The sequence below is a fragment of the Micromesistius poutassou genome, assembly GCF_964030765.1.
Source record: "Micromesistius poutassou genome assembly, chromosome: 7".
Lineage (NCBI taxonomy): Eukaryota > Metazoa > Chordata > Actinopteri > Gadiformes > Gadidae > Micromesistius > Micromesistius poutassou.
In genome coordinates this window covers 17755159-17827247 of record NC_140277.1, presented here as the reverse complement: position 1 = coordinate 17827247, position 72089 = coordinate 17755159, and the positions used below count along the sequence as shown (strand labels likewise).

Sequence of the window (72089 nt, the reverse complement as noted above, 5' to 3'; positions counted from 1 at the left end):
GTGTGTGTGGGGGGGGGGGGGGTGGTGGGAGGGTAGAGGGTAGATTGTTTTATATTCTTTTTACAACTTTTTTTTTTATAATGCACCAAGTTGTCGGACCCCGAGGGGGACTTCTCGGACCCCTGCTCCTGCGGGGGCGGGGGCGGGGGCGGGGCCCGGCGGGGGCGGGGCCCGGCGGGGGCCGCGCTGGCTGGCCCTGGGGGCCCTGGGGGCCCTGTCCCTGGTGGCGCCCTGCCTGTGTCTCTACCCCCCCCCTCCATGCCTGCCACCGCGCCGCCCTGGCGTGGGGCTGCTGTGGGGGGCGCCACAAGGCGGCCAGCTGACCCCCCCCCCCCCCCCCCCCCCTGGTTTACAGTCTGGCCTCCAGCGGGGAAGCGGACGGACACGCGGACGCCACAACAAGACAAAAGGAAAAGCTGTTTCTGTTGTCGTTGTGTTTTACAGATAAGCTAGCGCCGGGTCAGACATCAGAACGCTGACTCCTCCCCCCCGTCCAACCAGAGGACGGTGTGTGTGTGTGTGTGTGTGTGTGTGTGTGTGTGTGTGCGTGTGTGTGTGTGTGTGTGTGTGTGTGTGTGTGTGTGTGTGTGTGTGTGTGTGTGTGTGGACAGTTATATAATTAAATCAAATGAAACAAATGTTTTACATCAGAATGGAACTGAGAAATATACAGAAGATACAAATATGAGTAGAGTGAGAGGGAGTGAGCTTGGGTAAAGGCTCTCTCTCTCTCTCTCTCTCTCTCTCTCTCTCTCTCTCTCTCTCTCTCTCTCTCTCTCTCTCTCTCTCTCTCTCTCTCTCTCTCTCTCTCTCTCTCAGTGTGTGGTGGTGGACGAGGGCGCCCTCCAGAGGAGCCGGTGGGAACTGGCGTCTCGCGACACCATCAGAGAGACCACCCGACCCTGTCCTCGGTGCAGGGTCCCGGTGGAGAAGAACGGTAACGCACGCAACGCAACGCAACGCAACGCAACGCAACGCAACGCGACTCGACGCAACGCGACGCGACGCAACTCAACGCGACGCAACACAACGCAACGCAACGCAACTCATAAAGTGTGTGTGTGTGTTCAAGGAGGTTGTGTGCACATGGTGTGTCCCAGGGCGCAGTGTTCCAGTGAGTGGTGCTGGGTCTGCTCGGTGCCCTGGAACAGAGACTGCATGGCCAACCATTGGTTTGGGTGAAACATTAGGACACGCCCACAAGTCAGCCACCTCTCAGAAGAGAAGACACGCCCCCCCAACGACGATCAGACACGCCTCCGGCTGTGATAAGACACGTCTTCAACTGTGACAGGACACGCCTCCGATTGTGATAAGACACGCCTCCGACACTGACAGGACACGCCTCCAACACTGACAGGACACGCCTCCGACACTGACAGGACACGCCTCCGACACTGACAGGACACGCCTCCAACACTGACAGGACACGCCTCTAACACTGACAGGACACGCCTCCAACACTGACAGGACACGCCTCTAACACTGACAGGACACGCCTCCAACACTGACAGGACACGCCTCCAACACTGACAGGACACGCCTCCAACACTGACAGGACACGCCTCCAACACTGACAGGACACGCCCCCTACAGACCCATCCGGGTCCTGTTCCAGGCTGTGTCCAGGCTGTGTTCCAGGTCCTGTTCCAGGCTGTGTTCCAGGTCCTGTTCCAGGCTGTGTTCCAGGTCCTGTTCCAGGCTGTGTCCAGGCTGTGTTCCAGGTCCTGTTCCAGGTCCTGTTCCAGGTCCTGTTCCAGGCTGTGTTCCAGGTCCTGTTCCAGGTCCTGTTCCAGGTCCTGTTCCAGGTCCTGTTCCAGGCCCTGTTCCAGGTCCTGTTCCAGGCTGTGTTCAGGGTCCTGTTCCAGGCTGTGTTCCAGGCTGTGTTCAGGGTCTAACCGGGGTTTTAAAACTAGCTTCAGAGCAGTGAATAAGATAATCGTTTCTCTTCAATGTGACTCTTTTTGGTGTTCAAACACATATAGAAACATACAATCTTACGACATGTGGGGATCATTAAGTTAAGGAGTTAATTCCCGTGACATGAGTGTGTGTACAACCTATAGTACCTAGTGGTCTACCTAGGGACTCAACTCGGACTCAACTTGATCAACAGGGACTCAACTCGGACTCAACTTGATCAACAGGGACTCAACTCAACACTGATATGCGTTGATGAATAAAAGTTGAGATTGTTACTATAAACATCCTTACTGTACCATATATTGTTGTTTCTCTTTCTTCTCACAAATAAAACTTAATCACTGGCTGAGAGGTTCAGCCTCTTTTCTCCACAACTTAACTTTTTTTTTTTGGTATTGTTGAGATATTCGATTGATTGCAGATTGTAGCTCATAAATAGTATATATATAGTATATATATATATATAGTATATAACTATATATATATATATATATATATATATATATATATATATATATATATATAGTTATAGTATTGATATTTTATAATTCCAGTACATAACCCATAACATATTAAAACATTTTTCATATTAAAACAAAAGAGTCCATGACAGCAAATTACGAAATCAGAGATGATTTGATTCTGAAATTCTTGAAGAGCTACAGGGCTCACCGACGAGACAAAGCCAGAACAATTCAATTGTATCTGTAGCCCTGAATCACCATTACAGCCTCAAAGGGCTCAACAGGCCAAGTATTAATGACCTGACCCAAGCCCCCACACGGCCAACAAGAAACTCCCTTAATGAGCACCGAGGAAATCTAGGGAAGAAACGCCGAGTGGGGGATCCCTCCTTCCAAGGATGGTCAGCAGTGCAGTGGGAGCCATAATTGACATACAGGCCAAACATTAAACCGATGATGGGGTGCTGGCCGGTTAACGCTGACCCTGACCCTAACCAAGGTCATTCAGACTTGCGGACAACGTCCAAGGGGCCGGGGTCCCGAGAGGCCTCCCTTAGTGGGGCAGCAGCCAGCACAGCAACCGGGATCGATTAAAAACACATCTATTAAAAAGAGCAGGTAAAATGAATAAAAAGAATGGGGAGAGATCCACACACACACACACACACACACACACACACACACACACACACACACACACACACACACACACACACACACACACACACACACCCTCTCATAAATAATAAATCATCAAAAATAATAATTAAAACGCATGCATATGAATAAATAAAGAATATAGGATAAAAAGTTTTGGATAAAAAAGGAAGCACATTGCAATCTAAAATTCATGTTAAGATATGCAGGAAGTCCTTTTAATTAAAACCATGCACACACACACACACACACACACACATATATATATATATATATATATATATATGTAAAAAGAATAATATATAAATAGATATAAAATGCAGAAACACTAAAAACATGTGGATAAAAGATAAAAAGTGCTAAAATAAGTGCCAAGGTAAGAAAATAAATAAATAAATACATAAATAAATAAATAAATAAATAAATAGGTAAGTAAAATGGAAGGAATAAAAATAGGGTCGAGAGGCCTCCAACAGAATTTGGAACTTGTAAAACTGGAGGCCTAAATAAAATCATGGTAAAAAAGAACACACAGTAATAAAAACATGCAACATTTTAAAACGCACACTGTGGACCCGGTGCCATGCAGGGAGCCCCAAGGAGGAGTCCCGGGTTCTCCCAGCGCCCCCAGCAGCGGCCCGGCGCGGTCCCTACTCCCTGACGTTCAGGCCCAAGGGGGTAAGTGTTTTTAGTTTGGCTATCCATCTACGCTCCGCCGCCTTCCTCTGTCTGTCCGACCAGCACGCCTTCATCTCCAGCCCAGTGATGAATGATGAGGTAATGGGGTGTGTTTGGAAATGTTCCACCAGTCTAGTGTTGGATGTACCTCTGTGTATGTTATATAAATGTTGTTTGAGTCGAGTCGAGTATTGTGTGCTTTGTTTCGCCGACATATGTGATGTGGCATTCGGAGCATGTAATGGCGTATGTGATGTTTTTGTCGTGGATTGTGATTTTTTTTATTTATAAGATTATTATATTATAAGATTATTTATAAGGAGACAGGCGGTGGTAAATGTTGGTAAATGTCTCCATGTTGGATTCATACTCACACAGCGCTGTGTTCAGTCACAGAGACACCTGTAAAGTGACCCTCCATGCAGAGGATTTATAAACTGACCACTAAAGAAGGACCAGGAGACGACAGAATACACATCTCTTATTTCTGTATTTATGCATTATTTATTTTTGACATTATTAATGTTATAGATTTGATTAATTTAATTGTTTCATTTATTTTCTTCCGGTCTTGATCAATACCTAATAGGTTAACAATCGTTAGTTTCCATTTCAAAAGTGTTCACAATTCAGAATTCATAAAATTAGAAGTAGAAACACTACCATCTAGTGGCCATACTCGGTTATAGCAGCAACTTTATTTTATTTGTTTAAACAACTACATACAAACATCATTCATTTAAACATGATTATTTGTTTTTGTAGGTTGAAGAATAAATTACTCAAATTACTTAAAAAACACATTTAATACACTATCTATCCCGATTCATAACCTCAGTACATTTAATACACTATCTATCCCGATTCATAACCCCAGTACATTTAATACACTATCTATCCCGATCCATGACCCTGCTTGTTTCAGTAAAGTTAAGGACTGTTTAAATCATCATCATGAATCAAATCAACATCAACATAATATAAAGCAAACAACAACAAATATACTACAGAATTTACCAATAGAGCGATCACTAAAGATAGAAATGTAATAATTACTGATAACTGAGCGATTTATTGAGCATCACTGAAAACACACCTTTTTAAAATAGCTTTCATCATCAAACTCTCCTCATCTGAACAATTAATCTTTCTAACTGTAGAGGAAGCCAAAGATATGATATTGAGGATAATGAACTCCCTATTGCATGAAAAAAAGTTTTGGAGTTAAAAAAACAACAGAATGTGTGTGTGTGTGTGTGTGTGTGTGTGTGTGTGTGTGTGTGTGTGTGTCAATACAACTGACTCAGAGAGACTGAGATACTAGAAGCCGTTAACCCAAACCCAGGGAGGAGGTCCTCCTGGGTGAAGGAGGTCCTGAAGGTGTGGATGTGTGTCAGTGTGTCTGAGGACCCTCCTCCACCTGGGGACACTCTGTAGAAGGACAGAGTGCCAGCAGGCCGGTCCAGATACACTCCTACTCTGGTAGAGCCAGCGGGGGGGAGACAGATGGATGTTCTTATATTGTTGTACTTGGCAGAGTAACGGTCATCATAACAAAGAAGACTCCAGGACTTGTTGTTCCCTCCAAACATGCTGTCATCACCATCTCCTCTCCTTGTGATTCCTCTGTATGTCACTCCCACTTTAACACCTCCTTCCCTCTCTACCTCCCAGTAACAGCGACCAGTCAGAGCCTCTCTTCCCAACACCTGGTGCCAGTAGTCAAATCTCTCTGGGTGATCAGGATACGGCTGCTGCTCTTTAGCCCGCGTCACCTTTCTGTTGTCCTCAGACAGAGAGAGTCGTGGGTGGGCTGTGTTTGGGTCCAGTGTGAGTTCACAGGCATCTGAGGGGAGAACAAGACACCGTTACCAGGGCCGGTTCTACACTGAATTGTGCCCTAGGAGAGACTCCGCCCCCCGCGCGCGCGATCGGGATGGGGGGGGACGGTGAGGGGGTGGTCACAGGGTTGTTGACGACGGGGGGGGGGGGGGGGGGGCGATTGGGATTGTTGACGGGGGGGGGGGGGGGGGGCGATCAGGGTTGTTGACAGGAGGGTTGTTGATTTTCTCTCCATATGAGAGAAAATAATAACCGATGACCACAAAGCACTGCACACACATACACACACACACGCACACAGACACACACACACACACACACACACACACACACACAGTCCCGCGGTCGCACATCCAAGCAACTCATAGGAACGAGGTCTTATAGAGGACATATTATGGTGTTTTCTCAACAAGTAAACATAGCATATGAGTTCAGGAAAACATGTTTTTGAAGCTGTTTGCTGGAAATAGCTTCTGGGAAACAAAATCTCTCCTAGCGCTATTCCCCTCTGTTTCAGTCCCTTCACAATGTGCTGTTTCTGGTGTCTGTAGCCTTCATGCAAATGAGCTGCTGCCCATTGACCAATGAGCTGTCAGAGTGAACCACAGCATGGAGGAGAAGTGATTGTTGCCGTTTGCGGACTCCCTGAGCTCTATATCTATATAATAATAATAATAATACATTATATAATATATAGGTATCTATATAATATATCTAATATAAGGGCCAAAAGCTATGTGCGCCTCTGATGATATTATGAATCATTAAGACTGCGTCTGACGTCTCTGGTACTTCCACAACAAGTAAAGACTCGTAGTGGGGGTTATCTCGGCCATGGTTCAGAAGAATTGGGGGAAAGGGACTTTGGCTTTGACTCTCTGAAGTCCGGATTGAACCGCGACATGGAGGAGAAAGGGATTGTTCTCCCGGAGCTGAGCTGCCGGACTGCCGCCGAAGCTCCCCCGCCGTACTCCCGGAGCGGGGCTGCCGGACTGCCGCCGGAGTTCTGGCGGCAGTCCGGGAGCTCCGGCGGGGGAGCTTCTCCCTGCCAGGCGGTCACATCTATTTCTGTATGGAATCTCCCTGCTTCTGAAATGCGCGAACATCTCCGCCCAGCGCTCGTCCGCTGGTCCAGGTTCACAAAATCGTATCTATACTCTGATTGGTGGGGAAGGGGGTGGTAATATGCAAATGTACCCCCCCCCCCCCCTCCTCCCGCGTAGGAGGGGGCGCCGAAACTGACTCGCTCGTTTGGTAACTGTAGGCGGGGTACTTTCAGAAATGCATATGTGCAGGGCGCATGCGCACGCTGCGACCGGCAGAGGGTCTCTCGGCGTCCTATGTTCTGTGTTATGAATGATTTTATGAATGGTTCTCATGTTTTTATGTTGCTGATCGCCATGGACTAGTGCTTTTATACGTTTTTCCATTGATTTGCCGTGATGGAGCTGCTTATCCTCGTTGTATTATGGACTTTGTGGACCTTCAGCAACCTGCCGGTGGGGTTCGGCGAGGGTGCACTTCCTGGTCCGAGGATACAATATGCTCGGGATTTCTTGCTGCAGTGGAATACACAGAGCCGAATCGCTGAGTTAACAGCAGACTTTCATCTGACAGGGTTACCAGATGAGATCCGACGGGATGTCGGTGTTAACTTCGGCAGCGATTACGCGAGGGGAATTAAAAGAAGGAAGAGGGGTAAAAGGGGAGGGGTCAGGCTGCGCCTGAAGAAGCAGCAGCTGACGCGCCTCCCACTGCCCTCCCTGATCCTGGGGAACGCACAGTCGCTGCGGAATAAATTGGACGAGCTCCAAGGAAATGTTCGTTTCCTCCGCGACTACAAGGACTGTTGCGTCATGGCCTTCACGGAGTCCTGGCTTACAGAGCAGGACTCGGATACCGATCTCTCCATTGATGGATTTGGAGTCCCTTTCCGCCAGGACCGGGATGCAGAGGTGACGGGGAAATCTCGGGGAGGGGGCGTGTGCATATACGTCAACAAGCGCTACTGCAGCTCAGTGACAGTGAGAGAAAGCCTCTGTTCCTCTGATGTGGAACTCCTGTCAGTGTCGCTCCGCCCATTTTACCTGCCCCGTGAATTCCCCCAGATATTCATCACAACGGTGTATATCCCCCCCAAAGCAAACCCATCTACTGCAACAAGCACTATTTTTGATGTTGTGCAGAAACTGCAGTCCATGTCACCTGAAGCACCACATTTCATACTGGGAGATTTTAACCACGTATCTCTGAAAAAATCCTTAAAGAACTTTTATCAGTATGTTACGTGCACAACCAGGAAGGACAAGACATTAGACCTCTGTTATGGTACAGTTAAGGGAGCCTATAAATCACTTCGGCTGCCTCCACTAGGCTCTGCTGACCACAACTGTGTGCTTCTTCTCCCGGCATATAAAACTGTACTAAAAAGTGAAAAAATTCAGACTAAAGAGGTCAGAATTTGGTCGGAGGAATCAACTTCTTGTCTCCAAGGGTGCTTTGATTGCACTGATTGGGATATGTTTAAAGACTCTTGTACAGACATTGATGAACTCACTGATGTGGTTTGTTCTTATGTGACTTTCTGTGAGAATATGATCATTCCCACAAAAACTATCAAGGTGTACCCTAATAACAAGCCATGGATGTCCAAGGAAGTCAGGGCTCACCTACAGCAGAAGAAGTTCTCCTTCAACTCCGGGGGACCTGCTGAACAACAAGTAGCTAAAAGAGAGCTGAGAACTGAAATCCTACGGGCTAAACAGAGATACAAAGCCAAAGTAGAGAGCAAACTAGCAGAGAATAACCTTTCTGCGGCCTGGTCTGGTATTAAGACAATGGCAGGCATAAAACAAACAAAGAGCACTCACATTACTATTGATGGTTTTGGGTCAAACTGTGACTTGGCCAGTGCTCTGAATAAAGTGTTCTATCTAAGATTTGACCAGTTCGACTTCAGTGAGGAAGGGAGGAGTCTGAGAGATAGTCTTAAAAATGACCAACACTTTGCACTAGAACAGCGAGAAGTGGAAAAGTGTCTCCTCTCTCTAAAAACCAATAAAAGCCCTGGACCCGATAAAATCAGTGGTATTTTACTGAAGTCATGTGCAAAACAATTGAGTCCTATTGTTCATCACATTTTCAATGTGTCATTGAGTCAGCAAAAGGTGCCCAGGTTATGGAAACAAGCAGAGATTATCCCTGTCCCTAAAGTCAGCAGACCTAAAAATCTGAATGATTTTAGACCGATCGCCCTCACCTCTCTTTTAATGAAAGTATTCGAAAAACTTGTCAAATCAGAAATGCTAGGGAGAACAGCACATGCACTTGACCCTATGCAGTTTGCTTACAGGGCCCATAGAGGTGTTGATGACGCCATACTTACCCTGCTGAATCTTTTATTTAAACATCTGGAGGGAAACAAAACCCATGTTAAACTGACTTTTATTGATTTTTCGTCAGCTTTTAACACCATCCAACCTCACATTTTAGCCACAAGGCTTATCGAGCACTTTCAGCTGAGCCAGAATTTGGTGGGTTGGATTTTAGATTTCTTAACAGATAGAACACAAAGAGTCAAAGTGAATGGTATCTTATCTGAGTCACTATGTTCCTCTACTGGCTCACCTCAGGGATGTGTTCTCTCCCCTTTACTTTTTATTCTCTACACAAACATGTGCAGGAGTGTCTATGAAAACAGGCACATTTTAAAATTTGCAGACGACACAGTCATTGTGAGTTTGTTGCATAACAATGAATCCAGCCATGGCCCAGTCTTGCAGGATTTTATTAGTTGGTGTGATCTCTCTTTTTTGGTGCTCAACACATCCAAGACAAAGGACATGACTATTGATTTTAGGGCACAGACTCCAAATTGTGATCCCACAGTCATTAAGGGCCAATCTGTGGAATGTGTGGAAAGCTATAAATATCTGGGGACTGTAATCGATTCTAAACTGTCTTTCAACAAGAATTGTGAAGCAGTGTGTAAGAGGGGACACCAGCGTCTGTTTTATCTTCGGAAATTGTCCAGTTTTTACATTGACAAAACTTTGCTCAGGCTATTTTATCGAGCTTTTATCGAGTCAGTGTTATCTTTTGCCCTGGTGTCCTGGTTTGGTAATCTGTCATTGCAGGACAAAAATTCCCTGAACCAGATTATCAAATGGGCTGGTAGGATAATTGGTGAGCCTCAACTCACCATGGCAGCCCTCTATGACACACAGCTGCAGCGTAAAGCCAGCGCTATTCGTAATGACTGCTCACATCCTTTGCATGGCGAGTTCCAGCTCCTTCGCTCTGGCTGTCGTTTTGTGGCCCCTAAGGGCAGGACAAAACGGTACAGAAGTAGCTTCATACCCACAGCAATTGTAATGCTGAATAGTAAAGCCACAAGGTGATCTTGTTCATATTGAACTTAGTTGTCTATGTAGAAGCACTTTTCTATTTCTACCCCTATGACTTTGACCATGTATTTTGATTATGTTGTCTTTTATATTTGTGATTTGTGTGTGTGCGGCTGTTTTTTGTACTGGGACTGCTGAGTGCCTGTCTGCACAACAAATTTACCAGCTGGTATTAATAAAGAAACCTTGACCTTGACCTTGATATCTCACTCAAAAAAGCATGTACAGACTTTTTTTTAAAGTTTGTATGCGTGTAGCAGCACCAGAGACCCAAAACAACAGCCCAAATCCCAGGAAAAGTGTTGTTTTCATAATATGTCCCCTTTAACATACACACTGTTAGAGTAGCACTACTAATAACATGCGGTCTGGTAGCGTTTAAATGGCGGCTATTGTGACACGGTTTCAGTATCGGTATACCGTACTGCGACACTATGAGGGGCTGTTCCGTTATTATAGGGCAGACTAAAGGGCTCTTTATGGTTCCACGTCGACGCAACGACCCCGCAGACGCTTCCACGCAGTCCTGAACCTTTCTGGTCCTGCGTCGGGTTTTAGTGAGCGGACCAATCACAGCCCTTGCGGCTGCGTCGCCTCGACGGAAGGTTACAATTTTTGGGAGGCGCACGTCAGGCCCTTGCGGTGGACGCAAGGAGGGTCCACAAGGACGTGAGGGGTCCGTCACCCCCTTGCGTTGCGTGAACGTGGGACCATAACCAGCCCTTAACAGTCCTCCGCTCTCTGTTCCCTACAGGCTGCTTGTTCCCGCCGCCGTCCTGATTGTGGGCGGGGCATCGGATATTGTCGTTATTATTATATCCTACCTTATCTCCCAAACAATGTAAGACCTTCCTTGTGTTTCCCTGAATGAAAAGCACTCGGGGCGTCCTGTCTGGGCCTTAGATCTACTAAAGCACTGGTCCTGTCTGGGCCTTAGATCTACTAAAGCACTGGTCCTGTCTGGGCCTTAGATCTACTAAAGCACTGGTCCTGTCTGGGCCTTAGATCTACTAAAGCACTGGTCCTGTCTGGGCCTTAGATCTACTAAATGGGATGGGGGAGGGGGGGGGGGGGAGGGGGGGGGGGGGGTCCTCGCTGGGCGGCCCTCACAAGTAGCATCGGAGCTACAAATCATATCGGGTTAAAAATCATTTTGGCGGGTGTTCATAAAAACTTACTTTACGCCAGTTTGGCCGGTGATGCATGAGGCAATCTCAGAGCCACTCTACACGGCATTTCAGAATGTTAGTAAACAATAGCCGTAAGGACACTTCAGAATGTTTGTAAACAATAGCCGTAAGGACACTTCAGAATGTTAGTAAACAATAGCCGTAAGGACACTTCAGAATGTTAGTAAACAATAGCCGTAAGGACACTTCAGAATGTTAGTAAACAATAGCCGTAAGGACACTGCAGAATGTTAGTAAACAATAGCCGTAAGGACACTTCAGAATGTTAGTAAACAATAGCCGTAAGGACACTTCAGAATGTTAGTAAACAATAGCCGTAAGGACACTTCAGAATGTTTGTAAACAATAGCCGTAAGGACACTTCAGAATGTTAGTAAACAATAGCCGTAAGGACACTTCAGAATGTTAGTAAACAATAGCCGTAAGGACACTTCAGAATGTTAGTAAACAATAGCCGTAAGGACACTTCAGAATGTTAGTAAACAATAGCCGTAAGGACACTTCAGAATGTTAGTAAACAATAGCCGTAAGGACACTTCAGAATGTTAGTAAACAATAGCCGTAAGGACACTTCAGAATGTTAGTAAACAATAGCCGTAAGGACACTTCCGGGTGGCAGAACGCGAGCGGCTGCCACTGACCTGAAGCCATCCAGCCGGCTACTGTGAACATAGTTACATAGATAAAACCATTGTTGATCTGAAGTTGAAACGATGACGTAAACAATATTAATATAATATAATATAAGTTATATTTATATATATTAATGAGACGTCCTGTAGCACCCCGCAAGAAGAAAACCATTCATTCAAGCCATTGACTCTGTTTTCTGGATCGCTCTGCCCTGGTCAAATGACATGGAAGGGTTTGTTTACTAGTGGTGCCATCGGAGAACGCTTCGGCTTTTGCCACCCGGAAGAACGAATTGTGACGTCATGGTGAATTGTCGTACTGTTCTCGCTCCCTGGGCAGTACTGACTACATTTCCCATGAGCACTGTCGTGATGCTACGTGATGTTGTGTGGGGCGCGCCCCACTGGTGGGGAATAGAGACGTGCAGGTGGGGCGCGACAAACGGGAGGAAGTGTCACTGAAAACTCCATGTTTCTTATGGTAGGAGCGAAAGCTTGACAGTAGGGCTGGGCGATATGGGCCAAAAGTCATATCTCCTATTTTCAAGCAGAATGTCGATATAAGATATATATCAATATTTGTTCATGCAATAAAATAGGTGCCGTCGCCGCGCTCCAACTGGTCGTTCTATATCGGGGGCGCCGCGTCGCTGTGCTCGTTAACCTGCCTTGCCGATTGCAACTCAATCCTAAATTTGGGTGTAGGCCAGGGTAGCTAAACATTTTAAAATGAGTCAGTCAAAAACAGTCGGAGCAAGATGTTGCAAATGCATGTTTCGCGCTGAAGGGGATTTAAAAAAGTGAGGCGAGTGGTGGAAGAGCGGGGCCGGGGCAGAGTGTGTGTGAGCCAGAGGCAGAGCGGAGTGGAGAGAGATGAGCAGAGCAGAGTCCTGCACACCTCTTATTTGCAAACCCGCACCCGTCCTTACCCGCAAAACTTAAAACCACATCCGACCCGTGTTCCGACAGTAGCGCAAATTACATTCCGCACCCGACCGGACCCGCTATAAATTGATACCAACGCCCGACCCGCACTAAAAGGAAAATCAGACATAAGATGGAACGCCGGGGAATTACACTAGTGGTGTTTGGCGTGGTGCTTTAGATTGCCGTGCAAAAAAGCACATCATCCACTGTGGACGGTTTTAGTTGACTCCTCCGCTCCTGAATAGGCATCAGATCCAGCACCGGAGAAGTCTCGCTCTTTTTTCTTTCAGCTGCACTTTTATTTTCTCTATTGTTGAACTTGCTGTTATTTGATGTTATTTAGTTAGAATTTAGATACAACATGATGTAACTTGATGTTACTTCAATAAATTTGGAAATGTTAAGCTTGGCGTATTTCATTAGCATTGTGTTGGGGCGATGGGGGCAGGTGGGGCTTGAAAATCCCCCCTTGTCCAAAGTGGGGGGTGACCGAAAAAGTTTGAGAACCACCGCGTTAAACTAAACGCGGCGGTGGTTGGTTGGACAGACGTCTGGGGGCGAGAAGGGGAAGGACGCAGGGGATGAGATTGAGAATATCAACAACAAATATCAACAAAAAATTTGGCTAGTGGAAATTCTGATTGGCTGGTAACTTTAGAAAGTTACCAGCCCAATTGGCTGGTAATCAAAAAAGTTAATTTAGAACCCTGCACACGGGGGTCAAACTCGCACACGTTTCAGCCCTCGTACGGCTGGCCGCTCACGGTTAATATTTCTTAATGCTGCGTAACATTCACTAGGAAGCAAATATCAAACGAGAACGAAATATAGATTATTGTAGAATATAATTATTATACATCAACAGTTTGATGTCATTCCCAGGATGATTTGACTGAACCGACGTCACCTCCTGCTGTGTGGATGGACTTTCCATCTCTATAGTTAGTGTGTGTTGAGATGAATCAAACTAAACAGACACTTACATCTCTGTGGAGCTGGTTTCATCCTCCGCTCTCCACCGTGCTCCACACTGGGGAGACAAAGAGAGAGCAGCATGTTGTCTTTAGACAGGGAAACATTATTCACATGTTAACAAAGAGAGAGCAGCATGTTGTCTTTAGACAGGGAAACATTATTCACATGTTAACAAAGAGAGAGCAGCATGTTGTCTTTAGACAGGGAAACATTATTCACATGTTAACAAAGAGAGAGCAGCATGTTGTCTTTAGACAGGGAAACATTATTCACATGTTAACAAAGAGAGAGAGCAGCATGTTGCCTTTAGACAGGGAAACATTATTCACATGTTAACAAAGAGAGAGCAGCATGCCGTCTTCAAAAACTGAAATATTAACATAACTGTTGTTTCTAAATGAGAGGACATTATCTAGTTATATAACAGTAACAAGTTCCACTGATCCTTGTAGGAGACATTGTCCCTGAGTGGTGAGCTGTCCTCTCCATACCTGAGAGTGTCCAGTCTCCAGCTTCGATTCTCCAGCAGAGCAGAGAGCAGCGCAGCTCCTGAGTCTCCTGGGTGATTGTAGCTCAGGTCCAGCTCTCTCAGATGGGAGGAGTTGGAGCTCAAGGCTAAGGCCAGAGAAGCACAGCCTTCCTGTGTGACCATGCAGTCAGACAACCTACACACACAACAGGGGACAACTGAAATGAGTCAACCGTTACACACAGGCATGCAAACTGGTTTGGGGTGAAAAAGGTGAGAATGATGCGTGAGCCAAGGAAAACACAGACCCACTGGGGGTTCCAGGGTTATACTCCGGGGAGTTAAAAAAAAAAAAAAAATTCTTAAAAAAAATATATATATAAAAAAAACGGTGGTTTCTTTCAGCTTGTATTGTATTCCAATTTTAGCGAAAACACACATAACATTAGCTTGAAAGAAAAAAACTGTTTAAGGATGCTTTTCTTTGCGTGAATTTTGGGATGACTCGTCTGCCAATGACTTCAAGTTGGTTGTGTTTTAACCGGTGATTGTTGCGCCAAACTGTTTACAAAGGGACACTTGCTTGCGACGCAGCAGGCGCCTGCTAGTTGACCTGCCGGGCGGGATGATCATTTTCTCAATGGATCTCCACGAATCACACAAGTGGCCAATTTTGTTAAAGAAACGGCGAATTTCGCCGAAAGGTGACTAGTTTGCATGCCTGTACACAGTCTATGCTCAGCAACTGTCCCAAACAATTGATAAATAACAATAATAAAAACGATAATAAAAAGGTAAATTTTCATTTTAATGAATGCATTTCATAACACAATTAACACTTCTGATATCAAGTAGTCTTCTGATATCAAAAATTATAGTGTCATTGTTTGCACATTGAGTAAAACTGACCTGAGAGTTTCCAGTGTACAGTGTGGACTCCCCAGTCCAGCAGAGAGCAGCTTCACTCCTGAATCCTGCAGATCATTGGTACTCAGGTCCAGCTCTCTCAGACTAGAGGACTTGGAGCTGAGAACTGAGGCCAGATCTTCACAGCATCTCTCTGACAGATTACAGCCATTCAGCCTTCACACAATTAAACAGACAGTAACATATTACTCTTCAGAACCAATGTCACTTTTTACATGAAGTTTGTTGAAAGATGTCAGTTCACCTGTCATAATTTTTTTAATATATATATATATATTTGCAGCATATAACTATGTCTCTGTATACTTATATATGTTTCAAGTGAGTATATTTGTTAAGTGTGCACCTACAGACATATATTTTTTGTTATTATTAGTTTATATTTTAGTATTATTGTGTTGCATGGATCGTAATATAAGTTCTTAGAGCACATACAGAGATGTTTTGTACATTATTATAACTTTAATATTTTATTATTCCATTTTTATTAGTGAACTTACAGGGACGTTTTGGAGGCTTTGACCACTGGCAGCAGCCTCAGAAGACCCTCCTCTGAAGCAGAGTATTTCTTCAGGTCAAACACCTCCAGCTCCTCTTCTGATGTCAGTAAGATGAAGACCAGAGCTGACCACTGAGCAGGAGAGAGAGATTCTCTGGTGAGACTTCCTGATGTCAGGTACTGTTGGATCTCCTCCACTAGAGAACGGTCGTTCAGCTCATTCAGACAGTAGAACAGATTGATGCTTTTCTCTGGAGAGAGATCTCCACTTATCCTCTTCTTTATGTAAGACACTGTACTCTGATTGGTCTGTGAGCTACTTCCTGTCTCTCTCAGCAGACCTCGTAGGAGACTCTGATTGGTCTTCAGAGAGAGGCCCAGGAGGAAGCGGAGGAACAAGTCCAGGTGTCCGTTCTCACTCTGTAAGGCCTTGTCCACAGCACTCTGGTAGAGGTGGAGTTCATCTTTCCCGGAGGTTGGTTGTTCTGAGAGCAGAATAACATTAGTGTCGATGAAGGTCAGGAAGACATGAAGGGCAGCCAGAAACTCCTGGATGCTCAGATGAACAAAGCAGAACACCTTGTCCTGGTACAGCCCACACTCCTCTTTAAAGATCTGGGTGAACACTCCTGAGTACTCTGAGGCTGCTGTGATATCGATGCCACACTCTGTCAGGTCTGCCTCATAGAATATCAGGTTGCCTTTCTCCAACTGGTTAAAAGCCAGTTTTCCCAGAGAAACAATGATCTCCCTGCTCTCTGAACTCCAGTGATGATCTGTTTCAGCTCTCCCATGATATTTCCTGTCCCCCTGTATGGACTGAACCCTCAGGAAGTGGCTGTACATCTGAGTCATTGTCTTGGGCATCTCTTCCTCTCCCTGGGTTGTTTTGAAAAAGTTCTCCAGAACTGTAGCAGTGATCCAACAGAAGACTGGGATGTGACACATGATGTGGAGGCTTCTTGATGTGGCGACGTGGGTGATGATTTTGCTGGCTATCTTCTCGTCTCTGAATTTCTTCCTGAAGTACTCCTCCTTCTGTCGGTCGGTGAACCCTCTCACCTCTGTCACCATGTCAACACAATCACCAGGAATCTGATTGGCTGCCGCAGGGCGTGTGGTTATCCAGATGCGAGCAGAGGGAAGCAGGTTGCCCCTGATGAGGTTTGTCAGCAGCACGTCCACCGAGGTGGACTCTGTGACATCAGTACAGATCGGGTTGTTCTGGAAGTTCAGAGGAGGTCTGCACTCATCCAGACCATCCAAGATGAAGACAACTTGGAACCGGTCGTATCTGCAGATTCCTGCTTCTTTGGTCTCAATAAAGAAATGTTGAAGAAGTTCCACAAAGCTAAAACTTTTATCTCTCAGTAAATTCAGCTCTCTGAAAGTGAAAGGAAATATGAAGTGTATGTCGTGGTTGGTTTTGCCTTCAGCCCAGTCCAGAGTGAACTTGTGTGTTAAGATGGTTTTACCAATGCCGGCCACTCCAGTTGTCATTATTGTCCTGATTTGTTTTCCAGGTAAGGGTTTAAAGATGTCTTCACATTTGGTTGCTGTTTCCTCCTTGGCTGGTTTCCTGGAAGCTGTTTCAATCAGTCTGACCTCATGTTCCTTGTTGACCTCTCCACTGCCTCCCTCTGTGATGTAGAGCTCTGTGTAGATCTCATTCAGAGGTCTTGACTCTCCTGCTTTAGCGATTCCCTCCAACACACACTGGGTCTTCTCCTTCAGATGAGACTTGACTTTACGTTGGCACTCAGCAGCAACTGTTTCTAAAAAAATTAAACATCAGAAGAATCAAAGTCTCAAAATCGTACTGCTCTTTTTTTTCTCCAAACAAGAGTATCTCGCTGCTCTTTTACAAAGTAAGAGCATTTTCCTTATCTAATTTAAAAAAAAACATTATCCTACTGCTCGGTTTCACAATAAGGGTATCCTCCTAATCTTTTTTGAAAATAAGAGTATCTTACTGCTCCACAGTGTGTCGGCCAGCTCCTCCAGCTTCAACTGCTTCATGCAGAGCAGTGTGATGTCTACCACTCCCTCTCTGGCGCGCCTCCTCTGCTCCTCTTCCTCACCATCCACCTCCTCCTCCTCCTCCCTCTGGCTCTCTGAGCATTGTGGGTAATCTGGGAAGAGAACCCTCCAGAGCTTCTCGACCTCCTTGTCTAGAAAAGTGTGTGCGTTCTCCTTGATCCGCTGGAACAGAACAAGAACAAAAATCAATGAGAACTTTACTGTGAACTAACTGAGGACATCAGAAGCGTCTGTCCTGGATTCACGTCCTGCTGGTCTGAAGAGGGAAGCCTGGAGACTGTTAGCTCCAGGAGAGATGTTGTTCACATGTCATTCATGACTGAACTCAGTGTTGTACATTTACACACCTTCAACTCTGTGTGTTGCTGCTGTACAGACAGACCACTGGGAACCTTTGACCTCCTCTGGTGTCTGTGGAGAACACACACACACACACAAACACCTGACCTTGTTCCTTTATTTATACATGAATCAATTCATCTATACCTTTTATTCTTCTTTTACATAGAACTTGGAATGCTAATTTAGAACTACCGTGTTGACCTGAATATAAGACAAGGTTTCTTTCCTGGAATTGCGTCTGACAAGTGTGGTTGTCTTGTGTTCGGGGTCTAGACTTTTAAAAGTGGATCTACATTCCGTCTTCCTGGTGATGAATGCCTTTCATTTGACCGACTCCTTGTGGTTCCATGCTGCTTCCCTTTCCCCGTAGGAGCTGGGCCCTAACAGTTACCGTACTTTGAGAGAAAGTCTTTTTGTTTGCTCTTTTCTTTGTTGTGTGCGAGCAAGGTTTGGGGAAAACAAACTGTTTTAATTATTATGATTTTCAAATAAAATGATTTTCTTTATAAAAACTGATTTCATCTTAAAAAAATATTTTTCCAGAAAAGACTCTTTAAAAGGTGGGGGTCGTATTTTGTCCTTCATCCAAAGAGACTTGTGACAGAAAGTGAGTGAGCTGGAGGTACGAGGAGCAGGGTCAACTCGGCTTGATGACAAGCCGGGGGAGAAACAGTTCTGATGAACTCAGATATGGGTCAGATATCAAGTGGTCTGTTTCATCGTCTGTTTGAAACTCCTACCTCTCCTCTCTGGAGGGGCGTCCATCTTTAAGGTTAGGAGGACGATTCATAGACCAGTCACTCTTCATGGAGACACAGCTGGGTCCAGAGGAGGCTGCTCTCTCCTGCTGCCCTGGGCTTCAACACAACACACACACACACACACACACACACACACACACACACACACACACACACACACACACACACACACACACACACACACACACACACACACACACACACACACACACACACACACACAGCTTTTACTCAGACTAATGATGGTGTCATGATGTATCACTGCTGAGCTCTGAGATGGACAACAGTCACAGACAGTGAGAGATCCTCTTCTTACCTCTTAGCTTTGCTCTGGCGGCCATGTTCCCCAGACAGAGTGGTCTTAGAGGTAGGACCCCCCTCCTCTCTCTCCTCTCTCTCCTCATCCATAGTAGACTGGAGACCTGGACACAAACACAACTACATATTATTCCTCTGGTCATTCAGTGTTTGGTTATTCTCTGCTTTTATAGAACCTGCTTATCAGTGGTGGACTCAGACAGTTTGAAGGGCAGGCGGCGAAAAAATAAAAAGGGCGCATTCTGCACAACATGAGGCCCCACCAGAGCGCAAAAAGCTATGAGGCATCATGTATGATGAAATAGTCCTCATTAAGATTAGCACTACGTTATTATGAGGAGATCCAGATCAAAGTAATTAATGACATGGTACTGACAATTAAAATGATAACCACACCTCTATGATAAAACCACACAGGGAACTATAAAACCTTTACAATGTTTATTCCACAAACACCTTCATTAAGTAAAACACAGAGGGAACTACTAACATTTGATCCACAAATACACACCCAGGCGTGACAATGTCCATGACAAAGCTATGATTTGGGAGCTTAGCAGTCGGAGCTTAGTAGTGGAAACGCGCCACTAGAGGGTGATGGGCAAAAATAACCTAACGGACACATTACATTACGAATATAGTCAACTCTGGGTCCAAACTTAACGAACACAACACACCACACATTCAAGAGGGTCAAGATGACCCTCGAGCCCCCCCCCCTATCAGTCTGCGGAGAACACTCTGCCACAGCTAGACGGCGAGGACACACATATCACACAGAAAGACAACACAACCCGGAGGCTCAGGGACAAGAGAACCCTCGATAACCCACACAAAGTCTAACACACACACCTGGCTAGGAAAGATACTATAAGTTTCACATGCACCGGATCACGGGGGCTCTTCTGAAGCAGAACTTCCACGGAGGCGAAGCTCCGGACGACCTCAGCGCTGTTAGGGGACGTAGAATATTCGATCTCTCACGCTTTATGAATCAGTATTACCTTTTCCACTTTACTCAATAAATCCGAGGCCCTCGTGCTGACAGACTTTATTACCTCTCCGTCTCATTTTATCTGGTCAAGTAACTAGTCAGACTGTTTTTCCCAACAAGGGCACTCAATATGTTTTTCCACGTGTAAAGGGCAGCCAATAAGGCCCTTCCTCTCGTTGTCACCCCTGTAGAGGGCACTTTAGCAACACTTCTTCAATCATGGAGGCACCGGACGGGCAGAAGGGCACTAGCAGGGCCCTCATTAAGGCACGTTGCTCTAGAGCAGTGGTTCCCAAACTGTGTGCCGCGGCACACTGGTGTGCCGTGAGGCAAGTCCAAGTGTGCCGTGGGATTTTGTGACAACCATAGCCTACTGCAATATAGTATACAACTAGACAAAAATAATTATTTTAATTTACTATATACTACTTTGAATGCACTCATTCCATAATACAGAGGCAAACTCTTTATCTAAAAACTATTTTAAAAATCCTCAAAGAGGATCCCACATTTCGCTGTTCGCGCAGTTGCGCAGGTGGGAATTTTAGACTGTGACACATCAAAGGAAGTAGGTCAACACAACATTAAAACATAAACAAGAGGGAAAATGGAGCGCTTTCTCGTGCGGAGCAAACCACCAACCACCAGTGCAGAGACTGCCGAGTCCGACAACCCACCGAAAGAAAAGCTTCGGGAAGAGCTTTTGGAATTTTCACGTGAACACGCTGTCCCACATAAGGACAGGCTCGCGGATGAGAGGTGGTGCGCCAGGCTGGCTTACCTTGCAGACATATTTGGGCATCTCAACGAGTTAAACGCCAAGCTTCAGGGCAGGAATGAAAACATTTTATCATCCACAGACAAGATTAGGGGGTTTATGGGCAAACTGACCCTGTGGCGCGAGGCTTTGGAACAGGGCTCCATGAACATGTTCCCGCTGGCATCAGCTGCGCCACAGGCAGCCAGTGAGCGCGCTGTATATGCCGAACACCTTCAGACCTTAAAAGAGAGGTTTGAGCGCTATTTTCCACGTGTGGCCGACATCGAGGACAATGACTGGATCCGAGACCCATTCAACCAGGAGTCCGAGTCCTCAACCGAGAAGCTCACTATGAAGGAGAGAGAGGAGAGCGCAGAGCTCCGTGCGGACCGCACGCTGAAACTGAAATTTAGTGAGCTCACACTCGATCAGTTTTGGTTGGTTTGTGCATCAGAATATCCAACCATCTCGCTATCGACCAACTTCTTCATTTCCCCACCACCTACCTGTGTGAGTTGGCGTTCTCCACTCTTGTTTACATGAAGAACAAGACCAGGTCACGGCTCTCTGTTGAGCAGGACTTGCGAGTGGCCCTCTCCTCAGTGCCACCAAGGATTAAAAAAATCTGTGCGCCCCGACAGGCACATGTGTCCCACTGATTTGTTAGTAGGCAGAATATTTACAAAAAAAGCCTGATTCTAAATGTTACAGTTATAATTTGTGGGTCAGATTCAGGGCCATGGACAGTGCAGCTTTCTCATGGACAGTTCTCTGCTGAATTTCTGTTTCCTTTGCCTCACCTGTCTGGTTGAAATGGGTGTGTTTGATGAAGCCCAATTTGATAAAGTTGAAATATTTTTGTGAAGTATTTTGTTAATAAATATTTCATGAGTAGAATAGTTGTCTTTGTCACATCTTATTTGGCATTAGTAAATAATTATAAACCTAACAGATAAACAGATGATATTAGTGATAACACGTGTTATAAGGCTATTTTGCACAATAGGTGTGCCTTGAAATTTTTATTTGTCCTTTGGTGTGCCTTGGGCACAAAAAGTTTGGGAACCACTGCTCTAGAGGGCACATCATCATCCCTTATTGTATGACGGGGTACCTAGAGGGCACCCAATCATTTTTTGCACGTGTAAAGGGCAGCCAATAAGGCACTTCCTCTCATTTTCGTCACTATTGCTAACCACTGAGGCACGAGGGGGGGTGGTCGGTCCAAATCCCTACTTTCTTGACTTTCCCAAAATATGTCTGTTGTACCACCCTGTGTTCATACATTTTCTAAATCAGACGGGGATAAGCTATTATAGAGCATTTTTGATGTATTCCTGTGTAATTGTTTTTTGTCCAAGGATGCAATTCTCTTTTTCTGTCAGCAGAGGTTGCAAGGGGACATTCTGAAGTGAATAAGATTGATATCTATAGGTAGATATAGATAGATATATAGACACACAGACAGATAGACAGCTAGACAGACACACAGACAGCTAGACAGACAGACAGACACACAGACACACAGACAGATAGATGATAGATGGCCTACACATCCATCCAAATAGTCTTTTGTCTGCATCTATACTGTAATAAACTCATTTGAAACCCAAGTCATTTGGTTGAGAAACACTGGCATGTCTTGTCTTGTCTTGTCTTGTCTGGCTTGTCCTGGAAGCACAGCCTGTCGGCCTAAATGGCAAAAACTCAGGTGTCAACTGGGAGTACAGAACTACAATGGACTACATCTCTCTCTCTCTCTCTCTCTCTCTCTCTCTCTCTCTCTCTCTCTCTCTCTCTCTCTCTCTCTCTCTCTCTCTCTCTCTCTCTCTCTCTCTCTCTCTCTCCCTGTCTCCCTCTCTCTCTCTCTCCCTCCCCCCCTGTCTCCCTCTCTCTCTCTCTCTCTCTCTCTCTGTTTTTTTTTGTTCGATTTTTTTACTGACTTACTGAATGTCAATGCACATTGTACTGTATGCTGCAGTATAACCTACAAAATAAACTTGAACTTGTGCAATTTTCAAAAGATAGATGGCCTACACATCCATCCAAATTGTCTTTTGTCTGCATCTATACTGTAATAAACTAATTTGAAACCCAAGTCATTTGGTTGAGAAACACTGGCATTTCATAAAAATAGGATACATTTCGCCTCTCATTCAAATGACTTAGGCCTCTTGTGGAGCTTGTAGGTAAAAATGGCTTTACTGACTTCCTCTTGACGTTTAGACCACACCCCCATCCCCAGATCTGGCCCTCTTCCTCACGCACAATGACAATACTGACAATGAGATTAATAATACAATTGAAATTATCATTATAATATTAAGAATAATAATATAAACATATATAATAATGACTCAATAATAATAATAATTGTAACAGATATCATAATAACAATACAATTGAAACAAAATACTTATAAATGTATTATAATAATTATTCGTAAGTCGTAATAGTATTAATGATATTAAACATAATATTCAAATCCTTATTTGATAAATAGTTAGAATAAAGTTGAATACAGTTTTCATGCAAGTAAATGTCGACATACAAACCAATTAATTAACAATGTTAGAAGTGTCAAGTAGACCAAAGTTTACAAAGCAGTAACATTACATTACATTACGTTTTCATAAATACAACCTATGAATTATGATATGACGGAGCGTGGTGACTACAGTACCTCGTCTTCTCCCTGCTGTGATGAAGAGCTCAGCACCAAACTGTCCAACACAACAACAAGGAAAGAATGATGTGAACCAACCAGTTGGACCAGTTCCCCTCCCAGTTTAAACTCCTGTCACATTAACCTCTTATTGGCTGCTGTTCGCTGACTTCACTCAGTGATGAAGAATAACCACTTTATTAAAATATGAACGATGGACAGAGCTGTGATGTCTAGAAGCTCAGAGAAATACAAAGAGACACTTGATGGTTCAAACAGCAGGTAGAGACACTCTGATGCATCGCCTCACACGTCCTCCTCAGTTACAGAAAATAAATACCAGGAATTCGTGAACACTTTACCATACATTAATGAAACATTCATTAACATTAGTGAATGCAGTAATAAACAGTATTATACACTATCAGCATGGGAAACTTAATACAGTTAACATGTGTATTTAGTTCACAGGGACACTATTAGTAAACATGAACACCATTATGAAATGATTACTATTCATTAACTGTTAATGCTTATGACTGCATTAACTAATGTAAATTCATGGTTAATGTTTTATTATTAAGGTATTTAATGTATTAATTTACCTTATTGTAAAGTGTTCCCATGATTTCCATGAAGAGAGAAATGTAGATAATGTAGAGAATAGAAACACGTGACCTAGAGAAGGCCTCTCCTGTGTTCCAGGTGATCAGTACAATCTCACAAAGATCAAATCCTCACCACACGTCTTCTTCCTCATACCAAACCTGTGGCGGCCGCGCCTCCATTCATACCATCACTCTGTTGATCTCAAACACAGCGAGACGGTGGCTGACCTTCACCTCAATGGGTTTTCATTGGAAAAGCATTTTAAACACAGAAGGTTAAAACAGTACAGGTTTATACTGGTTTAGATCTCAGCTTCTTCACTGTTTCTGCTCAATTTTAAGAGTAAGAAAGGAAAAGACTGGACATAAAAGAAGATAAATGTAATAAATAAGTGATAATGTTGAATGTTCATATCCGGTCTGCTCTGGTAGGGGTGAAGTTCCACTGATTATTAACTGAACGTATTCAATAATGTGATAAAGGGTCCATAAGGGTGGCAGGTCCATGTTGTCTGATTCCTATGTGCTGGTCTGTATCTTAAGGCTGGAGTCGGTTTCTCCCTGATGAAGATGTGTCTCATGGTGTCAGTCGGTCGTTAGGGCGGTTCCAGCAGCAGCTATTTCCTGGTGAGGCCTTCTCCTGACTGGCAGCCAAACTCATTGACATAACACATACCTCCTCTCGTTAGGAACGGTTTGGTTGGCATCAAGAGGTGCCAGTAACACGCCCTCTTGTGATGTCACAGTCTCCTCCCTCCTACTAGACGTTTTGTAGGTGTTGAGAGACGGTGACATCACCAGAGGGCGTGTCATTGGAGGATGTACATCCTCTTTTCAACGCTACCTCACTGTCACTTTAATGCACTGCAGAATGTATGCCAATGTGTGTGTGGGGGTGTGGGAGGGTAGAGGGGGTTTCTGTGTATCGCTGGACGTTGTATTGTTTTGTATTGTTTTATATTCTTACAAAACGATACTATTTTTTTTATAAAGCACCAAGAGGACTGCCATCCAATGTCATTGTATCCTGTGCAATGACAATAAAGAATTATATTATTCAATCGTTATTAGGTGGCTACATAAAAACTACAACCTAAGATGGCTGCCGCACAAGAAGGATCCAGAATGACGGCGTTGTGTTTTTAAGAGTGAAACTACAACATCCAGGATGTGTTGGTATAAAGAAGAGACACAATTCAACAAGGAACAGTGACACACAAATATATAAACATCACATTCACAGGGTTGCCAACTTTTGGTTTTTGGCCGGAGTGAGACTCTGCTACTGGTCCAACTCTTTAACCAGTAGGCCACGGACGCATTAACTGTTTTAGAGACTGTGTTTTGGGGCTTTGTTCTTGGCCCCACAATAAATTAATTTGTGAACCTGTGCGTGATGTAGTGACATCAACTGCCCCCCATTAGGATTAATATAACATGTTGATGATTTCCCAATCTAAAGAACTAGAGGTTTGATGTCTATATCTCGCATTTTATCATTCCATTATCAGGCTTTACAAGGAGAAAGGCCGTACGTTGACCGTTGTGTGTTTGTCTCCCCCTAGCGGTCACTGTTGGAACGCAGCCCCCAAAAAACACATCCGTCTCTAAAACAGTGAATGCGTGCATTTGTCTCCTGGTTTCTCCCGTTGTCCCGTGTTATCCACCCCGTTGTCTCATAGTAATATGTCATGTGTCACCGGTTGTGTTTGTCCGCAGACTTGTGTGGTTGTCTACGACGAGGGAAGGACGACCCAGAGACACAGGACCTGCTCTCACTCTGGTCCTCTTTATTCTGGTACAACATGACGACGCACACGTTGTGTCAACAGTGTGCGACTGACCCCCAGCTTAGATAAATTTATCTTCTTCTTTATTTTTGACTGATAGAAAAATACATTACTTACATTACCGGCCCTGCTCCGGCCCCCCCCGGCCCCCCCCGGCCCCGGCCCCCCACAGCCCCGGCCCCCCCCGGCCCCCTCCGCTCCGCTCCGATTAGACGTATACATTGTACATACAATTAATACATAACAATTAGAATAAAGTAGAAACACTACCATCTAGTAGCACCAACTTCATTTTATTTGTTTAAAAAATGACATATTACATCATACTGAATTTACCAATAGAGCGATCACTAAAGATAGAATGTAATAATTACTGATAACTGAGCGATTTATTGAGCATCACTGAAAACACACCTTTTTAAAATAGCTTTCATCATCAAACTCTCCTCATCTGAACCATTAATCTTTCTAACTGTGGAGGAAGCTCAATGCATAAGATTTTTAATAACTGTAGAGGAAGCCAAAGATATGATATGGAGGATAATGAATTCCCTATTGCATAAAAAAAGAACGTGTGTGTGTGTGTGTGTGTCAATACAACTGACTCAGAGAGACTGAGCTACCATTATTCGTTAACCCAAACCCAGGGAGGAGGTCCTCCTGGGTGAAGGAGGTCCTGAAGGTGTGGATGTGTGTCAGTGTGTCTGAGGACCCTCCTCCACCTGGGGACACTCTGTAGAAGGACAGAGTGCCAGCAGGCCGGTCCAGATACACTCCTACTCTGGTAGAGCCAGCGGGGGGGAGACGGATGGAGGTTCTTATTTTGTTGTGCAGGGCAATGTAACGGTCATCATAACAAAGAAGACTCCAGGACTTGTTGTTCCCTCCAAGCATGCTGTCAACACCATTTCCTCTCCTTGTGATTCCTCTGTATGTCACTCCTATCATGACACCTCCTTCCCTCTCTACCTCCCAGTAACAGCGACCAGTCAGACCCTCTCTTCCCAACACATGGAGCCAGTAGTCAAATCTCTCTGGGTGATCAGGATACGGCTGCCGCTCTTTAACCTCCGTCACCTTTCTGTTGTCCTCAGACAGATGGAGTCCTCTGCTGGCTGTGTTTGGGTCCAGTGTGAGTTCACAGGCATCTGATGGGAGAACAAGACACCGTTACCAGGGCCGGTTCTACACTGAATTGTGCCCTAGGATGGACTCCGCCCGAGCCCCCCCCCCCCCCCCCCCGCGCGATCGGGATTGTTGACGGGGGGACAGTGAGGGGGGATCACAGGGTTGTTGACGGGGGGGGGGGCGATCACAGGGTTGTTGACGGGGGGGGGGGGGGGGATCACAGGGTTGTTGACCTGGGGGGGGGGGGGGGGGGCCATCACAGGGTTGTTGATGGGGGGGGGGGGGGGCGATCACAGGGTTGTTGACGGGGGGGGGGGGGCGATCGGGATTGTTTCATTTGGGCGCCCCCAACACATTTTGCCTTTTGCTTCTCAAAGGAAAGCTAGCGTCCATATGAGAGAAAATAATAACTGATGACCACAAAGCACTGCACGCACACACACACACACACACACACACACACACACACACACACACACACACACACACACACACACACACACACACACACACACACACACAGTCCCGCGGTCGCACATCCAAGCAACTCATAGGAACGAGGTCTTAAAGAGGACATATTATGGTGTTTTCTCAACAAGTAAACATAGCATATGAGTTCAGGAAAACATGTTTTTGAAGCTGTTTGCTGGAAATAGCTTCTGGGAAACAAAATCTCTCCTAGCGCTATTCCCCTCTGTTTCAGTCCCTTCACAATGTGCTGTTTCTGGTGTCTGTAGCCTTCATGCAAATGAGCTGCTGCCCATTGACCAATCAGCTGTCAGTGAACCACAGCATGGAGGAGAAGTGATTGTTGCCGTTTGCGGACTCCCTGAGCTCTATATCTATATAATAATAATAATAATAATAATAATAATAATAATACATTATATAATATATAGGTATCTATATAATATAATATCTAATATCATGGCCAAAAGCTATGTGCGCCTCTGATGATATTATGAATCATAAAGACTGCGTCTGACGTCTCTGGTACTTCCACAACAAGTAAAGACTCGTAGTGGGGGTTATCTCGGCCATGGTTCAGAAGAATTGGGGGAAAGGGACTTTGGCTTTGACTCTCTGAAGTCCGGATTGAACCGCGACATGGAGGAGAAAGGGATTGTGCTCCCGGAGCTGAGCTGCCGGACTGCCGCCGAAGCTCCCCCGCCGTACTCCCGGAGCGGGGCTGCCGGACTGCCGCCGGAGTTCTGGCGGCAGTCCGGGAGCTCCGGCGGGGGAGCTTCTCCCTGCCAGGCGGTCACATCTATTTCTGTATGGAATCTCCCTGCTTCTGAAATGCGCGAACATCTCCGCCCAGCGCTCGTCCGCTGGTCCAGGTCCACAAAATCGTATCTATGCTCTGATTGGAGGGGGGTGGGGAAGTGGGTGGTAATATGCAAATGTACCCCCCCCTCCTGAGTAGGAGGGGGCGCCGAAACTGACTCGCTCGTTTGGTAACTGTAGGCGGGGTACTTTCAGAAATGCATATCTCACTCAAAAAAGCATGTACAGACTTATTTCAAAGTTTGTATGCGTGTGGCAGCACCAGAGACCCAAAACAACAGCCCAAATCCCAGGAAAAGTGTTGTTTTCATAATATAATAATAATAATAATACATTTTATTTATATGGCGCCTTTCAGGACACTCAAGGTCACCTAACAAGCATAGAAAGAGATCAAGACACAAATTAAAACAAATTTAAAAAGACACAGAGCTTGCAGCAGATTTCTAGTCCATGTGTGAGTATGCCTGCCTAAATAAGTGTGTTTTGAGGTGGGATTTGAAGGTGATAGGTGAGTCCATGTTTCTAATGTCCGGGGGAAGGCTGTTCCAGAGGCATGGGGCGGAGCGGCTGAAGGCTCGTGCCCCCATGGTGGACAGACGAGCTGGGGGGACGTGTAGGTTGATGGAGGAGGCGGATCTGAGTGACCGGGTGGGAGTATTGATTTGAATGAGGTCAGACAGATATGGGGGGGCAAGGTTATGAATGGCATTGAATGCATTGAGGAGGATCTTGTACTCTATGCGGTGTTTGATAGGGAGCCAGTGAAGTTGGTGTAGGACGGGGGTGATGTGACAGATGGCAGGGGTTTTGGTGATAATACGGGCAGCAGCGTTTTGGACCAGTTGGAGTTTAAGGAGGAGTTTGTGGGGGAGACCAAACAGAAGGGAGTTACAGTAATCCAGGCGTGAGGTGACTAAAGAGTGGACCAGAATAGCAGCGCTGTTGGGAGTGAGTGACAGGCGGAGGCGGTTGATATGTCCCCTTTAACACACCCACTGTTAGAGTAGCACTACTAATAACATGCGGTCTGGTAGCGTTTAAATGGCGGCTATTGTGACACGGTTTCAGTATCAATATACCGTACTGCGACACTATGAGGGGCTGTTCCGTTATTATAGGGCAGACTAAAGGGCTCTTTATGGTTCCACGTCGACGCAACGACCCCGCAGACGCTTCCACGCAGTCCTGAACCTTTCTGGTCCTGCGTCGGGTTTTAGTGAGCGGACCAATCACAGCCCTTGCGGCTGCGTCGCCTCGACGGAAGGTTACAATTTTTGGGAGGCGCACGTCAGGCCCTCGCAGTGGACGCAAGGAGGGTCCGCAAGGACGTGAGGGGTCCGTCACCCCCTTGCGTTGCGTGAACGTGGGACCATAACCAGCCCTTAACAGTCCTCCGCTCTCTGTTCCCTACAGGCTGCTTGTTCCCGCCGCCGTCCTGATTGTGGGCGGGGCATCGGATATAAAAACAGCCTATCCCGATGTCTGGCGGATTCTCCCGCTTCCGCACTGCGGTCACAAGGCGGTTTGGCGCTGTGCCACGCCGGCACCTCGCGGCCTTTGTGTTGATCCTTTGTGTTGATCCTTTGTGTTGATGGTGTGTGTTGATGGTTTGTGTTGATGGTTTGTGTTGATCCTTTGTGTTGATCCTTTGTGTTGATCCTTTGTGTTGATGGTTTGTGTTACCAGTTGCTGTTCAGCACTCATTCCCATGTGGGATCATTCTTTGTTATACTTTCATTGGGACACTTGTGTAGTGTTGATGGTTGCTGATGGGTTTACACGTTATCTAGTTAAGGTTAGTCAGAGCAGTAGTTAGAGGACCCGGAAGACTCACCTAACCTTTTATTTCTGGTCGGGAGTGAGAGAGTTGGTTGTTCCCCCAGAGTTCGGTTTAGTTCGGGTTTTCTTTCTATTTTGTTCTATTCCCTTTCGTTGATTTAATGCCATCACGTCATGTGTTAAAAAAAGCAATGATTCAATAAATTAATTTTCTTCAACAACACCCTTTGTCTACAGCCTACGTGTTATTTGGTCTCCGATCATTTGATGGGGCCGTAACAGGGGGAATAAAATATAAATGAATCTATGAATCACTGAAGAATAATGTTAAGTGTAAAAAGCAGTTCTGTTTATACTATATAGCTACAGTCTCAAACAAATATGTCTCTTGATGGGCAAAACAACCCAATGAGCACGACACATGATAGAAACACACCATACAAGGCACACACATCACACCGTTAACCCTTATCTGCACCAACACATCAGTAACCGGCCATCCTCCAGATCAAGGCCCGAAGCAGAGGCAGGAGGACACGAGTGAGCACATACAACCCGTAGAGCACGACACATGATAAGAAACACACCACCTGAAACATATACATCACACCACTAGGCCTCAACCGACCACCCTCCAGGTCGAGGCCCGAACCAGAGGCAGGAGGACACGAGTAAACACACCACATACCACATATACAACACGCCGTTAATCTTTGTCTAAACCCACACAGGAGTAACTGGCCATCCTCCAGATTCAGGCCCGAACCGAAGGCCAGTCAAAATTCAGACAATGCACCACACATTCGCGAACCCTGGTGCCAGTCTACTGATAACATAGCACCCATAACTCCCAAGATATTCCTTGGGAACCCATCGCACCTGGTCAGAAGGAACACTGAGCACTCATAAATTGTATCAGTGCCCAGAGACTCAAGGTCAAGATGTGCGCTCAGAGACACACACAAACACCTACCTTAAGCACACACACCTCGTTAGGAGGAGAAACACAGCATAAGACCATACCACACAGATCATCTCCCACTCTTCTGAAGCAGAACTTCCAAGGAGGCGAAGCTCCAGACGACCTCAGCGCTGATAGGGACTTAGAAATATTCGATCTCTCACGCTTTATGTACCTGTATCACTTTTACCATTTTACTCAATAAATCCGAGGCCCTCGTGCTGATAGCATTTATCACCTCTCCGTCTCATTTTCTCTGGTCAAGTAGCTAGACAGACTGATTTTTCCCAACAAATTGGTGACCCCCGACGTGATTTTTTCCGAATTGAACCGCAACTGGGAAAACCACAGAGGACGGAGAGAAGCACGCCCCGGGCCCCCGGAGCGCCGGACCGATTCCTGCAGTCTCATCTCGGGCGCCCAAACAAAAGGTAGGCAGAACCTGTTGATAAAATTCGAACTCTGCATAGTTATATAGGAACCACATTAGGAGATGAGACTGTAAGAACGATCTGCTACGGGCTGTCCCGCGGGGACGAATCCCACTGTAACCCACTGTTAACCCGTAAAACCCGATTGACCTTAAATGCGTGGCATATCGAATATCGGCTCGCTGTACGGTGAGACCATTAGGGCCTGTAATTAGTCGGTTCCAGGTGTTACGAAGCCACCGACGGCCAAGGTAATGAAGAGAAATGAAATGAAGTGAACTGGGCTCTGAGAGAGACCCAGAGAAACCACGGCCTGTAATTAGTCGGTTCCAGGTGTTACGAAGCCACCGACGGCCGAGGTGATGAAGTGAAATGAAGTGAACTGGGCTCTGAGGGAGACCCAGAGGAATCACGGTCTGTAATTAGTCGGTTCCGGGTGTTACGAAGCCACCGACGACCAAGTTGAATAGGGCTCGCTGCATGGTGAAAATGATACCCTCGAGAACCTTTGTGAATGGATTTGAGGTGCCCGGAAAGGCACGATAAATAATCTTTAGTTTGGCCATATATATTCATTGCATATGCGGGGACGGACAGACGAAACACATGGATTGACGTAGATTAAGGACAGATTAGGGATAGTAGAGACCTCTCAGAGACGGTGTGTGGATGTGCCTGGGAGAGACTGAGAACCGGTGGGCGAGAGAGAGAGAGAAAGGAAGAGACTGAGAGGCGGTGTGTGAGTGTGCCTGGGAGAGACTGAGAGCGAGCGGGCGCGCGAGTATGGTGCGTGTGTGTGGTGCGCGCTGCGTGTGTGCGGTGCGTACTATCCTCACCCAATTAGAGAATAAAAGATATAAACAAATGAACTGATATTAATAAATACTACCTATTTGCGATGTTGCTTTGACTCACGGCGCGTTCCGTTGAGACAAATGTATTGATGAGAATAAATGATGCCTCTTTGCTGCGTTGCTTTGACTTACGGCGCGTTCCGTTGAGATAAATGAATTGATAATAATGAATGATACCTCTTTACTGTGCTGCTCGGACCTACGGCTGGTTCTGTCGGAATGGGCAAATCGATAATTAATAATGTTGAACGACGTCCCTTGGCCGTATAGTATACATGTTATGAGTTAATCAAGAATGTTGAATCACGTCCCTTGGCCGTGTTGTATGCCTATTATGAGTTAATCGATAAAGTTGACTGACGTCCCTTGATTGTGTTGCATGCATATTATAATATAAGATCTGACTATATTGAATAACGTCTCTTGGATGTGTTGTTTCCTTTTTACCCCCCCTTTTTTCACCTCTCCCAAGAGTGACTTAAAAAAAAAAAAAAAAAAAAAAGCGACTCTTACACCTCTCCTCCGCCCTCGTATGTTAAGACAAGCCCAAAAGAGCTCATTGTTCCCCGGCCGCCGTTTTTTGAGTTCTCTCACTCCAGAGACCGAGAGACGTGAGAATGTGTGAGCGTGTATAGGAGAGACTGAGAGCGAGTGCGTGTGTGGGTGTGTGTGTGTGTGTGTGTGTGTGCGTGTGTCAAGAAAGCGCGCGTCTGAGTGTACGTGCATGACAGGGGACGACAGTGTGCATTTGGGTGAGTGTGGACGCCAGTGCGTACGCGTGTGTCAGCATGTAGGCGTTAACGGGTGTTTGAGTGTGCGTTTGCGCAAAAGACAGCTCGAGAAGGAGAAAAAGAGGCTGTGTGTGCGTCAATGAGTGTGTGTGTTCGGTGAGGAGAGAGAGAGACAGAGAGTGTGTGGGAACTGACCCTATGCCTAAAAAAGGTAGTCCCCGCCCGCCATATTTGTAGTTCTCTAATTTCATAGAGTTGTAGTCCCTGTCCGCCATATTTGAAGTTTTCCCATTTGACAAATTTGTAGTCAGCAGCAAGGACAGTAGAGATAAGAGGGGAATGCAGCCTGTGAGGGAGTCACAGGGAGACAGGCAGAGAGATTTAGAGGTTATTATCTAGACTCCATAACAGGAACAATTAGCATTTAAAGTTGTCCATAGCATGCACACCGCTCGTCCACAGAAGTCCAGGGGTCAACCAGCGCTGGGGACTCTTTTTAAGAGTTCAGGGAAAATCCTCTCTCACCAATCTGAGCAGAAGGACCCGCCCTAAAAGGACTCGGGGACTGCGGGGTTAATGCACAGTTCAACAGACCTGACAAGGTTTAAGTACCAAAAAGACAGCACAAATAATAATAATTATTATTTTTTAAATTTTAAATTCCTGAGGGATTGCGGTAATAATAGACATTATATTAAAATTGATAATATAATCTAGACAGAGAAAGGCCGGGTAGTAGGCCTCATCAGGGCCACTGAGATAAGGGAGGTTACTCCCCTGCGCAGAGTGTTGGAACACACAAGGTGGTTCTGAAAGCATATTTCAGATGAAACAATAGAGTTAATAAGGTAATGGTCTTTACTATAACTAATCACAATTACATTTGTGTCAACTAAATTGTAAAAGATGTTCTGATATTCACATTATGGCTAAAGGGGAATACATATCAGTCATACAAAATAATAATGTACAAGTAGGACAATTAGATGGATTATGGATTGGATGGCTTAATACTACATCTGCTGGGAAGGGATCTAATGTACAAGCTAGGTTCTCAATTTACATTCGGAAGTAATGGGTTTACCTTTCAGATGCCACTACTATTGCTGTTACGCTTTCATAACATGTTAACATTCAATAGTATTTTCCTCCTCACTCCAACAGAAAGTTACTTTCTGATTGGCTCCATCATCCGCCCACTTACACACACAGGGTAACCGCCCTGATGTGTCTCCATTACACACACGCTTGGCTGCATGAGTAGCTGGGGCTGAGGACTCTGTCTCCATCCCTCCACTTTGCAATCTATTCCACCTAATGGGTGGAAATTGATTGTATCCCAGGCACGGCATCCTGCAATAAGCCAGTATGGAAGGCTGGTTAGCCAACGACGGGTAAGATCCCACCTTGAAACCAGGGACAACCTAAGGCAGGCACAGTCACGATTACTTGGCAGAGTCACTGTGAGCATTGACTCACTTGATCGTGAAGTGACGAGCTGCAACCATCATAGGATGAGCCGGGTGGGGTGAAAGGTGGAGGAGGAACAGGAGTCAGATATGTTGGCTCAGGCAGTGGAAGTGGTGGACTCAGAATGAGACATGTCACGTTTTCGTTTATAAAATGGTATATACTAACTCAAGTTACGTTTTCGGTTTAGTGCATAACTTTGTTAATTTCGGGAACAGTTTGGTTTCGGGCGGCTGATGGTAAACCCCACTAATATCGACCTTTGGTTTTGGATATACTGGCTTTGATTTCCCTTCCCACCAGATTGGTTTTATTTAAAGGTTGTTAAGGTTAGGGACATCAAGGTTGGTTGCACCAATGGCGTTTATGGGTTTGCTTATCATTTAATAAGCAAAGAGGGAAGTAGTGAGAAATTAGAGCAAAGTATGGATACTGTAATCAAACTTTTGACTTAATTGACTTGTGTAGATGCACTACCACTAGCACTAATGAGTTATCACATGCATGCTAATAGAATGATGCATCTAACCCCGCATGAAATGCTTACGGGTCGACCCATGCCTTCACCTATTATTCAAGGCCCCATACGGGACCTCCATTAGAGCAATAAGAAATAGAATTAAGAAAATATGTTTGTCCACTAACTGCTGTACATAAGTTTATATTCCAACAATAGAAACACAAGTTCCAGAGCGTGAGGAGGAGCCAGATGCAGAGACGCCCGGAGCCGATCAGCCGAGCCAGGATTTGATTTTGATTTGTTGTATCGACACACACTTACACACACATGAAAAGACAAAAGAATACAATTGAGGATTGAAACACAAAAGTCCCAGTCTTATTTCCATTGTGGTCCCCAACAGGAGCAACAGCCACGGCTGAAGCTGGCGAGCCTCCTCCTGATCCTCTACGGGTTTTGGCAGATCCCACTGGCCCAAGGATGAATCCAGAGGAAGGATGAAACCAAAGTGAGAGGACAGACCTGGAACAGCCAGGAATCAGCTGGCAGTACTACAGAAAGCGTGAAAGAGTTATAGGAAAGGCCAGCCCGAGATATTTGGACTAGATAAAATATCAGAGCAATTAGATGCCACCTCCCGAATGACCTATCAGAATAGGCTAACCTTGGACATGTTATTGGCAGAGCAAGGAGGGGTGTGTGAGATGATAGGGACGACATGTTGTACTTTTATCCCCAACAACACAGCTCCAGAGGGGTCGGTGTCCAGAGCGCTGCAGGGTTACAGGCCCTCAGATTAGAATTGGCAGAGAACTCCGGCATTAATGACCCCTTCTCTGATTGGAAGCCTGGTTTAATAACATGTTTGGAAAATGGAAAGGTATTATCCTGTCCCTCTTGGTATCACTTGCAACGTTTGCAGCCATTCTGGTATGTTGCGGGTCTTGCTGTATTCCGTGCGCCCGCACGTTGTGTGACCGTTTGATCTCCACCGCCCTGACCCGAGAACAAGAGGAGGTTGTGCAAATGCCCCTATTAGCAATTGAGGACCCGTATGACGACCGGTATGAGGAGGGGGTGAAAGTGGGCCTCCCGCAATTTTAGGTCCCCAGAATGCCAGTACGAGTAGCTATCAGGTTACATCCCCATGGTAGATGGGCCATTTACGTCAATGGCTGCCCAGTATGGACCATCGACTGTTATGATAGATTTCGCCCCCCCGGCCAACGTGCCCCTTATGTATCACGAGAATTTGAGACTAGGGAAAGTTTTGAGGGAACTATAGAAGACTTCTGTGCAGACTGTTTTGGATTGGATATTTGGGGTTGGTGTGCTTTAAATTGATTTTACATGTTGAGTTTGCTTGAAAATTGCTGTATAGCCTATAATCCAGTTAAGGGAGAATGCCATTTTGTAATAATATTTCCCGCTGTATTGCTCATGCTCACCAGGATAGCGCCCTGCCAGGGCCATTGAATAAACAGGTTTTAAACTAGTATGGGGGTGTTACCGCCCATACTCCCATGTGCCTCCCTGGCAGGGGCTAATGAAGGATGTCCCCGCTTGCCTTTTTATTTTCTATACCTAAAGGTGCTGAAAGGAAAACATGTTATGACACATATATAGCCTTGCTTCATCTACACTATACCGGACCTTTAACCAAATAAAGTGACCCTGACTCTGATCCTGATTTTCCAAAGAACACGGCAAACCCCGCTGATCAGTTCCTCCCCACTTGCGGGGAACCCACTGGAATGGGAGAGCAAGGTGCGCCTGAGGACGACCGCCACATGCCCGAGCAGGACGATGATGGGATATTAACACCCTGCTGTGTTACGGGGAAGTGAGCGAGTGGACCCAAATGCTCGACACAGATTGAGGCAGAGACAGAGTGTGAATAAAAGTATCGTTACTGATAGTGACACATATGTTAAGGCGAGACAAGGGGCTTGAAGGCTGGCGGGTTGTCAGACAGGAGAGGGTTCGGCGACAGGAGGGTAGTCAGACAGGAGAGGGGTTAGTGACAGTCAGACAGGTGAGGGTTCGGTGACAGGAGGGTAGTCAGACAGGAGAGGGTTCAGTGACAGGAGGGTAGTCAGACAGGAGAGGGGTTAGTGACAGTCAGACAGGTGAGGGTTCGGTGACAGGAGGGTAGTCAGACAGGTGAGGGTTCAGTGACAGGAGGGTAGTCAGACAGGTGAGGGTTCGGTGACAGGAGGGTAGTCAGACAGGTGAGGGTTCGGTGACAGGAGGGTAGTCAGACAGGCGAGGGTTCGGCGATACCAATACAGTAGTTGCTTGAAGCTTAGCTTAGTAGCTTAGTGATTGTATCATGATATAAATCGCATTTACAAGTTCTCTTACAGTGATAAAATACCAAAACTACAAGAGATAATATATTCTTTACTTTACCAGCTGCTTGCAGCACTCTGGATTCTGGTAAATGAACCAGTTCTATTTTGTGCTTGCATTTCATTTTCAGATTATTCTACCTTTTTTGGTAAGAATGGTTTTGAAAAATATTCACACCAAAAAAAACGATTATGCTAAAATAGGGGCTTTATTTGACTCAATGATCTAAAAGCATGTATATCATTTAGTAGGAACACAAACTAGAAGTAGAACTTTTTTATTTAGGTAGAATAACACATATACACACACACACACACACACACACACACACATACATATTCATATTCACACATTCTTTTATGTACTGCACATCAAAAACGATTAAATACTGCATGTATTTAGGAGGGTGTAGGGGCATGTAGGGGTATCCTTGAGATTGTTTTCAGATTTCTTTGAATCAGTTTAAGGCCATTAAGCCACTTGAAGCTACATTAAGCCCATTTTGTTCAATTCATTATCAAAAGGGTTATCTTGTTTACCCCAAAATATGACCCCTTTAGATTTTTTTTTCAGATTTCTTTGAATCGGGACATTGCCTGATTCCTTCATCCCTTTGATGATTTTATTTTGAATTTGAATCAACATCATAACATCTCCTTATATTCCTCTAATGACTGGATAAAATGATGAGTTTTCACGTTTGAATTGTCTGTCATTAAGCTTGCGTCATTAAGCTCCTGTTTTCGTCTTAGTTTGACCCCTTTTGACTTTTTAAATATTTCTCAGTTACTTTAGAGTTCATTTAAGGTAATTTAGTCCTAGAAGTTCTGGATTTTTTTTTTTCACCAGAAGCTCCAGTGACCCCATCAATCGTCCTCCAAACAGACGCATGTTAATATAAGTTAAAGTCTATTTCATATAAAGTCAATAAAATGTGCTATTTATCAAACACATCTTATTCACGCACCTATTATTATTTGTCAATGAAAACCAGCCCATACAAAGTTTTAAGGAGAAGGAAAAGAAGAACTATAAACCTCTATCACTCCTAACAGGAGAGGCATTTAATTCAAAACCCCGCCCAAACTGCACCACCTATCCAGTTAACAGGACCCACTGCATCTCGTTTGTAACCCCTCTCTCCCCTTCTATTTATCTTCAAAAAACACACACTACACAGAATTAATGATATATTATTATAGATATTATTTTATTTGTATTTGTGAGTCAAAACATATATTTTTGTCAACAAAAACCGCCAATCCAGCCAACCCCTCCTTTCACCCACCATCACACTGGCAAATCAACCTCACAACTCACTAAATGGCCGACAGGCCTTTTACAGAGGGAAGAGCAGGAAGCCGCTGAAGGTGTTGTAGTGGCCGCCGTCGTCATATATCCGGCGGTTGGCGTAGAGCAGGGTGTAGACTCTGTCTCCGGCCTCCAGCTGCAGCACGGCGGCGTTGGTGGCACTGTCTTGGAGGTCGTCCCCGCTGGTGTCCCAGGTGTGCACCATCTTCTGGCCGTTCTTCGTCAGCGACATCCCCGAGTTTGGTTTCCCATCGTTGTACATAGTGTAGCTGAAGTAGTACACACCGGGCACCCGGGCGGTGAAGATGCCCGTGGCCGGGTTGTAGCCGTTGCCCATGTTGGAGATGATCACCGGGTACTTGACCACCGTGTTAATGGAGACGGGGCTGAGTTTATGGTCCAGCGCGACGGTGAAGGCCACCCGGGGCACCGCGGCCGATGTGCTCTCCTGCAGAGCCTTGATCTGCTGGGCCTGCTCCTGGGTCAGCCTCTGCAGCTCCAGGATCTGGACGTCCAGGCTGGCGCCGGGGTCCCTGGAGGGGTCCGTATCTAGGCACTGGCCGCTGGAGAAGATGAAGGCCACCAAGAGGAGGAACGTGCGCTCCATGGTTCTCTTCTGGACTTCTGTTTGGGCTTGAGCTGCTCCTTGGTCTGGCCTTGGTTTAGTTCGTCTTCAGGTGGATCTTGATTTGGTCCTGACTCGGTCTGGTGTGCTCTACTAGCTCTGGGGTCAGTTCTGATCTTCAAGTCCCAGTGCAGCTCGTATAAATAGCTGCCGTTTGTTGATACATGAACATGTTAGAATCAGTTTGAAAAAAAAAAGTTTCCATAACAAGAAAAACAAACGCTGGTGCCCCTATACTGCAGGTTGGTATCAACTCCACCCCTCTCGCGGTGTTGGCGCGTTGCCGACTTTGGCAGTTGGCAAGCCATAGAGCGCAACAGTTACCTCATTTCCACTGTCATCGGGCCGGTGCTGGGTCTAGCACCAGTTCTGTGCATTCCAACTCAAATACGCCTGGTGCTGGTGCCCAAAAGCTGCCACCGCCACGGCTCCCTGAAGTTGCTTGGCCCAGTCGGGCACCACAAACGTCACAGACGTCACATCAAAATCAGTACTCAAGAGAAAACAATTCAACCGTGGTCGATAAACTAAACAAATGCTTTAATCGCTACTTGGTAGTCTACGGACATACAAGAAAAATTAGATGGGGCCGTGGGGAAAGGTAAAATTCATGAGTAAATACAATAAGATTTGGATAGGCAGGTTACAAAAGAACAGTAGACTAGATAACGAACAAACTTGAGAAAATAAAGGAAATTTAAAAAGACTATCGGCATTAAAGGAGAACTATCAAGAAGTGGTGCTGGAAGAAGTAAACTGAAGACTGGGATCAACATAAATCAACTGGTCAATGTACGAGTAGTTTCCAGCTGCAGCCCCGGAGCCCAACATGGTGGTTTGGCAACGCACTGTGGTGTAGCAGGTCGGCTTTTTATGACGTTTTGCGTCACAGTTGCGTCACAGTCAACGTTGTTTGACCAATTTGACCGAAGTCAAAGAATAAGAAGACATGTATCTTGCGTTGTATTTTTCACGTTTAAATCCATCGTCTAGCTAATTAGCATGTTTTGCGAAGCGTCTATCTTGCTTATTAGCATATCTTTTGCAAAGTATACATTTTTTCTTCAAGTTTGCTACCGTTAATGAATTCTAACACTTTTCTAAATTTTTCCACAACGCTCTTCTCAACCTATCACCCCTCCAAGATGGCGAAATTTAAAGACAAGGTAAGCTTTATTTATGTCTTAAACTCTGCATCATCACCTCTCGGTGGATACATCAGGTTGTAGTATGTAGAGATATTATTAATATTATATATTGATAATATATATAATATTATATATAATAAATTATATATTATAGTATATGGGTGGTTGACATGACATGGCCTTTTTTGGGTCCCAAGTGGCAAAGATAAGTAAATAATCGCAAAATATGTGAAAAAATGTTGTAATATCGTTCAGAAAATGCTGTTTTGTATGAATATGCAGAGCATTCATGTACCTGAATGAATTCAGGTTACCTGAATGTAACCTTCCAGTTATTCACAATTTTAAGCCAAATCAGAAAAAGCTCATATGGCGTGACTGTCCCAAGCATATAAAAACATGAAAATGAATGCAATTATTGTTTATTCAAGCACATATTGATAACCCATATGTCTACTTGTGAGTCTGCTCTGCTTGAAGTTCAGGCATAATATTTGAAAGCTACCCTTTACCAAAATATTTTGTCCCTAAAATGGATATCATATGGTGTGACACCATATTCCTTTTTTTAAACGGGCAATTGTTTGGAGACCATTTGGGAGGGGGGGGGTCCTCATAGACATTATAAAGAGTAGACGCCGCATCGACCGCTACTGTCAACCGGCACTGACGAGCCGTGGGGCCGCCATCTTGGACCGGTCGACCGCTCCACTCAGTGTAATCCGTTTGGTGCAACGAACTGTCAGCGCATTTAATTAATCATACCTCAATGAATACCAAACACATTTTCACGCGGGATGTGTTGCTGAAAAGGTCATACATGTAGCTATGATACAGGACACATAGTTCGGCGTGTTTTAATATTTCGTGGGCTTAACAGTAATAGAATATTCTGATATGATATGTCATATGATATATAAAAGACATTTCCAGTCCAACTAGCAATCTGATTGAAAAACCTAATGTGTCTTCAAAAACTAAACGGGGACAGGTCGTTTTTTCTAGGACAGGGACAGGCAGCCAAAAACGGGGACGTCTGGTCACCCTATGATATGTGATGTAGGCTATGATAGGTATTTTGCAAATCACACACTATAAATATGATAGAGAAGCAGAAACAGGGGCAGTAAATTCAGCTATTTTAATACGTTGAAGAAACAATTAATATATGATTAGGCTATATATAAATATATATTTAAATATATATATATTGTTTATGTAGGCTATGTATATATTTATATATAGCCTAATCATATATTCATTGTAATATAATATATTCAAGCACATAAAAGTTTTTGTATGAGCTAAAACCCCTGAAAGAGGACTGTTTTGCAGAGCTGCTTTCTCATGCTCCCTTTGTGCAGTTCAAGAGAGGCGAGTTTGGCGATGTGGTGCAGCCTTAACTTGTGAAACACAGACACAACCAATAACAACAAGTCTGGTTGTCGATGCCAAACTGTGTCTCCTCCTGAACAGTAATCCCCCGAGCCCTGTTTGCGATGGTCCGCCGATTTGAGCAGTAACACGCTGCACAGTGCTCTGGCATCTTGTGTCTTCTGCTGCTACGCAACAAGAGTATGACCGCTCCGAGATGGTGGCCGCATTTCTTGCGTCCAAGCAGCCAATGCGGCGTCTACTCTTTGTAATGTCTATGGGGGTCCTCCTTCTATCAGGAAGTAAAACAAACAACATCTCAGAAGATCACTGAAAGGTTACAAGGTGAATTATCTCTTTCCATTTTTCCAATAAATCAAGTATATCCATCACTCCCACTTCAGTACCCTTTTGTGCTGTCTTTTGGTGTGACGCATTTTACACAAAAATGCCAAAAATAAATAACTTTTTAGTCAATACTATACTAAAATCTGTATTTACATGTTGCAACGAGTATGGTGTAATGGTGTTAGCATAAAACCACATAGCTCACTATTATGCTAAGTACATGAACCCTCATATGGTGTGACACTACATCATATGGTGTGACAGGGTTTTCTTGTCACACCATATGATTGTTCTGTCACACCTTATGATATGAACTGGATTTCAATACATAAATTATGTTTTTTCATACATATTGTATAGCTATTAGTAAGTAAGTTAAATTAATATTTTATCCTTTTAATATATTTTGGTACTATATTATTAACACAATTAAGATAAACACCAACTCAATATGGTGAATCCCTACTTCCTTACTATCCCCTTTTTCAAGCTGAATCCATATTTTACTACAGCCTTTTGTCACTCAAATGTTTCCCTTTCATTTGATTTTCAGTTTGAGGCAGATTTCAGTTGAGATGAGTTCAGAAAGAACAAGGACAGGGAGAGATAAAATGCAGACCCTGTAAGGAGAGAGGAGATCCTGAGGAAAAGACGAGCAAATTAAATTGAAACATTTAACTCATTGTAGGGATGCAAGACAAAATAGCCTAGTTGTAAAATGTGCAATTGTAAGCCAAAAAGCACATTATGAGTGAATATCTCAGCTCCAAGAAAGCTCTACAGATAAGCAGACGTTCACTTGCACAAGCAGGCATGCACACACACACAAACAATGTTTAAACAATGTTGCGATTTCACCTTAACATTATAACCAAGGAAGTGTGGAAGGTGACTCTGTTTCGTTTTGAGAGTGTGTTTATGGATGATTTTTTTTTTTTTTTCAACCTGTGTGCTGACGTTTAGGGTTGTCAGAGCCTGTGTGATAACTACTGGTGGGGGATAACTGGTGATTGCAACTTGTTGCATGGTTAGTTGATGATTAATTAACACATTTCTCGATTTCCCAAAATTTCATTTTTCAAAATCTCCAGTTCATGCCTCACATAATCGCCCAGCAGAGGGACGTCATACCTCTGCTGGTCAAATGTGACACATGTTGTGAGTGTATCTATTGCCCATTCTGCAGTCCGGGTAAATTTATGCCTGCAATATTGAGCAGGGTCCTAAAACATTTGGCAGGACACAAACTGCGAGCAGTCCAAAGGTATTCCCAATTTTATTCCATTCACTCGTCCCACTCTCACTTATGGAGAATGTAGGAAAATACCACAAAACGAATGCTTAGTATTTACACTCTAACCTCTATTGTATAATGTCAGATCCAAAAGGGTGGAAGTATGAAACAAATTAATAATAACAAAATGTCATTGACCATTGAAACATGCTAACTGTACATGCTAAGCACCAACATGTTGAAACCAAAACATTGCATTTTGACATTTTTAATACATTTATTTTCCAGAATACACAATCTACACGTTTAATTTGGAATGCTGAAACAGAGAACATTTCCACTGTCCTTCTTGCAAACTACTATTGGACAGGAGATGTAGGTTAGAAGCCATATGGCACAGTGTGTCCCTCCAGACCGGAAGGACAGCGGGGAGGATGTCCACAGCAAGCAGGATGTTTTCACTGGCATTAAGGAGGATGTCCACAGCAAGCAGGATGTTTTCACTGGCATTAAGGAGGATGTCCACAGCAAGCAGGATGTGTTCACTGGAATTAAGGTGGATGTCCACAGCAAGCAGGATGTTGACAACCACAGGATCTAGACTCTGGATCCTGGTCCTGTAGTGTCTGTATTAGTCAAACAGAAAGGGAGATCACTAAACTGTCATGTAGTTTGTCCACTTGTAAAGGATCCCCTCCATGGCTCAGTCGCAGAAACTTACCAAGCCTATGCATTAGTCAGGGGCGTTATCATCCCTTGAACAACCTGTATGTATGCTTTGTTGAGCTGAATAAACGTTGTGCTTCACACAACGATTGATACTGCCTTGCGTCACATTGATTCTCGAGCTCGCTGCTTTGCTTAGAGACGACACCACATCAGGCGACCGAAATGATAGTGAAAGAGCGCATAACAGTGTTTTTGGCTGGGTTGTAGGCAGTGGAGGGAAACACAACATTAGGTTTTGAATAACTGGCATAATGGCCTCTTCTTTTTGGAAACATGACAAATACCTATATAATAACTATACTATAACTATACTATAATATAATAGTCTATAATAACATGGACAGTCGGGTCACAAGTTGATCTGGCTGCCTCCTGCTCTTAGGAAGAAGACTAGTTGTGTTTTTTAGTACTGCAGGTGTTGAACTCTCTGTGGCTCTACGGCACATTGGATTGGAATCTCAACTTGAAATATTTTTTCCCCCAAAAAAAACATTAATTTGCCATTTATTTTGGCTCAAAATGGTTCTACGTGTTTTCTTCCAATTAGACTCCAAATACGAATGAGATGGGTATGTTTTTGACATTTTATTGATAACAAATCGAAGAGGCATTCGCAAGGACAGAGAAAAAACTACCTGTCCCTGTTTAGTTTTTGAAGACACATTAGGTTTTTCAATCTGATTGCTAGTTGGACTGGAAATGTCTTTTATATATCATATGACATATCATATCAGAATATTCTATTACTGTTAAGCCCACGAAATATTAAAACACGCCGAACCATGTGTCCTGTATCATAGCTACATGTATGACAGTGAGGTATGATGAATTAAATGCGCTGACAGTTCATTGCACCAGCCAAACTGATTACACTGAGTGGAGCGGTCGACCGGTCCAAGATGGCGGCCCCACGGCTCGGCAGCGGCAGTCGGCAGTAGCGGTCGATGCGGCGTCTACTCTTTATAATGTCTATGGTTCCACCGAGGATGGATCTGAGGTGACTTGTGTGGACTTGGGACCGTTAAATATCCCAGGATGCATTTCACATTCCCATGTTTTAAAATATTAGTATGTAAGCCAGGGCTCTTCAATTGGCGTCCCGTGGGCCGAATCCGGCCCCCGAGATATTTTGTAGTGGCCCTTGAAGTGTTATTACATATGAGTGTTATTACATATGAGTGTTATTACATATGAGCAAATCCGTATATTCAGCAGACACGTCCGTAAACAGCTGGCGGAAAAAGCGATAATGGAGGTAGAGCGGATACATTTGTTTGTGTGTTGTACCTACATGCGCCAGTAGGTGAGGCCTATAAATATTGTTGTGTGTGATGCATTGCCGTTGTACTGTGTATTATGCAAAGACGTTACTTGTGCCTTGCTTCGTTATTACGCAGCGTCCGTCACCAACATGTTGACGCGCACCAAATCCAAGTTGTTCTCCACTGTTATGTTTAATTCTAATCAGAGGCATATTATGCCAATTTGTTTTTGGTTTTATTGTTCCATTTGTTGGTGTTGAAGTTGTTTGTCAGTTATAGCCTATGAATGTAATTCTAAATATCGAATATTGCTCACCTAAACTGAGTGATGTAATTTGCACCATACTGTGCACTTTGGTTTTAGTTTTTGTTGTTTCCTGTCACTCAAATGAGTGCAATCTTAAATCTGTGATATTGCTGGTGTCTGATTCATGTTCAAAATAGACAAAAGTGAGAACAGCAGTAGTTCATGTGTGAATTTATGGGGCAGTCTGTTTTATTTTTTAGAAGGAAAAAAGTTTGAGTTGTATTCAGTTACCAATTAGCTGCATTTCTGTTTTAGAAAGAGGACAGTTTGAATGTGACATTTGAATTTGAATGTAACAATGCCTTGGGCCCATGTGTCTTAATGCATCATAATGTACATGTTGTTCTGCATAAAAAATAGAATATATTTAATATATATAATATATAATATAATATATTTATATTATATATAAAAGCAATAGCATTGTTCACTGAAGCCTAAAAATATGTTGATTACTGGAGAGGGTGGAAATGTTGTAAAGCAATAGGCACACGGTGAGTGAACTCGATAGTAGGCTAAATTGCCGGCGAACCAAGCTACCGTCTCTAGCCTTCTCTCTGAAGGACGCTACAGTGTGTTGCATAGCAACCGCCGTACACTTTGCAGGCAGTCAGGAGGGACTACTTTTTTGTATTCGTTAAAAAAAATGCTTTTCCGACTTTCTCGCTTTTTCAAAATTGAGGGTGTCTATGACTTTCATTTCGCCATACTTACGTAACCATTTTATAAAAGCAATAGATCACTTCAGTCAGTGATATACGGTCATTATACCACAGTTAAGGGGGTCGCCGGACAACGCCCCTTAACTGTGGTATAATGACCGTATACCACAGCCTGTCGTGATCTATTGCTTAAATATACTATACTATTACCGGGTAAATACCTAGTTATTAGGGGACTGTAAAACAAAGGGTTGCCGAGTATCACATGCACAGAGTGAACCCCCTCTTGGCTGATGCGATTGTCACCCATAACATTCATCTTTTGCAGCTTCTCACGCCCTCTGGTCGCTCCCTGGTGCCCTTGCCTTGCTCGGCATCCTCCTGGCCTCCTCCTGATGAGGAGCCACCGGTGTCCATGGCGCTTTGAGGCCATACTCTCTAGCCTCTTTAGATCTCAGAGAGGCACCTTTTTCTAAGATTGATGGGCTTGCTGGTGGCGATGCCTTTGGGTCTCCTCTCTCTACACCCCTTCCAGAGTTGTCTAAATGGCCGAATCTGGGTTAGGGTTGGGGTTGTCTTTCTGGCTCTATGTTTACTTGGTCAGATCCAGCAGCCCTACTATGTTATAGTAGAAGGTATCGGTGGCAACGACTCAGAGTCTGAGCTGGAAACCAGAAACTGCTACAGGAGGGGTGCTGTCCTGTTTCCTGTTTTGTAATGGGAATATTCACCTCTAGAAAACTCATTTGCGACAGAACAGTTCAGAACAGTTCTTCTCAATTTGCTTTGGAGTCCACATTTCAGTCTTACTGGACTAGTTATTTTTTACACATTTCCATGGACATATTTACTGTAATGCAAAGTCACTGTCTTACAATTATTAATAGAAAACATACACAGCACAATATAATGCAAAAACACTAATAACAAGGTATAGCCTAGAACTGTAACATGGTAAAGCAGGAATGCTACACGAAAGACTCAAGCTCACTGGATGATATCCATGGTATATATATTCAGATCATTTCATTATCAGCTTTGATCAGCAAATTATATTGAATTGGTAATTGTGCAAATTTTAGACGATTGCACTTTCTCATTTGCAAAGATTTCCTAAAAGATGAAAATATAAACAACTGTCCAATGGTTGCAAGGTGTTTTTTTTCAACATGTTTTGAAAACATTCATTATCATGTGAGAATTGTGCCAAAGCAATTGAGAAAAACTGTAACAAGTGTTTCAGACAATTCTTTAAAGTTTACTGCGACACATCCCAGCCTCCACCAACATGATTGGTCACAAGAAATGAGCAGTGAAAGAAAGTGAAACGCCCTGTTCACTCGTGAGCTTGTCTTCCATCAGACAATATTAATTCAAGGTGGACTGTCAATATGCACACAAACATTGTTGAGACAGATCCACCCCCATGCATGTCACTCGTCATAGGCCCATGACGTGTTCAGTGTTCAGAGCTAGGATTTACATGCAGACACAGAGGCCGGGTGAGTTTCAAATAAAAGTAAACGTGCCAAAAAAGAGTTTGAAAGATGGGCCAACCAAATACAAGAAACTATCTAACAAGGTAACTAACTGAAAACTAAGAAAAACTCATGGGTAAGGCAGGTAGGAATTTAGACCAGATAATTAGAACGGACAAAGGAGTTAAAAAAAACTGCAGATTTAAATACACTTGTCCCTGGTCCCCTGGTGGAAGAAACCAAAACTACAATTGAGCTCTTTCTCTACTCAGCGTTCTTGTCTGTACTCAGTCAGTACGTTTACATGCACAGCTTAATCCGATTAAAGCCATAGTTCGACTATGCTCCTCAAACGCACAACTGCAATTGTCCGAGTATACATGACGGTGAGAAAATCAAACTTTACGTCACCAGCAACAACAAACTCAGGCGGCATTCGAGAAAGATGTTTTCAGTAGACAGCTGTCAGTTCGGGTACATGTTTTTACACCGACGCTCCATTTTTCCGACCTCTCAATAACCTGAAAAATTCCCATGGGTCCTACAGCCCACTAGTCCGACGTCCCTTTATTTAGAAAAAAATCAACCCTCTGCTCTGACATCACATTGTTCCGACCATATAGGCTTTTGTGTCTCACCTCCAATAATCTAAGATCTGAATCAAAAATAACAAGAAAAATTACTTTTCTCTAGCCTATTAACACATTTCAATGTTGTCTGCCGTGTGTCTGCCTGGCAGGGAGTCCGGCGGCGGAGCCCCTCCGGCGGTGGAGTCCGCATACGGCAACAATCCCTTTCTCCTCCATGTCGCGGTTCAATCTGGACAGAGAGTCAAAGCTAAAGTTATTTTCCCCCAATTCCTTCTCAACCAGGCGCGTGCCGTCCATATGGGCAGGTGGCCATATAGGCAGCAAACTACTTACAAACTGCTCCCAAAAAAATAGTTCCTCAGTAAGTCATTGCTCCAAGTCTATTTTTAATAATATGATTGTCACATTAACTATCTATAGTTTCTGTAGTCTTTCCTATAACTATTTTTGGTCTGCTGACATCGAATTTTGGATGATGGTGGCGATTCTAGTTGAGTTTAACGTGTCACGCAATGTTGGGGCAGGGCAGCTCAGTGACTGCGTTCCTACGTACGTTTATCGCATAACCCTGCAGGCTGCAATAAGAATTGCAATCCGCGCTAAAAGACGCCTATATGGTCGTAAAGTAGTCTGCCCCATGGTCATATTCTAGAACTGTTGTTTTAACTCAAATTATTCCACCGGTATCATTCGTAGTTTCTATATCAGATGCAGATATGGTGAGTGGTGTTGCACCTGTGATTAACAGAGTTGAGTTTATGTAAAAACAAAACATTTGAGGGGTTAAAATTGGAAGAGAAGATAGCCATCAAACAAGACAAGGGGATTTATGGACGAGTGTGAGTGATGTGAAGCCTATATATATATATATATATATATATATATAATATTATATAATACAATATTATATACGTATATAATATGTACATTGTGGGTGTGGTCATATGCCAGTACTTTCTGCCCCACTGTAATTTAGTGTCACCGCACGTGTCTCTGCTGTTCTCTGCGGCACAATAAATGATTAAAGATCGTAAACACGTCGGAAGAAAAAAACATTTATTTTGACAGATATGCCCTAAGTTACTACTTTACAACCTCGTTGATGAGCAACATTTAGAAAAACACGTACTTTGCACGTATTTAGGAGGGTGTAGGGGCATGTAGGGGTATCCTTGAGATTGTTTTCAGATTTCTTTGAATCAGTTTAAGGCCATTAAGCCACTTGAAGCTACATTAAGCCCATTTTGTTCAATTCATTATCAAAAGGGTTATCTTGTTTATCTTGTTTACCCCAAAATATGACTGTGGAGGGGGGCAGCGTCTGGCCTGTAGGGGGAGTATGGAGCACCGGGTCTGCTGGGGCGATTGGGTCTGATTGCGGACAGGTGTCCGCAATCAGACCCAATCAGGAAGTGTGTATTTATGTGTCTGCTTTGCCTTTCAGTAGAGGAGAAACAGAGAGCGGAGAGACGCTCAAGCGGACAGGAGAGACAGCGGCCAAAGGGGCAGAGAGCCTGGCCACCGTGTTTTGGACACTACTGATCAACTTCTTTATGCTCTATGATTTACTTGTTGTTCGCTTTTGAACATTAAAAGCGAACCGGCTGGACGAAACGCCAACTCTGTCTCCGCCCACTCATTGACCTTGTTACAGTGGAGCCCAATGTGGGGCGAGTGCGGCAATGGAACAGTCACCATTGGCAGCTGTACTCGGGCATCTCGCGCAGATGTCCTAACGGCAGGCGCAGCTACAACAGGCCCAGTCATTGACCGCCGATCGGGCGGTCCTCCGGGAGCTCCTCGTCTCCGGCGACCGCGGTCGGGAACCCAGAGCGGCGGGGGCGGTGGGCCACATCCACGTCCCCAAGATGGGGGACACCGACGACGCGGAGGCCTTCCTTGAGACGTTCCGGGGGGTGGCCGAGGTCTCCGGGTGGCCACGCCAAGAGTGGGCTCACCGCCTCCTGCCGCTCTTGACGGGCGAGGCCCAGCTCGCGGCGCACAGTCTGCCGGCGGGGGCCCAGCGCGACTACGAGGCAGTCGATAAGGCCATCCGGGACCGGCTAGGCCTAAACCCGGAAGAACATCGCCGCCGGTTCCGGGCCCTCGCATTCACGGAAGGCGATCGACCCTTCACGTACGCCCAGCAGCTGCGGGACCAGGCGAGGAGGTGGCTGGCCCCGGAGAGGAACAACCCCGACAAACTCGTGGAGCAGGTGGCCCTGGAGAGGTTCGTCAAGGGGCTTCCAGCCAGAACGTCCACCTGAGTCCGGTACCACCGGCCCGAGAGCCTCTCGGCGGCCGTCAAGATCGCGGAGGGCCACCTGATCCCCCCCTCGACGGACAGACGACCATCAGCACCAATCCCGAGCCTGCGGACCGGTGCAGCGGCCCTGCGGGGGAACAAACCCACCCCACTACCAAGGGCGAGGTGGGGGGGGGGGCCCAGTCCAGAGCAGGCACATAGATCACCTTCCCCCCCCATCCCGCAGACGGGCGCTCAGACGGCAAGGGAGGGGTGTTGGCGGTGCGGACAGCCGGGACACCTTCGGAGGGACTGCCCGATGATGGAGGTGGGCCAGGTCGTCCGCGTCACCGGTGCCCCGATCCCTCCCTACGGTCCCGGCGAGGCGTACCGTATCCCGGTGAGGATACAACGGGGTACGTATCAGGCGCTGTTGGATTCCGGCTGTATGCAGACCATGATCCATCAGCGCCTGGTGCGGTCCGAGGCATTGGTCGAGGCATCGAGCGTTTTGGTGAGATGTATACACGGGGATGTTCACACGTATCCCTTGGTCCCTATCGAAATTCGTTATGGGGGGAAAACGCATAGAGTCAAGGCGGCGGTTAGTCCGAGCCTCACGTACCCCCTGATTCTAGGGATAGATTGGGCTGGGTTTCCAGGGGCAGCTAGCGAGAGTACGGGGGTACGGACACGACAGATAGGGACATGTAAGTCATGTGCTGTGTTCTGCGCCGATGCGAGGGTGTCCGACGCTGGTCATGGATCGGGGGAGGAGGCGGGAGGTTCTCAACCCGAGGTCCGAGCGCCGACATTCCCACCGGTGGACGATTTCCCCATTGAGCAGTCTCGTGACGCTACTCTACGCTCCGCCTTCGACCAAGTGATGTCTATTGATGGTCTTCGGGTACAGCCAGACGCAGTGCTGACTTACCCACACTTTGTGGTGATTAGGGACAGACTTTATCGGGTGGGTCGTGACACCCAGAGTGAGGAGGTTGTTACCCAATTGCTGGTACCCAGGAGCCGCCGGGAAATGATTTTCCAGGCGGCGCATTACAACCCAATGGCGGGCCATTTGGGGTACGACAAAACACTGAACCGGATAATGGCTCGGTTCTATTGGCCAGGGATTCGGGTGGAAGTGCGCAGGTGGTGCGCCTCCTGCCCCGAGTGCCAGTTGGTGAATCCCCCGGCCATCCCCAGGGCTCCCTTGCGGCCCCTTCCCCTGGTGGAGGTCCCATTCGATCGCGTGGGCATGGACATTATCGGGCCATTAGAACGTTCCGCACAAGGGTATCGATTTGTGTTAGTCCTGATCGACTACGCAACCCGATACCCGGAAGCAATTCTGTTGCGCAATATCTCCGCGAGGAGTGTTGCGCAGGCGTTGTTTCACGTCATATCGCGGGTGGGAATCCCAAAGGAGATTCTCACTGACCAGGGCACCAATTTCATGTCACGCACGATCAAGGAACTTTACGGGTTGTTGAAGGTCAAGGCCATCCGCACGAGCGTCTATCACCCAGCCACAGACGGCTTGTGTGAGAGGTTTAACCGGACGTTAAAGTCCATGATCCGGAAGTTTGTACAGGAGGATGCTCGAAATTGGCATCAATGGCTAGACCCTCTGTTGTTTGCGGTGCGGGAAGTGCCTCAGGCTTCCACAGGGTTTTCCCCCTTTGAGTTGCTCTATGGGCGCAGGCCCAGGGGCGTCCTGGACCTCATTAAAGAAAACTGGGAGGAGGGGTCCAGCGACAGCAAAAACGAAATTCAGTACGTCATGGACTTGCGTGCAAAGCTCCACTCACTCGGGGTAATGTCACGTGAGCATTTGCGCCAAGCCCAGGAGAATCAGAAACACCTGTACGACAGAGGGACTAGATTACGCAATCTCACACCGGGGGACAAGGTCCTTGTTCTGTTGCCCACCTCTAGCACCAAATTACTTGCGAAGTGGCAAGGTCCCTTTGTGGTCACACGGCGAGTCGGGGACGTGGATTACGAGGTAGTGCGGTCGGACAGGGGCGATGCCCGACAGATCTACCACATCAACCTCCTGAAAAGGTGGAATGATGTGGTCCCGGTCGCGTTCGCCACGACGCTACCGGAGGGAGAGGAGTTTGGACCGGAAGTCCCGGCCCCGGGGCCCATCCCTCCGGTCGGTCGAGGAGAGGATCTGTCGGAGAGTCAGACGGCGGACGTGGTCACTCTACAGCTCCAGTTCGCCGACGTATTTTCACCCCTGGCCGGTCGCACCCATTAATAACTCACGTCATCGAGACGCAACCCGGGTTAACGGTGCGGACACGCCCCTACAGGCTGCCCGTACACAAGCAAGACGTGATACGGCGCGAATTGGCAGCAATGTTAGGGTTGGGCGTCGTCGAGGAGTCCCACAGCGACTGGTGCAGCCCCGTCGTGCTTGTGGGGAAGCCGGACGGGTCTGTCCGGTTCTGTGTGGATTACCGTAGGGTGAACGCGGTGTCCAAGTTCGACGCCTACCCGATGCCTCAGATCGACGAGCTTGTGGACCGGCTTGGCATGGCCACCTACTACACGACTCTGGACTGCACGAAGGGCTACTGGCAGATTCCGTTGTCTCCAGCAGCCCGAGAGAAAACGGCGTTCTCCACTCCGCTCGGTCTGTACCAATTCAAGGTACTTCCGTTCGGGTTGTTCGGGGCCCCGGCCATGTTCCAGCGGCTGATGGACCGGGTGTTACGACCTCATGCTGCATATGCTGCTGCCTACCTCGACGACATAGTCATCTATGGAGACGAGTGGGGGCAGCATATGCAGCAGGTGGCGGCCGTCGCTGAGACGGGCGGGGCTCACGGCCAACCCGAAGAAGTGCGTGATCGGGCGGAGGGAGATCCAGTATCTGGAGTTCCACCTGGGGGGGAGGAAGGTCCAGCCGCAGGTCGGTAAGACCGCGGTGGTCGCTGCCGCCCCTCGCCCCAGGACCAAGAAGGAGGTGAGGCGGTTCCTGGGGCTGGCGGGGTACTATCGGCAGTTTGTCCCAAACTTCTCCGACCTGGCCAGCCCCTTGACCGACCTCACCCGGAAGAGGGCCCCAGATACGGTCCAGTGGTCGGAGCCATGTCAGGTGTCGTTTGATGCTATTAAAACAGCCCTCTGCGGGGAAGCCGTCCTGTGTGCTCCTAATTTTGCTCTCCCTTTCTCCGTGCAGGCAGACGCGTCGGATAGGGGGTTGGGCACGGTCCTGACCCAGCAGGTGGGGGGGACCGACCGACCGGTGCTGTACCTGAGCCGCAAACTATCGGACCGGGAGGGTCGGTACAGCACCGTCGAGAAGGAGTGTCTCGCCATCCGATGGGCGGTCGGCGCCCTCCGCTACTACCTGCTGGGTCGCCAGTTCACCCTCTACTCCGACCATGCCCCCCTCCAGTGGCTCCACCGGATGAAGGATGCCAACGCGAGGATCACCCGGTGGTACCTCGTGTTGCAGCCCTTCCATTTCCGGGTGGCCCACAGGCCGGGGGCACAGATGGTCGTGGCAGATTTCCTCTCCCGTTCCGGGGGGGGGGGGGGGGGGGAGTAGGCTTACGGCCGGATGGGTCCCCGGCCTGTGTCGGGCGGTGGGGGTATGTGGAGGGGGGCGGCGTCTGGCCTGTAGGGGGAGTATGGAGCACCGGGTCTGCTGGGGCGAATCAGACCCAATCAGGAAGTGTGTATTTATGTGTCTGCTTTGCCTTTCAGTAGAGGAGAAACAGAGAGCGGAGAGACGCTCAAGCGGACAGGAGAGACAGCGGCCAAAGGGGCAGAGAGCCTTTACTTGTTGTTCGCTTTTGAACATTAAAAGCGAACCGGCTGGACGAAACGCCAACTCTGTCTCCGCCCACTCATTGACCTTGTTACAATGACCCCTTTTGATTTTTTTTTCAGATTTCTTTGAATGCCTGATTCCTTCATCCCTTTGATGATTTTATTTTGAATCAACATCAACATCTCCTTATATTCCTCTAATGACTGGATAAAAGGATGAGTTTTCACGTTTTAATTGTCTGTCATTAAGCTTGCGTCATTAAGCTCCTGTTTTTGTCTTAGTTTGACCCCTTTTGACTTTTTAAATATTTCTCAGTTCCTTTAGAGTTTATTTAAGGTAATTGAGCCACATTTGTTTGTGGTTTTTACAATATTTAAAAAAATTAAGAGAATGCACATTTTCCTTTCCTTTGCTAAGTCCTAGAAGTTCTGGATTTTTATTTATTTTTTCACCTGAAGCTCCAGTGACTCCATCAAAAAGTTAAAGTCTATTTCATATAAAGTCAATAAAATGTGCTATTTATCAAACACATTTTATTCACGCACCTATTATTATTTGTCAATGAAAACCAGCCCATACAAAGTTTTAAAGAGAAGGAAAAGAAGAACTATAAACCTCTCACTCCTAACAGGAGAGGCATTTAATTCAAAACCCCGCCCAAACTGCACCACCTATCCAGGACCCACCGCATCTCGTTTGTAACCCCTCTCTCCCCTTCTATTTATCTTCAAAAAACACACACTACACAGAATTAATGTCAAACATTATAGATATTATTTTATTTGTATTTGTACGTTTTTTGTTACTTTTATACAGAGCCAAAATATATATTTTTGTCAACAAAAACCGCCAATCCAGCCAACCCCTCCTTTCACCCACCATCACACTGGCAAATCAACCTCACAACTCACTAAATGGCCGATGGGCCTTTTACAGAGGGAAGAGCAGGAAGCCGCTGAAGGTGTTGTAGTACATGTCGTCGTCAAATAGCTGGCGGTGGGCATAGAGCTGGGTGTAGACGCTGTCTCCGGCCTGCAGCTGCAGCACGGCGGTGTTGGTGGCACTGTCGGTGGTGTCATCCTGATCAGTGTCCAAGGTGGACACCATCTGCTGGCCGTTCTTCATCAGCGATATCACCGCGTTGGTCGGACCGGCATTGCTCTGCATGGTGTAGCTGAAGTAGTACATGCCGGGCACCCGGGCGGTGAAGATGCCAGTGGCCGGGTTGTAGCCGTTGCCCATGTTGGAGATGATCACCGGGTACTTGACCACCGTGTTAATGGAGACGGGGCTGAGGGAGTGGCCCAGCGCGACGGTGAAGGCCACCCGGGGCACCGCGGCCGATGTGCTCTCCTGCAGAGCCTTGAGCTGCTGGGCCAGCTCCTGGGTCAGCCTCTGCAGCTCCTGGATCTGGGTGCTGCAGACCCCTAGCTCGGTCTGGCTCGCCGCCATCTCCGTCCTGAGGGAGCGGACGCTCTCCAGCAGGCCATCCTGCGTGCGGGCCACGGCCGCCAGACGCTCCCGCATGGCGGACAGCTCGCTGATGAGGGCACAGCTGTCAGGCTGGCAGATGGCCAGGCTGGTGTTGCGGTCCCTGGAGGGGTCTGTATCTAGGCACTGGCCGCTGGAGATGATGAAGGCCACCAAGAGGAGGAACGTGTGCTCCATGGTTCCCTTCTGTTTGGGCTTGAGGTGCTCCTTGGTCTCGCCTTGGTTTAGTTTGTCTTCAGTGAATCTTGATTTGGTCCTGACTTGGTCTGGTGTGCTCTACCAGCTCTGGGGTCAGTTCTGATCTTCAAGCTCCAGTGCAGCTGGTTTTAAAAGCTGCCCTTTGTTGAAACATGATAACATGTCAGACCTGTCCTCTGGGCTAATCTGTTTGATAAGTTGACATAACAAGCAAAACAGAAAAGCTGGTGCACCTGTGAAGATATCCCGCACACATTTCTAGTTGCACTTACAGGGCTGGCGTGACCTTGGACAACGGGCCAAATAGATTGTGAAACGGAGCACCACACGTCATGGCCACAGGCTGATAACAACCAAACGTTGGGCGCCTCAGCCCTTGTAGTGATAGTAGTCCTGAATATTACTTAGAAATACACATGATCTAACACATAATACATTTGCATAATCTGCTGACTCCAAGGCTGCCTATGTCAAAACACGTCAAACTGTTTCAGGGCCAGATTCCACAATACCATATGGCAGACAACTCTCAGTCCAAGCTGTGGAAAAACACAGCTCCTTCCAGAGGAGGAGTCACCTGTATAAATACGCACACACACCCTAGATCGGGGGACAATTAGAGTGGCTCATTAGACGAGTGGTTTGAATCTTGCTGTGCATGTAGTTATACCTACTGTAGTCGCTTGCCAAACTGCTTTCTATCTTACTTGAATAAACGGTAAACTCAACTGAAGCCTCATCTTTAAAAAGATCATGGCCAAAGACAACGGCAAGGCCCGGGCTGGTGGCCAAGCACTCTCAAACTCGCAGATGGGATCCCACTGACGAGATGAGCATAGCCTTTTAAACAAAATATCTGCATAGTTAGAATATAGGACTATATATACGATATAGGAGAGAGTTTGGAGCGGCCCCAGCCAATCACTGAAGCGTTGGGAGAATCAAGGTGAGAGGACTTCTTTTGAAACCGGTAAAATAGTACACTTAAAACCTAAAAACGACAGTTCTATTTCATTCCTACTGATCGCAAGAGGCGGTGCTTAAGCACTGGATGTTCCATCTCGCGCATGTGCAGGTCGAGTAATTATACCAACATAGTCACCTGTGACACCTGGGTGACCCGAGTATATCTATATATTCCGGAAGTCACCCAAGGATTTCTTCTATCTTCTAGCGGACTAGCAGTACACACAAACATTGTTTGTTGTGAGATACCATATTAGCTTGTCGCAAGTAGTCTTGTAACCCAAGGGTTGGTGACTCGATTCGACTTCGTTCACCAAAGGCTGCGACTTGCAATTTGTTCGATTTCGGCTGCGGCAGTGGTGAGTAGGCCGGTTGCGTACTTTGATTTGATCGCCCTAGCGGGGTCGCACTGTTTTTTTTGGGTGCTCTCGCCAAAGCCTGTTTGGCTTTGGTGCCGTCACTGCATTATTGTAGGCGGCCATGACCATGACCAGTGCCCTGCATGTCTCAGGGTTGAGCACCTGAGGGAAGCAGTGTCAGATAACCCATGCATGAACTTTCATGCCTCATGCACTGAGGCTAGATTGGCTGAGCTGGAGGGCGGACCAGGGTTGCCCCCTTTGAGTGTTGGGCCTAGTGGCACCAGGCGCCGTGCCTCGGCAGCTGGGGGACCCCCCGGAAAGTCCTGTAAGGTCGATAACATGGCAAACCAAGTGAATACGCATTCAGACGAGGTGGCTCAGATTAAAGCCCTCCTACAGAACCTCCAACCAGCTTAGAGAGTGACCCTGCGGTTGCGCAACCTATTTACCCAGAGGATGACATGCTGTCCACAGCTGCGTCCTGTAGTTTCTTTACAGAGGAGGAAGAGCAAGGGGTCGACGAGGCGTCCCTTGCCTCTCAGGCTTTCTCCAAGGGTCTGTGGGCGGCTCGGCTAGAGGGTCAGTGTCTGGCCGTGACACTGTTAGGCCAGCCGTGCGTATGGCCCTGGCAAGACTGGGGTTAGATGAAGCTCCTGTTTCATCTGCACCTGTGAATACCTTTTTCTTTTTGGGCTTGGACCGGTTATCTCCCTCAGCACTAGTGGTGGCTCGTTCGCGAACGAATCAACTCTTTAAAGTGAACGAGTGAAGAACGAGCCGACCTGATTCGCCGCTCTTGTTTGACTCGTTCGTCGTCGTTCGTTCTGCGAGACTCGCCGCTGACTCCGAGTCACCGTTCGTTCACTGACTGTTTAGCGGTGAAGACTCAAGGACTGAGAAGTCACGAGAGCCAGCCGGGCAACAACATCCTGATTCCGAACATGAAGCGCTCCTCAGCTAAAAGGAACTTAGTTAATGTTGTGTTTATTGATGACCGTTTGCACCATTGCACGATGAGAACGAGGGAGGAGCTGAGTCTGACCGACTCAGTGACTGAGAATCATGATTCACCACTACCGGAAATGCGAATGAACAAACAAACAAACAAACTCTTCTTCGCGAACTGACCGACGTGAACTGATTCATTCTAACAAATCATGAAATCCACCACTACTCGGCACTATGCCCTCGGCCACAGTGCCGGATTACGAATGACCTCCTTACCAGGAGTTACAACATTGCTGCCCGTGTGGGCCATAGGGGCAGGGGGGTAGGTACTGACGCTCAAGGGCTGGCTGTCAGATGCTTTTCTCAACAGCACCTGAGCTACTGGGAAGAGCAGACCACAGACCCTTGGATGGTGTCCACGCTGTCCAACGGGTACACACTCCAATACCAACACCGGCCCCCAACTTTCAGCAGGATCAAAGTTACTGTGGTCAAAGATCCCGACAGATCCCTGGTCCTGAGACAGGAATTAGCCACCCTCCTTGGGAAGGGTGCCATCGAGGTAGTAGAACCATAAGAACAGCTCGATGGGTTCTACTCAACCTACTTTCTGGTACCGAAGGAGTGCGGGTTTCGGCCCATTCTGGACTTGAACGGGCTGAATCAGTTCCTCAAGGTTCTTCCCTTCCACATGCTGCGTGTTGCAGATGTCCTCCAGGCTATCACTCAGGGGGACTGGTTCGTGTCAATAGACCTGAAAGACACTTACTTTCACGTCCCTATTACCCAACATCACAGGTGGTTCCTCCGCTTTTCATTTCTGGGCAACGTGTACCAGTTCAGGGTTCTTCCATTCGGGCTGTCTCTGGCCCCCACGTATATTTACACGGTGTGTAGCAGCAGCCCTGTCACCCTTCAGCCCTACAGGCCAGCGGTATGGCAATACTGCCATACCTGGACGACTGGTTGGTCATTTCCCCAACTCAGGAGCAGGCGATCAGGGACACAGCCATGCTCCTCAGCCATGTGGACCGGCTTGGCCTCACGGTCAACTTTACCAAGAGCAACCTTACACCATGTTGGGTTGTGAGCTATCTGGGGCTGGTGCTCAACTCGGTGGCCATTCGAGCCTGCCTCTCTCCAAAGCGCGTAGCTACCATTCTGCAGCGGCTACAGCGCTTCAGGCAGGGGAGGTTGCACAATACAGCCTCTTCCTCCGACTGATAGGTATGCTGACCTCAGCATCCATGGTGGTCCCACTAGGCCTTCTCAAGTTGCGTCCTCTTCAAATCTGGGTGAATGGTCTCCACTTGGACCCCAAGTGGCAGAGACACAAGATGGTCAGGGTGTCTGGGCAGTGCCTTCGGGCCCTCAGACCCTGGAGAGAGGGCATACCTGATTGCGGGGTTGCTCTTTGAGAGGATAGCTTCCCAGTGGGAGGTTGTAGAGACAGCCTCCCTTTCCCCAGGAAAGGGAGGCGTCCCTTTCCTACTGGGGCGCAGTATGGCAGTGCATGACTGTCAGAGGCCAGTGGGATGCCCAGCAGAAACTGGAGCATATAAATGTGGTGGAACTCCTTGCGGTGTTCTTAGCTTGCCGGCACTTCCTCCCAGTTCTGAGGAACCGACATGTTCTAGTCCGGACAGACAACACATCCAGTCTACCACGTCAACCACCAAGGGGGCACCAGATTGAGGCAGAGCCTGCGGGTCACGCAAAGGCTCCTTACATGGGCGTTCCCCCATTTTCTAAGCCTGAGGGCTGTCCATGTTCCAGGTGTCCGGAACACAGCGGCAGACCTTCTCTCTCGCCAAAGGCCATCCCCCAGAGAGTGGAGACTCCATCCGGAGGTGGTATGCATGATTTGGGACAGGTACGGCAGGGCAGTGGCAGATCTCTTTGCCTCCGAAGAGACGACCCACTGTCCCCTTTGGTTCTCCTTGATAGGAGGACCAGTGCCCTAGGACAGGATGCTCTGGCTCATGCTTGCCCAGACAGCCTGCTTAATGCATTTCCTCCAATTCCCCTTTTACTGGCAATGCTGGACAGGGTCCAGCGTGGCAGTCACAGCCTACTTCTGGTGGCTCCACATTGGCCAGGAAGGCCATGGTTCCCAGCATTACTAAAACTCCTCAACAGAGAGCCTTGGTGCCTCCCAGAAAGACATGACCTTCTGTCTCAGGTAGGCAGGTATGGCACACGAATCCGGGGTGCTGTGCATGTGGCCCCTGAGAACCAGGACCCACTGCTGACGTCTTGCGACCAGTCAGTGGTCCGTACCATTCTTAGTTCAAGGGCACTCTCCACTAGGTTGCTCTATGCTAACAGGTGGAAGTTGTTTTCACAGTAGTGCGTGGCACAGAGACTTGCTCAGTGGTAGTGATACTACACTTTCTGCAGTCTGTGTTGGACAACAGGACAGCTGCTTCTACCCTGTCCGTTTATGTGGCCGCGATTTCGGCCGCACATGCAAGTGTGAATAACCAGATGGTAGGGTCCCACTACCTAGTCAGGCAGTTTCTGAGGGGGGGCCCAGAGGCTTCAACCACCACGACCCCTGAGGGCACCATCATGGGACTTGCAAGCAGCTCTTAGGTTCTTATGTCTACCCCCATTTGAGCCGCTATGTCAGGCAAACCTGACGCGGCTGTCCTTGAAGACGGCATTCCTCCTTGCCATTGCGACTGCAAAACGGGTCGGTGAACTCCATGCCTTGTCAGTGAGCCAGGTGTGTTTGCGCTGGCACGCAGATGGGTCAGGAGTAGTGCTCTGGCCGAATCCATCCTTCCTACCCAAACGATTGTCTCCCCATCATGTAAACCAATCAATCGAGTTGGCTGCTTTCAATCCCCCAGTCTCTCCAGGGGGTGCAGAAAGAGTGTCATACCCACTGTGCCCGGTGCGGGTGCTTAGGGCATATGTTGAAGCGACAACCAGCTTGCGAAAGACAGATAACCTCTTTGTCTGTTATGGGGGCTACTGGAAGGGGGCTGCCCTGTCGAAACAGAGACTCTCCCACTGGATTATGGATGTGGTCTTGAATGCATACAGAGCATAAGGGCTCCCTGTGCCCTTGGCCATTAAGCCACTCTATCAGGAGTATGGCTACATCATGGGCTGCCTTGAAGGGGGTTCCACTTCAGGACATTTACTCCACGGCTACATGGTCCTCATCATGTACGTTTGCGCGGTTCTCCAGAGTTAATGTTGCTGCTCCTCATCCTGTGGCGACAGCTGTCTTGTCGACGGCTTCGAGCCCTTAATTAATGAGTACTCTTCGTGACCTTTTTGGTATAAGTCATCCAGTGCTAAAGCACTGCCTCTGGCGGTCAGTAGGAATGAAATAGGACGATAGTTACGTATGTAACTACGGTTCTATGAATTCCGGATGACCGCCAGAGTTCTCTGTCACTCAGAATTCTCAGATTCCGTGAGAAGATCCAGTTGGAACAGATCCTCGGGTGATTTCCGTAATATATAGATATTCTCGGGTCACCCAGGTGTCACAGGTGACTTTGTTGGTATAATTACTCGACCGGCGCATGCGTGAGATGGAACATCTAGTGCTAAAGCACCGCCTCTGGCGGTCATCCGGAATTCATAGAACCGTAGTTACATACGTAACTATCGGTTTTTATTCTATAAACTATAACTATATCATACAAAATCCAAAAGTTCAGACTGGCGAGTGGGTAGAGAAGATCCATAGAAAACTGAGGATAGGCTGAGTAGAGGGATACTAGAGTATAGGCCGAGTAGAGAGGTACTAGAGCATAGGCAGAGTAGAGAGGTACTAAAGGATAGGCAAAGTAGAGGGGTACTAAAGGATAGGCAGAGTAGAGAGGTACTAGAGGATAGGCAGAGTAGAGAGGTACTAGAGGATAGGCCGAGTAGAGAGGTACTCAACGATAGGCCGAGTAGCGGGGTACTAGAGGATAGGCAGAGTAGAGGGGTACTAGAGGATAGGCTGAGTAGAGAGGTACTAAAGGATAGGCAGAGTAGAGAGGTACTAAAGGATAGGCCGAGTAGAGAGGTACTAAAGGATAGGCAGAGTAGCGGGGTACTAAAGGATAGGCAGAGTAGAGAGGTACTAAAGGATAGGCTGAGTAGAGAGGTACTCAACGATAGGCCGAGTAGCGGGGTACTAGAGGATAGGCCGAGTAGAGGGGTACTAGAGGATAGGCAGAGTAGAGAGGTACTAAAGGATAGGCAGAGTAGAGAGGTACTAAAGGATAGGCAGAGTAGAGAGGTACTAGAGGATAGGCCGAGTAGAGAGGTACTAGAGGATAGGCTGAGTAGAGGGGTACTCAAGGATAGATTAAAAAAATTAATAATAATAATTGTGTACACAGTGTTTTTTCGTAAGAGGTAGGATAAAGGTTAGACTCCTGAGGTTGATTGATTGTGATTTGTTAATTTTTACTATTTGTCAATGTTGATACGTGCCCAGAATATAATTTAGACGTTTGTTTTGTCCAGGAGTTTTGTTTTACGATTTGATAGTCAAGGAGTGAAACCGTATTTGTATTGAACTGGCTTTTTAAACTTTTATTTATATCTATTTTATTCATTTATTTTCTTTTTTTCTTTTACTTATCTATTATTTTCTTTTTATTGTATGACAATGTTTATATGTGAAGCACTTTGAGTCTGCCTTGTGTATGAAAAGTGCTATATAAATAAAGTTGCTTTGCCTTGCCTTGCCTTACATGAACATGATCGCTACAGTTTTGTTTTTTTTGACTTCCGAATCATAGATAGGGAAGTTGTGAGAGCTGTTAACGCTAGTTGTTTCGGACAACTAAGTGGCTTACGAGCGGCCGTGGGTTGTCGTGGACAACCTGAAAGGAAAAAAAAGTGAGGCATCACCTGGTGTTGGCATACTGAACTCCGTCTTGAGACATATATTTTTTTAGGGGGTTAACAGCTCTGTGACCGGTGGCTAGCACAAAAGAGCAGGGTTTAGACTAGAAGGCTTAAACATTAGGGATTAGATCGGGCCCGGGGAAATGTAAAATTGCAATTTAGAAAGTATTTGTTGAAAGGTTTTTAACCTGTTGTAATGGACATGAAAATGTATGTATTGCTGATACAGTGTGTGAATTATTGCATGAAGTGTATTGCATATGATATAGCCTGTGAATTATTGCATGAAGCCCCCTTCCCATGCCCTGAACAGACCCCTAACCTCTGACCCCTAACTGTACATTCCAGACCCTGATAGAAAGAGAGCCCCCCCCCCCCCAAATTTTTTTTTTGTGATTTATTAGTTTTAGAACATTTTTGCCATTCTTCTATTTTTGAACAAATGTTCACTCATTCATTCAATCACACACATTTATTGAGAATCATGATGACGGATTACTGATGTCACCATTTTCGAATCAAGCAATATTTGTATGATAATTTTGTTTTTTGAATCAGACAAGTTACAATGACATAGTAAATGTGTATCGATATCCGGAGACTGTGACAATGCATATCCCTTAAAAGCGAGGAAAAGGCACAGGTAGCATCTCAGGCTATTTTATTGCTAAACTTGAAGTCGGTAGATGAAAGATTTCCTGAATGTTATGTTATTTTTAATCCAGGAAAGGCCACCGAGACAGGATCGCTTTTAACTCACTTTATTTGGTAAAGGTTTTGGTCTATTGTCTATTGTCTATGAAACAAAAGGAGAGGAATGGAATGGCACGCGCGGAGCGTCTCTAAGCTTTGCATCTACGATACGCCGCCCAAGAGATTCTGATTCCCTGATAGAGGGGTCTGAGTTAAATAGGCAGGTAGGGGTGGGCGTGTTCTGTGGCTTTAAAAGCCCGCCCCCTTCATCTATGTGTGATCAGCTGCTGCCCCCTCGTGGCTATGTGCAAGTGTTACAGCTTATGTTATATGTACTCGGTACTGTGGCTATGGGAGAATATTACCTTTTAACCATTACATGTGCACGGTGCTGCTCCCTGTGGCTATGGGAGGATATTATGGCTGAAATATGTTACATGAACAACAATTAGATTTAAGGGTTAGGCTAGAGGCCTTCAGCAAATGGACCTGGGTTACTCAACAACTTGAAGCGCTTGGCCCATTACGAAAAGTAGGATTGTCAACAACCATAGCATCTATGTGTCCTCCCTTGGAGCTCATATTGGAGCTCAGTGTGGTGGGGCACCTTGCCGTACCCTTCCTCGCCCGCTAACGGGGCAAGATGGTTGGATCTCCAACAAAAGGTGACCCTGCTGAAAGGTATCTCCACACCAAGGTTGTGGAGATACAGTGCAATCCTTTATTCCTAACTATAGGACCCCTATCAACGCCCAATCCATGGAATGACATACAAGGGTCGCATGACATAACCAAACAGCAAACCACATCAAGTTTTTATCTCATTTTAGGAGCAGACGTAACAGGGAAAGACCCATTTATACCCATATTTATTAAACTAAGGGCGTATTCACACCAGGAAAATCCTTTAGTTCGCTCTTTTTGGTCCAGACCAAAATGCAATGTTATTTTTTTCGTTTTGTGCGGTTCCTTTTCACATTGCAATTTTCGCAACATTCACAGAATTTTACAACAAACCCACATGTGTGCAAAGATCGTTCAATCATTGGACAAAAAGGTCTAGGTGGGGTAAAGTGTTAAAAAAAAAGGGGGGGGGGGGGGGGGAAGCGCCGGTGAAAGTAATCAGATCTGTCTTATTCTTATTCTTTTTCCTGGCATGGTCCACGCGTTTACACTGCCCGAGGTAAATGAGCTAGCACCCCAATTTACCCTCCCAGACCCTACACACATTGGCGGTTTATTGGGTTTCATTCTGATGTAAATGCTCCGCCTCCGCGGTTCCAGGGGGGGAACCGCGACCATGGGAGAGAAGGTGATGCAGTCGCATTAAACGAAGAAGGGGAAAGATGGTGCGATCTACAAGAAAGATGCAGAGGAACTTTCCTTACGAGGCTTTTGTCGGGATAAAAAACAAGTGGTCAGCAAAATAAAGAATATGTTGGCATTTTTGCACTTGTAAATAGTTAATCGTGTTTGTAGCCTACGTATTTGTAGCCTCGTATATGTATACTCATTCTTGCATGTGAGTCTCTTGGATCATAAAAAAATAAAAACATTTGTAATATGCAAATTATTCTAAAGAGGTCTACTCTCCGTGCGCAGCCCCGCCTTCTCCAGTGAACCAAGAAAGCCTGCTCCGTGAGGACGGGGGATTTTACCCCCTCGGTTTTACACAGGCAACTTGAGATAAGTCGGTGAAATTGCCAGGCGTGCCAAGCCACGACCGAACCGGCTTGGCAGAGTAAAAACGCCTAATGCTTGATATACATTGATCTGCGGACCAGTCAAACTCCTTCTCCCTCATCCTGATGTGGAATGTGTTAAATGTGTCAAAGATTGCTCCTGAGGCGTTTATCATAGAAAGGCTTTTACTTAGAACTTGTAGCAGTACATACAGCCAGTGCATCTCATGGCATTCCTATCACTTCTGTCTGTCTTAAGGTATACATCACAGTATATGCGCAGGCACATTTCAACTACCGTATATGACAGAAGGTACAACTAATGTAGCCTATTTTCTACTTAAATACAGAGGTCTGGTAGAAATTCATTCAGGTGAATGTAATTATTTGATTTTGTTTACATTTGAAGGTGTAGCCTATTCATGCAGACTTGACATTTGTAATTTAATTTCAGTTTGAAAGATACTAGGTATTCTCTGAATACTTTTCCTTTATTTACATATTTTGTATATTTTGCTTTATTGATAACTCATTACAGTTTCTATTCAGTAAACTATTTTTATTTAACATTTAAACTTCTGAATCCTGAGTATTTCTCTAGTGTTAAGACGTTATTGGGAATTGGTTTACATGTGAATATGATATTTCATTGGAATACCATTTAAGTTAGTTTAAGAGAAGTGAATAGTACAGGGTTAACAGTGAAATAGAATAGTTTATTTACAGTACATGCAAAGACACACAAGTAGACACTTGGTAAGCAAGAATTTGTATATAATATATATTATCTGGGAAGTTAATTCAAGAACTCAGGAACGCCCTTTAGTGTCAGGATGGAGGCCTAGAGGGTGCTACATATATGTATATAATATGTACATTGTGGGTGTGGTTATTATTATTATTATTATTATTATTATACGTCAGTAGTTTCTGCCCCACTGTAATTTAGTGTCACCGCACGCTACAGTTCTCACTGTTCTGTTCTCTGCGGCACAATAAATGATTAAAGATCGTAAACATATTATATTTTGCATATCTGTCAAAATATTTTGACAGATATGCCTGAAGTTACCACTTTACAACCTCATTGATGAGCAACGAAAAACATGTACTTTTATTTCAGCCTTGGGTGAAATCGAAGCGTAGTGTGTACTTCAACCAGCAGTGAATGCATGCACGCTCCCGCGGCCGGGGAAACACCTCTTATAGGGGGTAAATACATTGGCACGACACCGGCTTCCTCCATCTTCTTCGCCACTTTTTAAAATAAATCGTTTCTCGTTTTCCGACGGCGACAACAACACGACTACTGTCTCCTTTTACTTCCGGCTAACGGCCCCAAGAAAAGATCTCGAGCATGCACAGAACGCAAAATCCGATTCCAATCCGATTGAACGTACACATGCACGCTTAATGCGACTATCTATCGAATAATCTAGGGGTCTTTATCAGACTATGAGAAACTCGATTCAATCCGATTTTAGTCAGACTAAGGTGTATACATGCACCTTAAGAATCCAATCATAGTCAGACTAACCGAATAATTAGATTTTCTCGAGTGTCATGTAAACGCAGTGACTGAGACAAACACTGTTTAGACTAGTGTCGTTAGCATGCCAGCATCCGCGAACACGGAGGTTTGTGAGCTGGACGTTAGCATGGACTCCTCTGCTGAAGTTGGGACGCATCGGACGACTACGACTACTAGGGAAGATAATGGTCGTCATTAATTCGCTTTTTCCTTTTTGTTACCTGATGCTCTTATGCCTAATGTGAATGTTCAAGCTACGGAAAAATGAAATAAAGTTTTTATTTATCAGACATTTTTCATGCTTTGCTGGGATGCATTCATGCTGAAAACGTCGACCACAACATAATGACGTCATATATATTTGATAAAAATAAAAGTAAAAATATATGATATTGCACTAGCAGGGCTTTTTTTTTGTAATTTTGGTAGAATAAAGGCTTGGGAATACATAATGTTGAATTACTACATAACTGGAACACGAGACTGAACGCTATACACTATATGAAACACACACACAAGAATATATGACCCAACTTGTATTAACAATATAAACAATATAATAATAATAACAATAATATAGTTATATTATAATAGTTATAATAATATATTATAATAATATACATCTTTTGGTTGTAACTGTTGTGAAAAAGTTCACAATGGTTTATGGGATGAGTAGTTCCTTCAGTCGTTCACAAAAAATAATGTATCTTTGCCTTTTCTGTTTTCCAAATTATTTTTTGACCCGAATCAAATGTTTTATGAATCAAATGCTTTATGAATCAAATGTTTTATGAATCAAATGCTTTATGAATTAAATGTTTAATGAATCAAATGCTTTATGAATCAAATGCTTTATGAATCAAATGTTTTATGAATCAAATGCTTTTCTGACTAGCGACACAGAGGGTCATCGGTGGAGGAGGACCTGGCTCAAGGCCTCTCAGCTGGGCCAGGTAGTGGCTTGGTGGAGACAGACGTGACTCAAGGCCTCTCAGCTGGGCCAGGTAGTGGCTTGGTGGAGACAGACGTGACTCAAGCCCTCTCAGCTGGGCCGTGCGGAGGCTGGAGCCTTGAGGCCGTTTTGGAGGAGCTTGGAGGCAAATCCTTCTTTCCTGCATCTACCTCTTCTGAAAAAAAAAAAATTAGTTAGGGGATTCCCCTGTTGAAGAAGGCGGTTGATGCAGTGGTCAAAAGAGAGCCATTTTGAGGGCGCAAGCTTGAGAATCTTTCTCAGATCTGTATCAAAGACTTTTGAATGTGAGGCAGAGTTGCCTTTATCTTGCTACTCTACTGAAATGATTGTGAACCTCTGTATTGACACTAGGTTGCCTTGCCTCCTTCATTTCCAAATGAAACATTTCTTCACCAGTTGGATCTCTTGATTCAAAGTGCTTTAGCAATAGCACCACTGCCCGCCCAGCTGCAGCTTCAAAGAGCCTTCAAACACGTGAATACATTCTGATGTCCACCATATCCGTACTGCCATCGGCATAAAGGCTGAGTCATGTGTTCTTCTGAAAGCAACCATGTTGAATTCAATCACTAACTGACTTGTATACCAGGCAAGCTTTGAAACGGCCAGCCTACAGCGCCATCTAGAGGAAGCCTGTGACTTCTGTCTTGGGCTAGACATGAATTCAATGCCATTTTAAGGATCATTTTGAGTCCCTGTTTCTTCTCTTTCCAAGTACATTGACATCAAACTCTGAATGAAAGATGTCATTATGATTAATATTCCACTTTGATTTCCCAATAATTGCAACACCCAGGGTAATCATATAAATAAAAATTGTGCTTGTCAATTATTCCCTTGCCTGACTGATACTATGTAGTTGTTTGTTCGCTGTATAAATGTATAGCAGCCTTTTAAATGTTTCTCCAGCCCTGATTTTACTGTTTAATGAAACTGAAATAAATTATATTTAATCAAACAATGTAGCAATGTCCTTTTATTGTTTGTTGGTGCTTACTGTATTTGAATGGAAAGTTGTGTGTAAGCCTATGAATAAATAAATAAATAGTCATATAAATAAATAAATATATATATGCTGTGTGTGTGTGTGTGTGTGTGTGTGCAAGTGTAAAATATACGCGCACACACACACACACACACACGCAGACAAACTCACGGCAACGGTCGAGAGGTCATCTCTCCTATGACGTCACAATGAGCTGCATGAAGTTATTTTTTCTAAGAATCTTTAATGTTTGATTGACAGCTGTCTGCTCTCATATTGAAGACGCTTCTGATCTGAAGAGATATTGCTCGACGATTTAGACGATTTCCCTCTGATTGTTATTAGCTTCTTCAGTCTCTGTGTTGTTTCTGCAAGCAACGGACGTTCCAGTTGACGGTTTGATCCAGTGCACAACAGAGGTACGTTTCCGTGTCGTTCAGCGACTCTTTTGAGAAAAGTAATTTTTTTCATCACATACCGATGAAAACATTTTTAATGATTTACTCGGGATTTGGCAGATAAATAGGATTACTTTGTTTGGGAGTTCATAGGCCGTGTCGTATGCGTTTAATCGTTCATTTGATGCATTTCTCTGAATTGTATACATGCTACATGACGTTGATTAAACTTGTGTGATCAATCTACCTTCTCAAGTCTTTTCTCTATTGGTACACTGAGTGAAAGTAGGGCCTCCACCTGCAGCCGCACCGCGCCTGGTGCAGCCGCGACGGAAGACTGCCAGCAGCGACACACAGCAAGGCCCTGCGAAAAGTACACCCGCTCGAAGCCGTCATGACGGTAATGACACAGAATTGAGGCTAAAATCCATACATTGAGATGGCAGGAGTGATCCGCAGCATTAGCTACACTAGAGGTAGTTGTAGAACTGCTTTTAAATGACCGTTGTCTTAGAGTGCGCCGGAGACCCCCAGCCCAGTTGGAGAGAGACGAGGCCCGTCTGAGAGGTTCTTTCAAGGACACAAACTGCCCATGTCACCTGCTGGTAAGATTATTGTATTTATTATGTGTAATGCAGAAAGGTTGACAGAATAAAATGAGTGGTGTGTGTGTGTGTGTGTGTGTGTGTGTGTGCGTGCGTGTGTGTGTGTGTGTTTCTCTCACAAACAGGCACTGAACCCTGAAATAAATCTGACAAACAAAAGAGCTGTCTACAGCAGCTCAATTTAAATGTTACTGATGGTGTTTTAATAAAACACATGACAGTGTTATGGCAAGTGACCAAAATACAGACTGCTTCAACCTCTACAATTTGAATAAGTGGCGAATGTCATGCAGCAAAATGCATAGGGGAGCATCTTTGTGTTCATTCGCCCACCAATGAGTCCACTCGATGAATGAGAGATGGCTCTTTGGTGTCCTCTCTGTGCGGTTTCCCCGCAGTCTCCACATCTGGGATTTGTAGGCTGACCAAGACCTGATACCAGGCACCTCCAAATCTCCCCTTCCATACGGTAATAAAGTAGCAGAAGACAAGCAAATAAACATTAGGTCATAGACGTTACCATGGAATTGTTTCAGGAAAGAAATCACAAGTGTTACCTGTAGTAAGTAGCAGCCCAACATTGGCAACTACCACAACAATCAGAATGAAAAATGTATTTTTATTGACATTTAATAAAAATATTATTATTATTATTTAACAATTTCATGGTAACGTCTATGCCACCAGTCTGTGGGTGTAACTTGTAGACGGTCCCTAAAACAGATAGCAGGAAGCCACAACGTAGATGTTCTCGCACAGACTGTCACGACCAGGCAAGGATACAGGGCGCAGATGCAGGGTTTTGGGGTTCTTCAATAAAAGTCTTTATTGACAGAATCAGGTAAGATAATTCCAGGACCGAGTAACAAAAACAGGCTATGAAAATTAACTCAACTAAGGTTGTCCTAGGGAGAAACAAGACTACAAAGATACAAAATAATAATCACTCCACTAAAAGGAGGAAAACACAAAAGACTATGAAACGTCTATAAGAACTGAAACTCTCCTGAAAACTGGAGGCACTAATTTATGAAAACGTGAGCAAACAAAAGATCACTCCAAATGGAGAAAACAAAAGGCTATGAAAACATTAACTAAGGAACTAAACTATGCTTTGAAACTTACAACTGAAAATCACTCTTCTTCGAGGAACTGGAACAAAAACCAAAAGCGATCAAAGGCGAATACAGAGCAGAGACAAGACTGTGGTTGGTAGGAGTGAACGTACGTAGGTATGAACAAAGACGAACACACTGACACAAGACAAAGGGAGACGCCGACTCAAATACACAGGGTAACAGGGAACAGGTGGAAACACTCAGCAGACAATCAGACCAAGACACATGAGGAAGGGCAAGTGACCTGAAACGAGAGGAGAGTTACTTTTCAAAATAAAACAGGAAATGACAGGACAAGACATGGAGACAGGACAAAACCCCAACTTGACCTCACCGCGGTGTGACAGAACCCCCCCTTCTAGGGCCGACACCTGACGGACCAGGCAACTCCGGATGATCCCTATAAAAGTCTTGAATAAGGGAAGGGTCGTCTATGTAACTCCGTGGGATCCACTGTCTCTCCTCTGGCCCGTATCCCTCCCAGTCCACTAAAAACTGTTTACCCCGGCCTCTGTTGCGTACAGCTAACAGACTCTTTACTTTATAAAGTGAACCCCCATCGGCTGCTTCTAGAGGCTGTGGAGGCTTGGTGACCGGGACCATGGGGTTGTCCTTAGTGGGCTTAACCTGACTGACGTGGAAAGTGGGGTGGACCCGGAGGGACCTGGGCAGACGGAGACGAATGGCAGCTGGACTGATGACCTTGGTGATGGGGAAAGGACCCACGAACCGTGGAGCCAGCTTCTTAGAGGGAACCTTAAGGTGAAGATCCTTAGCTGACAACCACACTCTCTGCCCGGGCCGATACTCGGGTGCAGGACGGCGTCTTCGGTCTGCTGCCCGTTTG

At 45.8% G+C, this 72089-nt stretch overlaps 4 protein-coding genes and 1 pseudogene across 5 annotated transcripts; 1 reads left to right on the top strand and 4 right to left on the bottom strand.

Annotated features, from left to right (window-relative positions):
* Positions 1 to 4873: 4873 nt before the first annotated feature.
* LOC311350066 (stonustoxin subunit beta-like) lies at positions 4874 to 5572 on the bottom strand (the record flags this gene model as incomplete). The annotated part of the gene is made up of 1 exon (XM_084470105.1): positions 4874 to 5572. A coding segment is annotated over one exon (561 nt), but the record flags the coding sequence as incomplete, so codon positions are not given.
* A 10014-nt stretch (positions 5573 to 15586) lies between these two features.
* On the bottom strand, positions 15587 to 17724 carry LOC311350698 (NLR family CARD domain-containing protein 3-like; the record flags this gene model as incomplete). Its single annotated transcript, XM_084470765.1, has 2 exons — positions 17563 to 17724; positions 15587 to 17364 (listed from the first exon to the last, which is right to left on the bottom strand). The coding sequence occupies exons 1-2, from the start codon at positions 17606 to 17608 to the stop codon at positions 15587 to 15589; spliced, it is 1824 nt and encodes a 607-aa protein (XP_084326891.1). The 5' UTR covers positions 17609 to 17724.
* Positions 17725 to 38662: 20938 nt separating this feature from the next.
* Positions 38663 to 39340, bottom strand: LOC311350358 (complement C1q-like protein 2; the record flags this gene model as incomplete). The annotated part of the gene is made up of 1 exon (XM_084470363.1): positions 38663 to 39340. The coding sequence occupies exon 1, from the start codon at positions 39239 to 39241 to the stop codon at positions 38663 to 38665; it is 579 nt and encodes a 192-aa protein (XP_084326489.1). The 5' UTR covers positions 39242 to 39340.
* Positions 39341 to 48181: 8841 nt separating this feature from the next.
* On the top strand, positions 48182 to 54201 carry LOC311350618 (annotated as a pseudogene). Its single transcript has 3 exons — positions 48182 to 48187; positions 50134 to 51036; positions 53830 to 54201. The product of its transcript is annotated as an uncharacterized misc_RNA (transcript).
* A 1155-nt stretch (positions 54202 to 55356) lies between these two features.
* LOC311350617 (complement C1q-like protein 2) lies at positions 55357 to 56094 on the bottom strand (the record flags this gene model as incomplete). The annotated part of the gene is made up of 1 exon (XM_084470684.1): positions 55357 to 56094. One exon carries the CDS (start codon positions 56092 to 56094, stop codon positions 55357 to 55359), a length of 738 nt encoding a protein of 245 aa, XP_084326810.1.
* Between the last annotated feature and the right edge of the window lie 15995 nt (positions 56095 to 72089).